Source organism: Strongylocentrotus purpuratus, unplaced genomic scaffold (assembly GCF_000002235.5).
Source record: "Strongylocentrotus purpuratus isolate Spur 01 unplaced genomic scaffold, Spur_5.0 spur5_scaffold_6, whole genome shotgun sequence".
NCBI lineage: Eukaryota > Metazoa > Echinodermata > Echinoidea > Camarodonta > Strongylocentrotidae > Strongylocentrotus > Strongylocentrotus purpuratus.
In genome coordinates, this window is record NW_022145612.1 from 22754392 (window position 1) to 22826480 (window position 72089).

The window sequence follows — 72089 nt, forward strand, 5'->3', positions numbered from 1 at the left end:
GTAACTCGGCAACATACAATTAAGTGCAATGTTCATTTTGCAATCATTTTTTGTATGATGTCAACCATGGCCCATCGAGTTATTTATTACACACCGTATCAGTTACTGAATCAGTCATACGCCAGACAACTTACGTTTCTTGTAGGCCTACAACAGGCTTTACATTTATAATTTGAAATTATAAATGAAAGTGGCCATAACTAATATTAGTCATTCAAGCATGATTGTCATCGAAAGCCTAAGCACTGCTTCACATTATGTATATACTGATTTCGAGGGGAGTTTTATCAAATAAAAAACTGCGTTTAAAAAAAAGGGGGGGGGGAGATGAAAAAATCCGCTTGAAATGAAATGTGACCTAAGAATGCACTTTCTCCTTGTTGATTTCTATTATTCTTCCATTTGATGGCTCAAGAGAGCAATTGTCATTCGAGCTCAGTTTATAGAGAGGATTTTTGCGGCAGTATTCATACGTTTACCTCCAAAGGATGAGAGTTTGGCGTCTTTTGTTTCCATGCAACCACGCCACCATACATCAGGCCAGTTCGACCGTGCATTCTGGGAAACGGGACCAATCAGAGGGAAGAAAAATGGTAAACCTCAACTCCCTCGATCTCCTCTTTCGCTTTAACTCTAAATGCTGAATTATTTCTATGCATTGAACAAAAAGAAGGATGAAATATTTTATTAATCAAGTCATCGTATAAATTACAAATGGGTCTCAAGTCTAACATACATGAGCGCTACAAAAGAACCCACTGTCAGGATCATCATTACTATCATGATTATTATTGTTGTTGTTATAATTGTTATTATCATTATTATTATTATTATTATTATTATTGTTATTATTACGATCATTAAGGTATCGTCATTCAACGAACACAGTCAATATATCTTGTTTGTGGGAATACATTAGTATAGCTGAATCTTATTCTTATAACTATTATTACAACATCTCATGTTTCTGAAGGAGGAAACAGTGCCCAAATAGAATTAAATATAACAAGTCCGCGAATCCAGTAGCTTTGTATTTGAAGTAAGTTTCTATACTCCTGCTGTTGTTTTTCCATTGCATAAGATAGTCATGTCCTCTCAAGACGATCTTGGTTGCAATTTTACTTTTCACTTCACTTCGCCATTTAGGCCTACATCTATATTATCTGCTCATTCCTCCATCAAAAATCAAACAGACAAAAGAAAAATTAAGACGAGAGAATTAATTCTTGTCTGTATCCTAAGTCATTGCACTCTCCGACCAAAAATCACGCTGTTTATTAAACACACCTTGGTGGACATGAAAGCTAGTCACAATGGACCCCATACTGTGCCCGAATGATATTTGGTCTAGGTCTGGTTCGCCGCATCACTTCAGCCTAACTAAAGAAATTCATTAATTATTCCCCCTCCTTGATTTGTCTGTCTAACGAGAGAGAGAATAATATGATTCGTGGAAGAGAGAGAGAGAGAGAGAGAGAGAGAGGGGGAGAGGGAGAGAGAGAGAGAGAGAGAGAGAGAGAGAGAGAGAGAGAGAGAGCGAGAGAGAGAGGGAGGGAGAAGGGGGTAGCTGGAGATGAATAGCGATACAGAAAGACATTCAGAGACAGGTAATAGAGAGAGGAGAGAGAGGGAGAGGGTGAGGAGGGCGCACGTGCGTGTGTGTCAGTGAGACAGACAAACAGAATTATGAAAGAGAGAGAGAGGGGGAGAGAAAGGGCGGAGAGATGGAGAGAGAAGTTGACTGAGGGCGAAAAATTATAATACAGAACTAGTAATTACTAAAAATCTATCTAATAATCTACGAAAATGTCATTTACGCTTCTTTGGATGATTCCATATATAGTGTTGACCATTGAGGCTGAACAGGAAGTGGGTGTAATGTACCCATAATTCCACTGAAGCAGACTTGATAAGGAAATCTTATTCTTTCTTTAAAGAGTTTTGTGTCTGATAAAGGCTTTAGACGTAGTTCTTTGTTTCGTCGAACACAATCAAAAGTGCAGATTAATTTGACCTTAGTTCAGTGGAGCTTCATTTATTTTTCAAAAGCAGATTTCATCAGATACTTGAGTTGAACTCTGAAATCAGCAGCTCATGATCTGCAGCCTGAGTTCAGACCATAAATCATTCTCTAGAACATGGAAATTATGTTATTGTAAAATTAGATATACTATTCCTCGATTTCCTCTCTGATTCGAAAAGTTCAATTAAATGAACTGATTTTAAAGCATTAAAGAGTTCAGTGTCATTCATAGATTAAATCTGTTATTCTTTATACAGTATCATTATCAGGTAAGTATGAAAGAGCAGGAAACACCTAGGGCAGCCTACTAAATGGTCCTATTGAAATAGGGCTCATGAATTATGACACATGTACAGATACCAATCTAGAGATATTACCCCTGGGAATATTTCTTAAACGTGTCATTTATCAATGTTCAAATGATAAAGGAGAACTTAAATGGTGCTTAAACCATCCACGTTACATTGCACGGAATCCATTATACCTCTGTGCGAGCACCTTTAGTTCTTTACTCCAACCCTCAAACCGACCTTCAGGCGGCTTTCTTCATGTTCTTGAGGGGTCGCTTACTTCAATCCCATAATTGCTCTAAATTTAGAATTAAACTAGACCTGACCATGACCACGCTACCAATTTGGTCTAAATTATTTTTCTCTTGTATCGGTTGGTGGTGGGGATAGACCTACCGATATGGTTATACACTTTTATATTGATATTAAAGTATGTGCACTCGCAGAAATTGAACAATTTTGGGGCACTTTTATATCCGCGCAACTTCAAACAAGTATACGCCAGATGGTATATCTTCTTCGAATTATATTTTTTATCAAACGTTTGAGAAACCATTACTGATATAATAGAATGCCGAGTTTATGTGTGCCACGAAACAAGGTATTTATTGTACCCAAGCTACAGCGTATCCATGAATATCAAAAAGTTTGAGTGTTTAATCATGATATTGGAAGGAAGATCAGTTTGTGTATAGTATACAATCGTATAGTACTTTAATATCAACCTGCCAGTAGCAGCATCCTTATAATCATGTCACTGAGGAAAGGCAAAATATATGTTATACATAAAGGTAATCATGATAAAGGGAGGGATCATAACAACCTTTTTTTTAACCACCCCTTCCCTCCCTCTAGCGTCGCCCGTGTTGGTTCATGTATGGTAACACTAAAAACAAAAGCAACATAGGCCTACTGTGAACATTCTGACAAAACTTTTATTCATGCATCCAAATATCTATATCTTGTTTGACTGGATTGTGGATAAGGTACATGCAGTGTTAGAGACATTAGTAGGGGCAGATCCAGTATAGTTGGAATGGCGGGGGGGAGGGGGGGGGGGGGCGTCACCCCTGTTTTATTTTTCCTGATCATGAATTTAGAACATATTTTGACACCCTTTGTAACAGTGATATAATTATTAGTAAGATGTTGACAAAATCAAAGCCCCCTGGAGTTGGAAACGAGAATTTAGCGGGCCATTGCAATATAATATCACCAGGGCTCACCTCCCTGGCCTGATATCACCAAGTTTGTAGACTTGCGTGATCGTCCAGTCACGATCGGTATGAAGTTCAAAACAAGGGGCTTTCAAATCCAGGGCTCTGACTAATCCACCAAGCTAAGCAGGAACATATGTCTTCAAGATGTGAAACATTGCTGGAGATTCTTTATCCAGTAACCCCATCACATGAAATACGTCACTCCCACAAGTACGAACGGAAAATGATGAGAATTGGACCACCCTCTGGGTGAATAATTAATCCACAAAAGAAAGACTAGGTAAGACGTCTAGACTTTTCATTCAACATGTTCAACAACCACTATATATTTAGCCAGTTTACCATGCAGTCTGATTTCCAAGCAAATCATTGCAGTGGAATATGATTATGCGTATAACACCGTGGTCATGGTTTATTCTGATTTATGATATTTTTCAATTTCTGTATGACCAAACTCTAAAAATATGTTCAAAATGGCTGATCGATGGCCAAATGGCCATGATGGTAGGCCCTACTCCCTGGCAAAGACGTGGGGCTATAATACATGTAATTATACCATTAAGCCCAAATGTGTAAGGACAAAGCGTCAAACATCGTCTACTGAGATGAGATCTCTACATGGTCTAAATTGACGTTAGCCCGACAAGCCCCCCCCCCCCCCCCCACATACAGAAAGAAAGGAAAATCAAAAGGCTTGAGTCTCCTGCATCCAATTACAGTACAAGAAGACTGGACGAATGGGCATTTGCACCCCGGATTAGCCCCTCACCTGCTCTTTAAAAAATCTGATAGCCCCTTAAATGTTAAACTTGAATAACATTGTATGACATTATGAATGGATTAGGCCGATGCAGTGGCAGTTCTAAGGGGTGGGAATCAAAGAAATATCGCGAGGCACATGTAGAAAGTGAATACAAAAACACCGAGCCCCCCCCCCCCCACAAAAAATATAACTAATAAATATAACATTATAGAACCGTTCCTGTCGACGAGCTTCTCCATCACTATCTTTGAATGTTCATAAATACTCAGTAAAATTAGGTATTGTTATAGCACAACCTTGTTATAATTATGTTTCATAAAACGTTGCGGCATTGTTTTTCACAGTAATAATCATTCTCAAGTCAAGATATCCATTCAAAATCTGTCAGCATCGGGTCCGTAACGAGAGGGTGTCAACCCCCGTGTCAACCAGATGTTGGGAGGCCAGAGATTGCCCGTCACATTTCGGCCTCGACCGCCACACAGGGGAAATCTGATCAGCGACTCGCCCGATCTCATCAGATAAGATTTCTCGGTATGTCGATCTTATTTTGGCGGCATCTTTCTTCTTGTTATATCAGTGACAGCACATGCAACCAGTGTGACCGTTACTTCAACTATTTGTTGTTGACCCCTTCACTCCTTTGTCAGTTATCCGCAAGATTACAGGATGAAGTACCTGGGTTGCAGCGTCACACTTTCGTAACACCTCCTGAACACTGGCAATACCAACAATTTCCTCCATAATAATATGTACAAAGTGTAATTTTGCCCCCCCCCCCCCCCCCCAAAAAAAAGAGAGAAAAGAATGGACGTTACAAACAAGCAGATATCTACGCCATTCCTTTATCATCCTTTCACCCCACATCTCTCTCTCTCTCTCTCTCTCTCTCCTTTTCTCTCCGATGTCTGCTGGGATATCCCCAGATGAAATCGAAAAGTTAAATTGCGAGTCATAAGAGTATGAACGAGGACCGTTTCAGATTCCATCACAGACTCAATCCATTTTCTTAATATAGCAATCACAACTGAATTACTCTTTATACATGGTCATCACTCACTTTGCTATGTATAACAACTATGTATTACAACTAGCAAACAGTGTACTTTTCAGATATAGACTTCTTTCCTCCTTTTCATGAAGAAAAAAAAAAGGAGACAAATTTTGACTGACATTCTACTTCAGACATCAACATATTCTCGACCACCCCCCCCCCCCACTCCCCACTCTCCTTCCAAACACGCAAGTTGCGTGCCACGCCATTTTGACGACTGCTGCCGACAATTGAGAATACAATCATGTAATTATACCAGTTAATTCAACCACAATTACTCACTTGTGCTATTTTTATGTCAGGAATGTGTTTGTTATTTGTGCCTAAATTTGATTTGATTTGCTGCCGCGTGCGAGCGGGTTCTTTCAAAGGTTGCGCTGCTCGCTTTGAACTTGTTCGTATAATTAGGCAATTGGTTACACTCATTTAGAAATAGCTCGTGAAGAGATTATCATTGAGGCAAAAACAAGACGAGTGATTTTCTTTGTTTAATGGTTTATCTGGTTGTCATTAGATTAAGACTTTGTCTTAATATTCTCGACACTATGGAAGCTCATCGAGAAATCGTCTCTATCGATTTTCATCTCTCGTTCCAAGAATTTTGTTGTCAAATATATTAATTTTATTTATCAAAAAAGTAAGTTAAACATTAATGCACAAAGTCAATTTTGCTGTATCTTCTGTATTTCCATTTTCTTTAAATTCTTGAACAAAATATTAAGTTGATTATATTTTCTGTTGATGGAAAACATAATTTACTGATAACTCTTGGTATAGATCATCCAAAGAGTCATATTTAAAAGTCAATTTAAAAATAACACTTGTACTGCAGTTATTATCAACTAGGCCCGAAACCAGATAATTCTGCTAATAATATGTTATGACTATGTTCTTACTGTGATGGTCTGATCGTGTTTAAAATATCTAATATCAACAAATGACAAATCATTATCAAAGGATAATAAATTGTTTTGTTGGGAAGTAGAAGTTATGAATATAAGTATGATAAAGAAGTTTATAATTATATAGAAATTTGTATTTTAATACAAACATACAAATTGGACGGTCATTTCCTATAAATGCCAAAACATCAAGTTGATTTTGATTAGGATCTTTGTAAGCAATGTTTATCTCGATCCGAGTCATCATATATAAAGTTTGATATTCGGATTCTTTAGAAATTCCACCGCAGGATAGCAAACTTACAAGCTATAGATCGTCGGCAGAATCAAAGAAGGCTCATTAACGCCACGTCGTTTATTAGCTTAGCTATCCATGAGGTCAATTCACATCGCCACGTCCACTACTGACCACTAGAAACCGTGTTCACACTGCATTGGATACATCTTTGGTAAGTGGTGGCTATAGATATTTAATGTTACAGAAACCAGCATCAGTTCAAAAGGGAAGTCATGAAAACCACTGTTGATATACGTCCAACAACAGAGTGATGAAAAATAAATTAGAATGAATTAGATTGGTCTTTACGAAAATTGTCATGTAAAAATTGTGTTTAAATTAATACAACTTAATGATAAGTGAAAACGGTGGATTGCAGGAATATACACAAAAATGCAGAATGTGTCAGTATTGTATGTTGTTATGAAAGTATAATGAAAGAAGAACGCTTACTGAGACGAATCGAAATTGTTTAAGAAAATAAGTCTTCCCATGAGACCATTACATTTAAATTTGTTATCTCTAGATATTTAATGTCTCTGTTTAATCACCGGAGTGGTTTGTTAAGTACCCATCATACATAAATGATTAATTTAATCATATTTGTCCATGAATAATGGAATCCATGTCTTTCACAGTATCAAGCAATATTTGAAAATGCTCAATCGGCAAACATAACAGTTATGATTCGTGTCTGCAACGCCATTGCCAGGTGAAATATCGGGAGTGAGAACGCACCAATATGAGGGGTTACCCGTAAGTGGCCTATATTTGCACAGAGCAATGAATAATGTGTGCTTTTCGTGCTAATTTCATCAATTCGTACCATTTGTTCTCTCGCTAGCGGCAAAGGAAGAAAGACAAGATAGATTATGGAGTAACACCAAGTAACTAAACAAGGAAACATTTATACAGGTGTAACAAGAAATGAAGCAGAAGTAGAATTAGTGTGAGACACGATCGAACGTAGTTTTGTAAACAGTAATGGTGTGAAAATTATTTTATCCAAATTTTCGTCTTTTAGTCTGTCATGAAAATATCTCTTCAATCCTGACTAAGCGAATTATTTACTGCTGTTAGGTTGTTACAATGTTTTATGAGAACAAAGATCTAAACAATAAAGATATTGGAACTCAATTTGAACTATTTGACCGAAGCGGAAATTAAATTACATAAATTATGTTTCAAATATTCCAAATGTTTGGCTGATACACGCCTTTCAGGTATAAAACATAATCTTACGAAAATACAAAGCACGTCATAACGTTCATAATTATCTCTGAGGACAATGCCCAATTTTTGTTTTTTTCATGCTGATTTGAAGGATGAAGTATTTATCATAAATATGATCTCGTGTCTCCCATAAAAACAAGATAGGCAAAGAGAAGAAATATTACACGAAGCTTGTCTTCTCAATATTTCAGTGCTCTGAATTGATAAATTTCCATAATCACCATCGAGATTTGCGGATTGTGATCCCTTCCGAATAACGTTAGAAATGTAATGGCGATTATACCATTAGTTTCCAAAGCCATGTATTTTTCGATTTTCGATGAAGGTTAATCCTTATTTACGAGAATAGGACTAAACAGGATAAAGGAAAGGAGGAATCTCGCTAAGTATTTGAATAAATCTTTCCCACCGCTTTTAGCATACTTTCCTGTAATGATCATTTTCTGGCGCCAGATAAGAGGAAAAGGTTTTTGATGATTTTCCTGCAATTAGTATGTATGATATACTTGAGACTAAACAGAAGGAGTCAGGAACCCTCAATATATGAAGCTTCCCAGCGGGATGAGGGATTGTGACATACTGCTTCGAGACTACTTGAAGAGATAATCGGCAGGTTTAAAAAGCAAAGAGAGACCGATTATCGACTTAACCTTCCTCCCGTATAGAATGCTTTGTTCCGTCGTATATACGTCAATTTCAAGACGCCTTTGACCATTTATAACCAGGATGATCGCAAACATTTGCATTTATTCAAACAGTTACTTGAACTACCTCATTCATCTCTATGAAACGCTTGAAATAAGAGCGAAATAGTAAATATAGAAATCATTTTAATCCACAGTTTCAAACATGTATGGCGCCTCATGATGATGCGATTGAGAGTACTGTATGATCACATGTCATGTTGTTTAAAGATGGCGAAATAAACCATTATCTTTATAATATACGTGTTCGGTCGTGTGTATGTTTTTTTTTTCCTTCTACCTTATCAGGTCTTTTAACAGGTAATTCTGTATTCTACCAGTAAAATAATATGTAAGCTAAAAGTTATATAGCAATTATTCAGGGCCTATCTTGACGGAAATATCAAATTTCCAAAAATGTGCGGCCCTCTTTATTCATTGGGTAAGGATAAATTTTTGATGTAAAATACAATAATTTTAGATTGTAGGATATGAGAGTGACAAAGACTAGGTGAAAATGTAGAGAAAACAATGAGTAATGGAGATTTTTGAGGGAAAGGAATCTACAAGCGGCCACGAAAGTTATGATAGTGATATAGTTACGGTCAGTATACAGGGAATGCGATATGAAGGTCATTGACCGTCTGGACATTGATCTCCAGGGGCGCATAGTGGACAGTTGTCGGACCGTTAATGACCATTATGCATGGGATGATGGGACATTAACAGCTTCAAACATGTAAAGTGTGGACGGCCAGCCGGATATAATTATTTCTCCAATTCAACCATTATGCTAATAAGTTCGGCATTCAAATCAATATCAGTATTTTTTTTATTTAATCGTAGACCTACTACCATGATCTAAATCGGCTGTTCAGGGGTTGCACGAATCATGTGAAAGAAATATCAACGAGTTGATTTGATTTGAGTCCTTAGTTAGTCATTAAAGGGAAAGTCCACCCCAAAAATAAGTTTGTTTCGATAGAGGCAGAATAATAAGAAAATCAGGTGAGTGAAAGTTTGAGCAAATTCTGAATGAAAATAAGAAAGTTATGAATTATTGAAGTTGTGATCAATCAAATACAAATTGGCAACTCTGTGACTTATCATACGAGCTCTCCTTCATTTGCTTTGTGCATAATATTCCATAAAATCATGTTTTCTTCGTTATTGATGACGGAATATAATTTGTTCCTTGCAGGGGGAGTATAGAAACATATTTGCAATTATTATATTTAGGGTGCATGTATGGTTGAAATTTTTCTTGAGGGAAAATGAAAATTTTAGATTTTTTTAGTACTGAGCAAATGGAAGTTGAGCTCGCATGATACGTCATAGAGTTGCCAATTTGTGTTTGATTGATCACAACTTCAATAATTCATAACTTTCTTATTTTCATTCAGAATTTGCTCAAACTTTCACTCACCTGATTTTCTTATTATTCTGCCTCTATCGAAACAAACTTATTTTTGGGGTGGACTTTCCCTTTAATTACTCTTTGATATTGTTCCATAATTATTGACATTATGAAAGAAAATGAAAACGAACAGACACTTACAAGCCCTTGTCACCACATTAAACATGAGAATTCGTTTCCCCCTTTTACATTCATTAATTATATACATGTCAAAATGGCTATGATCTTAATAAGACCTATATTTGTTCAAGTGGACTGTAACATGTAAGGAACGTGGACCTCAATATCCTTGACAGGCCACGCGGTTAGGTAAATGCCCCTCGAGGATGTTGTTTAACTATTATTGAAAATTTTTCATTTTAGAATACAGAATTAAGGAGGCTCCAAGTTCAACCTGGGGCAAGTTCTTAGTACATAGCCACAACGCTAATTTGTGTTGGTTGTTCATAGCAGGGAGTCTGCTTCTCTTATAGGAAGTGAAATAAGTGATTTTTTAAATAAATTTAATCGTTCGAATTAGCGTGTACCACTAAAGTAAACACTGTGGTATGAGTATATGACCATTTACAATGCTTTGCGCATTACTGTACGCATGTTGAGGATGAATTATAAAACAAGAAGGGGGATAATGGGGTTGTCATGATTTATGTGCAATTAGCTTTCCCGCGTTTTCCTTGACCGTGTACATTTATCAAAAGAGTGGCTTGTATAATAGGGACTTGTCGGTCGGTTGTTCTGTGTCGTCTGGCTCCTATGTCTGGTCAGGGTTAGTAGATTATTCATGAAGTTTCGGTACAGTATTACAAAGATGACTGATCACGAGTACTGGTAAACAATGGCGGATCTAGGGAGGGGGTTACTCCAATATTTATCGTCATGTTAAAGTATACATGTATAATCACTATAACGTTGTTTGTTTTTGTGTGTTTTTGTTTCCCCCTCATATTTTTCCGGCCAACTCTCATAAGCGTGCACCACTCATGATTAGCTCCCACCCCCCCCCCACCGGCATGAAAATTGTGCATAATTCTCAGTCAAGGGAGGGAGGGAGGGAACATACCTCCCACGTGTGCGTATGTGTGTGTGTGTGTGGGGGGGGGGGTGACACCCCCGGACCCGGGAGGGACGCAGGTTTGCGACCGTGGTCACACTGGCTACAATTTCTTTGTGAAAAGACTAAAAATGGAGACAAATATAAAGACCCCATGATAATTGCCGTCATAAATCACCATCATGACTGTCTAGGCCGCAGACTGGAGCTCATAGCAGTGTGACAGACGCGACATACGGGCTTGCTGCGGGCGCGTCAAGACAATCATGGTGCTAACGATACCAACAATCACTGATTTTTTTCTTCTTCTTCTCATAACAAGAAGAGAGGACAAAATCAAAGAGATACTTCCATGTAAAATTTAAAAAAAATTATCGATGTAAATCATAATAATGATTAGAGGAAAAGATCGTGGGCGGGACAAGAGAGAGAGAAAGATGGAAGGAGGATGGGAGACAGAGTGACAGCAGAGATAGTGATAGAGAAAAGAGAGAGAGAGAGAAAGAGGCGGGGAAAAGAAATATAGGAGTAAGAGAAAGGACGAGAGAGAGAGAGTGAACGAAAGGATTGGAAGGAGATCGAAAGAAGGAAAGCGGGGGGGGGGGGGGGGAGGGATAAAATAAAACAAAGGAAGTGCCACAGGCCTATACATAACTTTGTATAATTATTGAGGAGTTACGATCTACGGTAGATCACTTTCTTCGGACAATTACGACATTTCCATGTATTCAATGGCTTTGTTTGTATTACCTTTATTAATTTTGCTTCTCGGTTTTGTCTGACTTTTTCTCTCTTTAAGTCTGATTATAATTTCTCTCTCCCTTAACATTCTGTAACCACTTAAAATATCGCTCTAACTATCGAGTTTATCTTCGTTTATGTATCTCATCCTCTCATCTCTCTCTCTCTCTTTCCTTTTCCTTCTCTTTTTCTTCCTATCTCTCTCTTTCTCTTTCTCTTTCTCTCTCTCTCTCTCTCTCTCTCTCTCTCTCTCTTTACCTCTCTTAGCCCATGGTAGGTCCATGCTTTAATAGCCATGACAGGATTTAAAGTTGAAACGCAAATTTCTTCGCGGATTACAGTCTACGTAATAATGGATGTCTGATTGCTCAGTACTCAGGTTCAAACTTTTAAACTAGAACTTGAACTATCAGACTTTAAATAGAGTTTTCCATCAGTCAGTTCTACGAAAAGAAATATTCGCATAAGACAGTTAACATTTCATCAACATGTTGGATTCGAGTAACTGAGCAAAGGAAAGCTTCTACAAACAATGCGTCATTATTATTCCACCTGCCTCTTGGCTGGTATAGGCTGCCATGTCCAAGCAGGCCAATAAAAATGACGGTCATTTTGCGGTGATTTCCTCAAATTGGTGCCAATTTTTTCAAACCCAAGTCGCTTAATTCGTTCAATATTACACTGTTGCAAATTACTTCTTCAACCTCTGTATCAGAATCGTTTGATAGACACGCTTTGGTATCGATCTCCTACCAAATCTGGCTGCGTTTTTGCCGCAAATTTTCATCGCTGCATCACCGTAACCCCACGCCCACCCGTTCGGGGTCGTGCTTTGTTCGCGAATGTGAGGGTAAGCAGCTGAAACAGCTTCTTTCTTCAGGGCTACAGGAAAATGATGAAGATCCGCCTTGGATTGGAGAAAATGGTTTGTAGAGACACTGTAACAACTGTGCCTGCCAGCTAAATCCTATATCTTCAGTATCCACATGCAATGTTATCATAATGAGTAGTCTAAAAGGCGACTTCTGCGTCCTCTGTGCTGGTTGTATATGTAATAACGATATTAATTTGATTGTTCTAGTAGCACTAATTTCATGTTCATCGTCTCAAATTCTAGAGGGTATTTTGAATAAACCTCAATTTATGCCAGCTGAAATGATATTGTAATTGTTTATTCTTCCCGAAATGCGATTAGAGTAGCAAATTGACTTGACCATTTTTAGAATGCCCTCGACGAGTTATAGAACAAAAGCTCGTTGAATAATATTGAAATGATGAAGAAGAAAGAGAAGGGGAAGAATAAGAAAATTTCTACCAAGATTATGCTAAACGTCCTGTTGCATTGTCGTTTTAGATATCTAGGCCTATTTATAAACGTTTAGATTTTTCCCCTAAAATGATGAGCCTACATTGGGAAATAAAAGCATAATTCCGACAATATATACCAGTTTATGTCTGACTTCTGAATTAATATGCTTAAATCGTATGTATCATAAATTTGATTTGATATGATTTGATATTCCAGACGTACCCTTTATCAGTTTAAAACTTGTCCCGTTTCTCTCTAACCTTTACAAACTGCATGGTCAAACATAAATGTTATTAACTGGTCGTTATTTGATTACGGGAGAGTTAAACAATATTACAGTCTAGCCTTCAACTCATTAACTCCTAAATTAAATTTTATCTTTGGAGCCACACACAGAATTTAAAGGACAAACATGAAACATGTGACCTATAGCTCTGCTTGTATTATTTTTTTTTTATTAAGGATGTTGTTGGAATGATGTCCGGTTCAATGCGTGTGCATGGCTTAAAATGGCGCTTAGATAATAATGACCTCTAAAATTTGTGAACGCACGCGTCTTTAATAATATCTTCATGCAGTCAAGCCTGTTATATCAAGACACTCCTCCACCCTCAGAATGCAATCGATATTTCACCTTAGCATTTGGTTGGATTTTCTTTTTAATCTGATCCATCCGGTTTTCATGATTTTCTGTAGAAGGCATACAGCCACGCGATGGCAATCCCTTCCTGATCCTCTCGACGCCTGATGAAATACCTTCAGAACACACTGGATTAAATTAGGAAAGGGTATAGCCAGTCAAAAAGTGGGGTGGGATGGGGGTAATGGGCGCGTTACTTCATCAATAAGTAAATATTATCATAAGTCTAATGTATTGTTAATTTGCACTAGCGACTGAATCGAGTTAGGTGTGCAATTGGAATTTTTTTTTATTTCTGTGACCCAAGATTTCACTTCTATGTGATAGAAAAATGTTGTCTCATTGAGTTCTGTCTCTGTAATGTCTACCCTTTTCCGTCTTATTTATGTTCTCTGTAGGTTCCCGGAATACAGAAGCGTTCAAGAGAGTATGCAATGAGCACATACTGACGATGAGCACTTCGATGACTGTCGCATAGGTTGTATGATTATAACAAAAATGAAAATGAAGACCTGTAATTAAAGGGATCGTTTAACAATGTTAAATTTGTTAAATGTGTTATCAGTGTCTGTGATATGGTGTTATATTGAAGCCCTGAAAAAATTGCGCTTCAAAATGATCAAGAAGTGCCTCAAAAATAAAAACCTTTGAGTGACCGGTTTTTACCATACTCGTTTTCCCCAAAAGACTGTGGTGTTATGAAAACCGTTTGGCAAACGCAAACTTGATTTCGATTTTCAATCATATATATCTTGATAATCAGATAGGCGATCGGCTTGTAAAAGTCATGGAATTCCTGGCTGACCTAAAGGTTTATAATAATCATCGAGGCGTGAGCTAAATCAAGGATTTTTAAAAAAAGATCTAGGACAAAGTTACCGGATCCCTTTAAGCTCGTTTTTTCTTTCTTCAAGAAAGGGTCCTTATTCTGAGGTATCGTTGGTCACGGTGAAGTTCAACTTATTAGTGTGCATGTTTTATATTGATGCAGAAATATATAATGTTTCTCTTAAAAACCACGATGCTTGAGGTTTGTATATACAAGTAAAATCTTAAACCCAATTAACTTGGTTAACAATGATTTTTATTTCTTCACGACGTAAAATAACTCTTACAAAGTTGAACATGGTCTTCTTAATGTGATTTCACATTAAATATGAATTATATATACTGAAAAAACACAATAAAAATATTAAACATTACTGAAAGACTTTACTTAAAGCCCCATTGTCCTACTTGTAGCTACTTGCTCCCTCTATATAGAAAACTTCCCCAATCGGTGCCTGTTGGTCCCCCGTGATCCTCATTTTCTTATGTTATAGTTGAGAGCTGAGTTAATGAGATAGCCACCTGTCAGTGACCTCGCTGTGTGGTCTAATCCCTTCTGGCCCAGTAGTATTGACGGTCTTTAAACAGTTACATTGATTTGGCCTACTCTTCCACCCTCTTCTCCCTCCCTCCCTCCGTCCCTCCCTCTATGTATTTGAGAAAATAATAGAGAGGGAATGAATGAGCCCCACCCATAAGATTCCCTGCTGGCATGCACTTGAATGTCTCGCCCCCATCCTGTCGACACCACGTCTTGGTGTCAAGCTGCTAGGCGTAGGTTGGGAGGATGTGGTCGAGGTAGAAAAGAAAAGAAAGATGAAAGAAAGCTTAATTCCTCAAGAAACAAACTAATCCTGACCAATGGGTTAGGTCTTTCTTTATACCCAGAACCCGGAATTCCACAGTCTCGCAGCAGCGTATAGCCATAAGTAAGGGGATGGGGTTTACTATTGTGGAGGGACGCAGGAGGCAAATTTACAATTATTTCTGTTTCTTCATGTAGTGTTGTTTATGACCACAAATGACGAAGAGTCTTTAATGTCAAAATGTAATTTTTTTTTTCCTTGGAGAAGTACTTGCAAAGAGTTTTTAATGACATACAAAACCCCTGTTGGTTTATTCAGCTTCACTCTATCCTCATTGGGTCTTGAACCAATAGTAATATATTGTCTGCCATCGTTATAGAGTGGTCAGGAATTCTAGTGATCCCCGAGGCACCATGAAGCTACTAATAGATCTAACGACTATTCAAGGCAACATGGGGTATTTTATTTAATTAACTTTCTCACCCATCATGATGTTGATTCAGAGACCACGAGGATTTGTGTAAAACATACCGTAAAATACATCGCCATGCGTGTTAATTTGCTTCAGTCTTATGATGCGAAATACCCCCCCTCCCCCCCCCCCCCCCCCCCAAAAAAAAAAGAGAAGATAATTATTATACTAATACTGGGATTGGGGCTACTCAGAGCACTGAGCACTTTGGGCAGAGAAATTAGTGCATGAGTTAAAGTAACGAGCTAGTTAACATAATTCCCCATTTTGCGTCTAACCCCTGGATTACCAGGTCCCAATCAACAAATTGTGCTTCCGCTAGAATCCGATGATCAATAATCTATAGACAAGTTTGTGGTATGATCAATATCGACTCAATATATCAAGAGGTGTCTGAGCAAATCAGAATTGAACCTTCTAACTCGGATGAGTGGTCACTTTAATTGGGTCACCAACCCTCATCAACCCTCTCATTAAGTCCTGTCATTCACACAACAGGGGGCTGGTGAGGTAGAATAGTCAAGGACAACACAGACACCCTTGACGGACGTCGCAGTATGCCCAGCACGGTTAATGTCAAATCCCAATATATTAAAATCCCCAGGTAAAGGGATGAGAGAGGTGTCTTGGTATAGGTACTTGAGTTTCAATCATAAGGTTGAGGGTTCGAATCCCAGCATGACACCAACGTCCTATTATCCACATTTGCCACTCTCCACCTCGGTGTTAAATGTGTACTCATTAGGATGCGAAAGTCATTGTAGTTTGCTCAACATTGTGAGCGTCTGTAAATGGCGCCTGGCTGGAATGCTCCCCAGGGAGTGGAGTATTTGCGAACATTGAGTGAGTGCGGGAGGAGCCTAAATCCGATGACCGTGGTATTAAAGGCATAGAGACACGTCGTCGATTAACCCAAGATGTTATATTTTGAAAGATTATATCCAATGATCCTTGATTTTTCCATTTAGGGAAGTGCAACTTTAGGTCTATGGCTATACTAATATAACCAGGCAGAGGGTGTGATACTGTAGGGGGGAGAAGGGAATTCTCGTTTGATGACAGGTCGAAAGCCAAACCCTACAATTAAATTGTGACTCTTTGATAGCGTATTATGTCACACAATCCATCCATAATATTTTGAGAAAGGGGTGTGTGCATGCTCAAACCGAAAGAAAACAACTCTCACTTGGAAATGCCCCTCGCTTTCAAAATTATGGACACTTCGGCGCGCAATGTGCTTATCTCCGAAAACAAACGCGAATCTAACTCGGAACTTCCAGGGCTATGAATATAGTGAAAACATAAGCGATTTTTTTTTTTTTTTGGGGGGGGGGGAAGATGCAATATATCAAACTGGGTGGGTGTGTTGTGGTTTTCCTCTGGGTGACGGTATAAAAACAAAACATATCGCGAGGCAATCAAACGATTAGCTAATTCACTATAGCAAATGGAATGGAAAAGACCCCTCAGGAAGGGGGCAATCCAGGCCTAATTATGACCGCTTTTCTGGTATAAGAGGTCATTGACTGGTGGAGTAGGGGGACCTTTATTGACCCCTTCGGGATTCATTTACGCTGTTTTGCTCAAATTTGTTCTCTTTGAATGCCACCAACTTGAACTAGGCTTTGTATTTGCGTGGGTCTTGTTTGTTTTCCTTCACGAGCAATAATTATTTCTAAAAAGCGACTGGTCTCACTTTCCATCCAAGATGATCAAGTTTCGGGTAATTATAGTTTTAAACAAATTTGACTTCCTGTTTGTACTTATTCTCAGTAAAATCACAGGGTGCATAAAGGAAGGAAGAAAGGGCAAATCGTTGATACAAATGAGAGTACAAAAACTTGGTACAGTGTAGTGAATACAAGTTAAAATAAAAACATTATCTTATCGATCAAAACATGATAAATGTTTAGATTGGAAAATGAGTATTGATTAAATTTTCAATACTGCTTCGTGATAAGTTTTCGAGTGAATTGTAAAAATTGTGATTGCAAAGGTAAATTTATAGTAATATCACTTTTAAGAATGGAAAGCTAGCTATGCCGTCTTCATCAATGTCCCAAAGATCCCATACTAACAGCCCCCTAACAAAACAAAAACAAACAAAAAACTGGGAAATGGTTTTAAATTTCTTTCCTTTTTCTCAGCCATCCCTAAAAAGATGAGAAATACATCTTTACATTAACATTGTGAACTATGGAATTTAAAGGAAGATTATGATAACAATGTCAAATCTCGCCATTAAAACAGGCATAAAAGTGAAACCCCTTTGTGTTGTCCAGGGCAAAAGAAAGGTCATTTTCGTGATTTCAAAGCCATCAAACCAACGGAGTGTAACTAATCAAACATTCATTTTATCATTATGAACCTCCCCTGAATACCCACAAAAATCACTTTCAGTATACTAGATTTCAATTTCCAGACACACATCACCATTGTGGTGTTAGTGTTGTAACAAGAACGTGAAAAATTGGAACCGAAATCGAGCAGCAACCAGTAAAAAAAATTACTCATTATTTTGAATGGCCTAAATATGCTTCACAGCTTTCATGTGATATTAATTTGTTCTAGTCAACTATCAAAATGTATTGAAAATAAGAAAAACTCGAAAATATGATGCCTGTATTTATAGACTATCGGGTGCACTCAAGCGTGGAGAATGAAATGGACATGACAAGATATGAGCACGCGTCGATGCATGGTTGGATGGATGCTGGTCATTGTCCAGTTTTTGTTTCGGGGTTTTTCTACCACGAGAGAAGCAGAAGTTCATCTTCAAATTACTTTATGCCTTTCTAGTTCTCAACTGACGATATCGTTCTGGTAGATTTTGGATACACTGACCCGCTGGGATTTTATACCAACTTGTCCCTATGATGAGTTCAAGAAAGAGCATGATGTTAATCCACATTAACTCACTTTTGCCACTCTCCACACAGGTGTTAATAGGTACCTGATATGCCAAAGCGCTACATAATTGGCTGCCAGCTATGACCGGGGTATACAGTTGAAGCGCCAGAGGCGTCACGATGTGACGGGCATGTGCGCTAGATAGGAAGCCACTATTATTATAAGTATTATTATGTCAATTTATTTGTAGATACATTATTGTATTGTTGTGAACATCTTCTTCTCATCCCTGAAATGTAAGTATTAGAATAGTTCCTCATGCATGTAGACGGTGCAGCTTTTGAAATATATTTTGTTAAAGATAACGACCAGTTATGGTCATGCTATTGCATTGTGAAAGAAACGTTGTGGAATCGATCAGAACAGGTTGATCTAGCATATAAGTATTGGTGTGTATACTGCAAGGTTCTGGAATCATCAAAATGATAAGAAATTTGGCCCAGTTTTGGTAAAGTTACAAGCACTGTACACAGAAAGATGTATATGGTACTATGCGATAAATTAGTATTATTATCTAAGGACTGGATAGATATAATAATTTACTAAATATATCAATTAATAGTAGGCGGTTTCCCGGGAAAATTTGTATGATCACGTGTTAGTCAAATGATTTCACATGATTGGTAATAAGGGCTTCCATTTCATTTTTTGAGAGGGGGGCATTTCCATAACTGGTCTATACCTTTAAGATTATCAATTTTAATTTGTATGTGGAAATATGTCATTATTATGTTTAACAGCATATAGAATTGTTAGTCTCTGCATTCATTAATTTTGAAGGTGAAGATGGTTTATAATAGTTTGCTCTAAATAAAAAAAAATTAAAAAAGGAATAATTGTATTCCCTTGTTGACATCGTGATCATGGTCATGTGAGTGTTTTCATAAGGGAAATTCAACCTTGAAAGCAAATAAAACTAGTCTAGAGGAAAGCAGACAAATCAGTGAAGTAGACTGGTGGAAGTTTGAATGAAATCGGACAAAAAAATGGAAAACCCTGAACTTTGAAAGTTGTAGTCACTATTATGTATGTGCTCTTCAAATTAGCTGATAATGGTAATGTCTTTATGATGTAGTGGCGGACAACTTTCCCATTTGTTCTAACACACAAAATGACACAAATTTCAACTTTTCAAAAATGTATGGCACAGGAGGGTCTTTTTTCTTTAGATGATCTATAATAACAACTATTATGCAATCCATTACATATTTTGCGTGGTGTCTTAGGAGGAAAACAGAAATTAATGATATTTTTGTACACGCCAAACGGGAGTTAATCGCGAATACTTCACAATCCACTATCAAACTTCCGATTTGAGATTCACATATAGACTTATAACATGTTTAAAACATTAGTAACTAATATTAGTCTGCTTTATTTCAATATTTTGCCATTCTGTTTATATTATTTACTTCCTTTATATAAATTAACTTATTACTTGTTATTTGTAAATCGTTTAATTGATAGAGAGAGAGAAAGAGAGAGAGAGAAAGGGGGGGGGGGGGGAGAGGGATTTTTAAAATTTTGTTTTCATTTTTCAATTTTTTTATAGATATAGGCCTTTAAAATAAATATAGCCTACAATCATCTGTCAGAGATAGCTTTTTATCTAGTTTATATAAGTTATCAAAAAGGATTTTCTATGCATTTTCTGAAAAGAAAAGATCTCTTTTCATGGAGACTGGAAACAAAATCATGTTTTCCTGAAGTTCTTATCAACATTCCATTACTAAACGTGGTCTTTTCGCAGACGACCTTTCCCTGACATCCGAGGTTGATCACCTGAATTCGATTTGAACCGTCAGATATTATCACCGATATATCACTTGACCGCCTCCTTTTATGACTACAAGACAGACACAAAGGATGCACAAGTTTTTACACATTTGTGTGTAATTCTCCAGTAATTGTTTACAAGAGGCAAATTTTACACCTCTTCGCTCTTTTGTCGGCGAAGAGCAAGGGGTGAATGTTTTGGTGTCCCGTTCTTTGCATGTAATTAGAGATCGGAGCGAGCCCAGGTCAAAACGGGCTCCACATCAAAGAAGCCGCTAAAGTTTGGCAGCACGACTTCCCTTCAACCAATCACCATCGAGGATCGTCCATTGTTCGCCGAGTTGGGTCATCCAATAGAATGGCGAGCCAGACGCCCATTCATTCACCATTGGCAGCATTATGTTTGCTTCGATAACCGAGCTAGCTAGGCTGGAAGCATAACACATACGGTGTCGTGCATGAGTGGTATCGCTAGCGCTGCGGCTCCGGTACCTTTGCTTGTTTTCTTCGCTGTGTCCTCGCTATATCTTGGATTGATTATACGGAAATTACGAGTAGTATATTATTTCAACGAGGCCCTGTGCAAGGAGACAGAGCTCTGTTGTGAAGCCAAAGATTGGCTGTAATTGTTTTTGAGGCGAAACTGATCATGGGGTTTGATATAGATCGGTTTTCTGGCCCGGTGGACGAGGATTTTAAATGCAGCATCTGTCTTGGTGTACTCGAGAATCCCCTTGCTACACCGTGCGGCCACGTCTTCTGCTCAAATTGCGTACTGCCGTGGGTCGTTCAAAACGGTAGCTGCCCGCTCAAGTGCGAAAAGTTCTCCACCAAGGAACTCAATAGTGTCCTCCCATTACGGAATCTCATCCTCAAGCTTGAAATCCGCTGCGATAACTTCCGCCGAGGCTGCCCTGAAGAAGTCAAGATTCAGATGCTAGCTCAACACATGGAGGATTGTGATTTCGCTCCCGTCAAGTGCTCCAATAAAGGATGCCAGGATGTGATTAACATCAAGGATCAGGCCCAACATGAAACTCAGACCTGTGAGTGGAGACCAGTTGGTCGTTGTGAGCAGGGATGCAGTTTGGTGCTTCAGTTCAACACCCGATCTGAGCATGACTGCCTCAAGGCACTGCAAAACCACTCGGGTGCCCTGCAGACCAAGATGAAGAACCAGGAACATAATTTGAAGAAGAATTCTCTTAGATATGGGAAGAGAGAGAAAGCTCTTTTGGCTCAGATTGCCTGCCTTCAGAATGAAATTCAGATGCAGGCATTGCGATACCAAAAGAAGCTTAATGAAAGCAAAGCCGAGATGGAATATATGTCAGCTGTTGCCTCATTTGAAAAGGTGAGGAATTATCTTTTAATTTTGTTTTGATCTTTAAATAATACTTTGGCATGAGTACTGATGTGAACAGGAAAAGTGAAGGATTCCATTTCGACAACTAACACATTTGAACGCACTTTATGAACTGACATTTCTTTTGTTTTATTTTTAATTTTTTTTAAAAATTAAAGTGTTGAAAAAGAAATGTTGTAACTATTAAACCCATTAAATGATAGGCCTACATTCAATATTATGAGCCAACCATTCTGGAAGCATACCATAGTCAGTTTTTTGAAATTTGATGCAATGGTGATGAGTTTGATACCCCAACCTAAACTTGAGATGGATGAATGTCCTGGTCTTAAATTTTCATACCTTTTTTGTAAATTGGACCCCATCCCTAAGCCCCCTGGAAAGGCCTTATACCAATTTCACTTGTTACCCGCTGTTCACATTACCTCAAAATTTCCGTCACGATTGGCTCTGCTGGATGTCGCACTTGCCTTTCCACTTTCTCTTGCCTATTCCTTTCAAAGTTGAAATGAAGGAGAATTGCTCAGCTATGAGTCGGATCACACAATTATGACACGCACCTGAAATGCTGAATTACCTTTATCACCAGAAGTGATGTTTTGAACGCTAAATGGAGTTGAAAGCTTCGTGCCAGATGAAATGCCTAATGTAGCTGTAGGCAGAGAATGTCTCGTATTCAGCTCTGTCTAGATTCATTTCCTATTCCATTTAGGAACTGATCATTTTGTTTCTTGAAAAAGGGTGAAAGAAAATGGAAGGAGCTGCATCTTAATACTAAATAGATGTCTTAATTGGAAAGCACTTATTTGAACTACATGATTATTTGTTATCTTTAAAAGCCCTTCCCATGTTCCCAGATAGTTTTGAGACTTATTATTCTTTGAGAGAATAAAAAAGTTAACAACCTTATCAAAATAAACTTAAACCATTTTGTCTTTTTGGATCCTAAGGCTAAAGGACGTAAACCCATATGATTTAACACCATTTTGATGTCAAAAAGATCACTTTGTCTTCTTTATATTTCTATTTTTCCTTTGCTCGTACATGTACATGTAACACTATTTAAAAAAAAGACAATCATTATTATTTAAGATGTTTTGATATGTCCTATTATATACCTCACTTAAGAAATCCAGCCATCTGATTGGTCGAATTGCATTCATAAACTTCAACTGTTCCTGTAAAATTCCCGGTAACCATGCATAAAACATTTACTATTTTTAATAACCATGGTTATTAAAAAAATAGGTCAGCCTCCATGGTTACCCCATAGGTTTACATGTTAAAAAATGGTTTGAGCGATCGAGGATACCGTATGTGTGCGAAGGATTGGTCGGTAATTTCAATACAATTGAATCTCGATCGATCTTACCGACAATTTTATCTTGCATTGTTGACATGAAGACGAAAATAAACTTCCAAAAACAAAAAAACAACATCTGCCGATAGATCTTGATCTAAGTTCGTGCCAATATGCATTGCAAAAGTAAAAGAAGGGTGCTTTTGCGAAGCATTCATCACGCCGAAGCCGGTTTCAATCCACTTTAATGTATATATTGTACAAAACTGCCAAGCTCGTGAACAGCGCGCGATGGCCGAGTGGTGTAAGGCGTTGGTGTAAGATTCATCACTCATTGTACGCGAGAGTTCGACTCTCACCTTCGACAAAAAAAAAATTATTTTTTATTTTTTATTTTTTAGTCTATTTTTTTTCGGCATATAAAAGTATTAATGACTGCTTTAATATTCGAGAAATAGTTGTTTTCATACGCTCTCGGGAAGGTTACAATTGGGCTATTCCCCTCGGCAAGCCTCGGGGAATAGCACAATTCTAACCTTCCCTTGAGCGTAATAAAACAACTATTTCTCTCAAAGCAGTCATTAATACTATACTACTACATGTAATACCAGTTGTTTAAATTAAAGAAAGTAAAGAAGACCTTGTAAAATGATTTTAGAATTTTAAAGAAGTACACTATTGAATCAATGCCGTCATTTATCTGACCTGATTACCTAGTAAGTGTCTTAACAAAAAGCGGTCCATCCCTGCAATCATTGATTACTAACTTGCAAATTGATCTTACTGTTCTCGACCAGCAAAGGGTATCGGAGCGAGGGATGTTTACTCTTCGCTTCATTGGAGCGTTTTCTTTAATCACCATGATTGAAAGAAACTAGCGTTTTACTCTGGTGGTGTTGAGGAGGAGTTGCTCATCCCTTGTTAGTACTAGCTATGAAGGGGTAACTTTCGTTCATCAGAATTAGTACTAAAAGCAAGGTCAAAACAGTGCAGTAGATACTTAACAAAAAAAATGGAGCTCGTGTTGGCCTAGGGATTATAATTTACAATAGGTAATAAAGTGACTTCTGTCTTCATTTATTTTCTTCTGGGTGTATCCAATCAATGACACTTGTATGTTTGTAAAGGAGTTTGACATAGTACAAAAGTCATTCACCTCTGTGAAAAATCATCATCCAATGTATGTAACTACATGGAAGTAGGTTTATGAATCACTTTAAGTACTGGTAATATGTTAAAGGTGCAATGATATAAATATTTGCATATATGTAAAATTACATGTACATGTCCCTGCTGATGGTCTGACTTGTTTATATCCTACATTTTATAGTATTTATCAATGTTTCAATATAATGAATGAGGTTACTATTTTTCTTGGTCCCAAGAAGTTTGTTGTTGTGGTAGCCTACATTGTACATGTTTATACATGCAATGCATGCACATACTTTATAAAGAAATGAAAATCATGGGATAAATAAAGTGTATTTTGTTACCTTCTTATATCCAGTACTGTACACTGTAATTTTGAATCTATTTATTGCTCTTCACAGCCATGGGAAAATACTACCATACTCTCCCTTCGTCTGGGTCGCCAAGATGGCAGCCTGGGATTCAACATCATTGGTGGCAGCGGGATAAGTCAGGTTGGTAGAAGCAAACATTCACTTCTCTTTGTTTTCTTATTGTATTTATGTTTTTGCTCATAAGAATCAATTGATCTGTTGAGAGCTGGGAGGATGTTAAGGGACTTGGTAACATTGTTCAGGTGCTAAGGTAGTGACTTCAAATATAATTATGCTAGATGTACAATAATGAAAGATAATCTGCAAGTTTGAGTGAAAACAGACTATTATTAATGAAAATAATTGGTGAAAACTCATATGATCGATTCCTTTATTCTCCCAACTATATTATTACAAATTAATTACATTTTAGGTGAATGTAAATTGGCATAAAGCAATGAATTGGCTCTATACCATTCCAGACATTTAACTTTGGAAAGATTTTTAAAAGCCTGTCTGATGTCTTATTTTCATGGATAAACGGTTGGGAAAAATCTGGAAATTTCAAAAATAGTTGGGAGAATTTACTGTTAGAGGGTGTCGCACAGTGTCACCTTCAAATAAATCCACAAATATCTTTGTGGTTTGAGAATTTTTTTCAGGATTTTTTGCATGCTTGAGGGTTAGAACAGTAGAAGGAATATAATAAATAACATTTCATACAAAAATTACGGTACACAGTTTTTTCATCAACCTTCAACAATGTTAGTGAGTCACTTTAAGTCTTTAAAGGACATGTTTTAATCCCCTTCTGGCTCTCTCTCAAGTCTTAACAGACAAATTGATTTTTAAAGGAGCATACACAAAAAACCAATAAGAATGAGTCTAGACTTATAAGTGGAAGCCATAGACAACACCCACAACAAGCCTCCCCTATTTAAAGGGAAAAAAAATGTACAAATGGGGCTCTTAAAAGCTTAATAAGCTTAATAGCACAAAACAACTAGTAATTTTTAGAGAGGCAGTGAAAATGATGGTATACAATGGTCGTTTATTTTAGTTTTAACTTAAAATTTGACCATCAAAGGAAAATTCAGGGGCTATTAAAAGTTTTACAAGGGCAGTTTTAGTACTTTGTTGGGGCAAAACCACCCTGAGCAGAAGCAAGGAAAGTTTACATGTTAAATGTACATTGGATTATGATAGATTACTACTTAAATGTCTGATGTGGGTCACCATGTCAAGATATAAAGACATCCAGCTTTTGCCCATTGATTGATTGATGTAATGAAGCACAATTATTGGTGCTCTCTTTATATGTGGGAAGGGTTTGAAGCAAATTGGAACAAGGCATGTATTGATCAGTTTCAGGTATTAAGAGACTTAAACTCTCTCCACAAATCAGCATATAGCTGACCACAGACAGATCATGGCCCTTTTGGAGCTGACTCAGAAAAGATCCAAGAGAATTTAGTGCTCGAGATTCCAAAGGACCCAAACAAAGATGGAAGACAATGCGTAGTCATTGACGAGGGTTTTTGAGGGACGACGGAAGAATAGAGAGGGAGAAAAGACCGCAGTAATTCATGATATTGTTACCTGCATTCCAGTGTAAAGTTTTCTTTGGAGTATTGAAGAGAGGGGTGAATTATCGAAAATTGTTCCTGGTGCCAGATGAAGTGCCGGGAGAGACAAGAACAAAGGCTCTGCAGACATTCCCAGATGAAAGGATAGAATAGAGGTGGAAAATGGAAAGGACATGAAGAGGCTAACCGTCTGTTTCTTTCAGAGTTACACAAACCACTGAGTTCTGTTTTGAGAAGAGTGCCATGTTTGTGTCATCTATTGCCCAAATTTGTTTGCTTTTAGGTCTGGTATGATGAATTAGCAATCAAATAAAATTGCTTTAAATTGGTACATCAAATAGACCAAGAGTAGTTAAGAGTCTTAAATGTATTGGCTGTAATAGACAGTCCTGGTGCCTCAAGATTAAAATATCTTATAAAAATTACATAATTGGTACAGCTGTTCCATAATGTTGCATTTATTAGGTAGATTACTATTCAAACTTTTTGTCATCTGTGTTACACATTTGAATGCTATCTACATGTACCTACCCAAATGTTTTCTGCCAAGTGGCCAATGGATATTAAAAAGCTAGACTTAAAAGTCACAAGGACAGCCAGATACGGGAACAAAAAGCATCCAGCGAAAAGCCCAACAATAACGCTCTAGCAGCATCAATGATGATTTGATAAATGGATGCCATATCCAGGCCAGAAGCCAATTGAAGAAATGGAGACCGTGAAAGGTTTCACCCATTACTGTTACAAAAGGCCTGTTTGATCTGGAAGCACACCATCTATCTCATCGTTTATCAAGCGAAATGTAGCAATGTTTTAGGATTCACGCTGCTCTACTAAACTTATTTTTATAGAGATCAAGGGAGAGAGTGATCTAAAATGCCATGCAGTAATGGGATGTGGTACAGCTACATGTACATGTATCAAGAGATATATCATCCTCTTCATCTTTATAAAAAAAATATTATTGAAAACCTCATAGGTTTAGATATTGTTTTATTGAAAATTCTGGAAGAAATCCCTTTAATCAGTTGCACAATACAACATTTATTGACAATAATTTTTCACACTTACATGTGTATCTACACATGTACTTTGTAGGATTCACATGTATCCTAGAATTATGGGTACTGTGTCATCAGTCATTTCCAACAAAATTACAAGTTTAGCCTGACACTTTATTTTGGTATTAAATCTGATTGCTGTACTTTGCCTCTCAGGAATAATTGAAAACCTAAAGCAGTATGTTCTGTATAACTGGCTATGACCAAAGTCACATAAATAGAAAATTGAATATCTTGTGACAATCATAGTATCCATAAATGTATTAGATGTTGCTACATCGTCCTGTATTGTATCCAATTACTGATGAATTTCACACCGGAGCTGATACGCAAATCCAGCGCATCAATACTTTTTTCCCTCTCCTGCGCCTGCCCAGATAGGTATCAGAAATATTGCCCCAAGCTCCTGTCGAAATTGTCATCGTAAAAGGACGCGGGTATCTCTATCACTGAGGAATCGAAAGGAAAGATGGCTCGAGATGAAAGAGATCTTTGAAAGAGGAAACTGGCCCGCTTGTTATAATGGTTTGCATTCTCGTTAGTAATTCATTCATAAGAAAAATCTTAGATAGGGTGTGTGTAAACAATACAAGTTTGACTATGGACAAATATGCAAATCAAGAGGCCGGTGGTGACAGCTGCTTCTCTGTTTCTTTAGGGCATCTACTTTTTCCCCCCCTCCCTCACTCTTTTTGTCATATTTTCTGTCATGAGGATGATCTAGATAAATTTAACTGAAACTTTCATTTCTTTAATGTGCAAAAGTTTGATTAGAAATATTAACCTTTGATTATATTCATTTTTTTCTTCAATATGTACATGTACGTAAGCAAACCATTTTAGCCTTCTAGTTTTAATGTTTAATAGTGAAAAATACATGTTTAGAAAAACGATAACTTGTTGTTTACATGTAGATTGTGTTCTAATTAGCGTAAAAGTAGCAAAAATGTATCAAAGACATTAAATGTATGAGCTGAAAAAGTTACATCTTGAACCCCTACAACTTCACCCTAGAGATGACAAAGTTTAAAGGTAAAGACCAGTTATGGTCATGCGATTGCATTGTGAAAGAAACGTTGTGGAATCGATCAGAAAAGGTTGATCATCTAGCATCTAGCATCTGCAAGGTTCTGGAATCATCAAAATGATAAGAAATTTGGCCCATTCTTCGTAAAGTTACAAGCACTATACACAGAAAGATGTATATGGGACTACCCTATATCTCTCACAGACCATGAGAGAAACAAATTTACCAAATATATGGATTAGTAGGCGGTTTCCCGGCAATTTTTTTATCATCATGTATTAGTCAAAACATATTCTTTCACATGATTGGTAATGAGAGCTTCCATTTCATTTTTTGAAATTGGGGCATTTCCAATACTGGTCTTTACCTTTAAAGGTACTATGTCCCTTTTGCAGCCAACCTCAAATGCTGTATAACTTTGCAGGAATTATGAATATGTCATGTATGTCCTATCTGTGAAATTTAAACGTTAGCAGTGTCCTCATATTCAAATTATGCTGGAAAGTGGAAACCCGTTTACTTGCTAGACTTCACTGTCAGACACTATTGAGTGACTGACTGGCTTTTTTTCTTCTTTGGTAATAACATACATGAAAAGAGTTGTAAAGGGTACATGAGCATCTGTCTACATCAATAACCCACTTCTTGTGATGGCCAAGATTAAACTGATTTAATCTTTGCGCAGCATAAAACGTATGACCATTCGGTACAATTGACTGAAAATCAAGACTGTTACTTTTGGGCTCTATAGCCCTAAAGTCGATTTGACAACTAATAGTCATATTTTCCCACTTGAAGACATTTTCAAGCCCCACCTTTTTTAGGGAAGTTCTAAATTAGTATTATCTTTCAAATGCAGTTGGAATTTAACTTTTTCATTTTTTTGGCTTGCAAATGGGACATAGTAACTTTAATAGCCTGACAGGTTTGTAATCAATGTAGGCTGCAGCCATGTTAGAACAGGTATACACATACCACTGCTGCTCTGGGATACCTACATCTGTATAGGTAAGTCAACCAAGGTTAGATCTGCTGCTCTTATACATGTACATGTACATGTACATTGTACATGGCAGCAGTGCTAGGCAGAGAAATGGTCACACCACCACCAACCTCCCTATTTATGTACACTGGTATCCAAATATGGCCATGTAGATATGGGGCTAAGCCCAAACACACATACTTAGTTTGAATGGGGGAAAATGTTACAAGAGATTAAACATGTTTCGTCAGGACTATAGCCAGGGTGTATGTTCAGGTGGACCAAGTCTTACTCATAAAAGGAGGGGTGCCAGTACAGATTATGGGGTTTGTGCTTTATATTTTGCATTACAAAGGGACCTAAGATTATTTAATGTTTGTTTGGTTGTGATAACAAGTTAAGACCAGATTTGAAATTTTTGTTGGAAGTTTGCTGTACCATGTTCTGCTTGTGAAGACGAATACATCAGATTGATTGGGAAACTTAATTTGGCTCCAAAAAAAGAATTGTATGTTATGTCTTAACTCCCCCAACAATATGTCATAAATTGAAAATTACGAAAATAGAAGTATAATTGTGTGGACAAGGTAGAGTTGGATCTCTTTGTACAGTAGACATGGATGGTACAAAAGGTCATGTGAAATGTAGGCTACATCTTTGAGTCTGCTTTTAAGGGAGAGATAAGGAGAGTTTGTTGAACAGATTACTGAGCTGTCTTATGAATCTGACTTCTTTCATAAGTTACTTTAAAAGTTAAACACCTTTTTAGTGACGTTTTCATGATGGGAAGGGGTAATTGCAAAGAAAAGGTGCAAAACCAAATTTTTTCGTTCAATGGCGCAAAGTTTGCATCCAAAATATCTGACAAACAAGAAGAAAAGTGGTCAAGGTCTCAAAATCTTGAAGATGGGACTTTGCTAGAAATGCATGCTAATTTGAACTTCATGTTCATTAGTGAATGTAGCTCTATCTGATGGGTCTACATAAGTCTGTTGCAGCTAATTGATAAATTTAGGCCTACCTCATACCCATATACTTAGTGATTGTCTTTACCATATAGGCCTACATGTACATGACAAGACTGCATTGTGTGTGCACATGGTGAAGCGTACAAATTGTTTGCACACCCTATTCCTGTGTAAGCTTACATTGATTGTTATCAATCAGTGTAAAACATACACCTAGGCTTGTCCTAGTGTTCATTGAAGGCCATAAACAAACATGTACAAACACAGACATGTACATGTACATGTAGACTGATTTTTTCATATTCCACATAAAAAAAACATAGGCATATTCTTGCATTTTATTCTTGCAGTGCATAGCCAAAACTATTATACCAGAATGGAGGACATATTTTTGTTTCATTCTTTTCCATATCGGTTATTTTTTTCCAGAGGAAATATAAGTTTCTTCGAATTCTGCGGCATGTACATATAGTATTTTGAGGGTAGTACATACCCAAGAGAATAAAAAGCAATCAAGTTCGTTCTAAATCCATCTTGTTCAATTTAGCATCAAAAAGTTCTTTTTTAAATTTATCATGCAAGTTCTAAGAAAAAGTGACTTTAACTAGAGGGAGTATTGAAATACAAAAATTGTTTGTGTATATTTCCATAATTCAACTTTGAATTTTAACCAACACACATTCTTATCAAACAAAATCCTATAGATGCTAAGAATATCTTTCCAACATAATGCATGTTGTCAAATAAAAAGCCAAATACAGTGTAATACAGCCAACATGTATGATGTACTATGGAGGTTAATAGGGTACATCTGGGAGCTAAGATCTACATCTCAAAAAGCCTCAAGACTGTTCAAAACAAAATATTCTCTTTATTTCTGGGGGCAAATACGTCTGGGGCCGAGAAACCTTGTGTTGGGAGCCTAAATTAGAACTGTAATCTCCGCGGGTCAAAGTTCGAGAACAAAAGTTGCTTCAAATCCCCAGGAAAGGATCAAATGTATAAATTGGATTTTTAGAGGAAGAGTGTTACACATTCTTCGTTGGAGAGGAAGAATTCTTGGCATGACAAACATACTTGGCAGGAGTTCAGAAAAACAAAGGAGTCCAGACAATATCATGGGGATATATTTTTTATTATTCATAGGAATTGAATATTCTTTTTTTCAACCAGGGAGATGCAAGTTTTACCAATCAAATAATTGTTTTCAGCTGCAAGTCACTGATTGTATTACTGTTACTATAATGTACATTGTAAATTGAAGTGTATAACCTGATTGAAAATACCATTTACTAGATCAATTTGATAATTAACACTCAGATAATCCAGGATTATTAATAATGAGCTGATATAATAAATATACAAAATATGTTAAAGCCTATCGCTGTAAAAAATTCCCGTAATTGTTCTCTTAGTTTTTCTATTAAATGTACTGTTTTAAAAGTTAAGATCCACTGTATTCATACAGTAGATCTTAACTTTTAAAACTGTACATTTAATATTGACTGATTTCACAATATTTGTACAAAATACTTTTCTCTCTGATACATTAATAAAATGTATGTGCTCTTGATTCCATGTTGGGTATCCCCTTATCATTTGTATGCCTTGCCCTTTGGAACTCTGGGTTACCCCCGACAACAGGAAGAGTCAGTAAAGAATGAGGGTCAATAGAAAGTAATGCTGTAAATACAGCAAGCTTTACCCAGTGAATCCTCTGTCTTAAGGATGAGCCCAAAGCATGTCTCTATGACTGGGTCTTGTCTAAACATCGCATTCTATCTCGCTCAGGAATGTCCAAAGTTGATAGATATGCAGATGGGAGCTGGGATGGCATCCCTGGAAGAGACGATGCAGGCCTTGCTTCCTCCTTCTTTCCTTGTTCTCGTCTCTTCTAGTGATGCAGTCCAACCTCTTCTACCAAGAAGAACCTGTCACATCTTTCAGATAGCCTTTGGGAAATGTCATCTTTGCTCTTGACAAGTATAAACGAGGGATGACTATTTTTGAGACAAGAGGAACAGGAGTTTGAAATCTTAGTGCAGATGATGGGAGAGGGAATTCCAATGTTTCCTTGCCTCCCTCCCCACCCCCTTGTTATTCTAGATTTATATTCATATTTGTCCTCCTATTGCTTTCTGTAGATGTATTCATTGTATTGTCAAATAATATTGAATTTAGCCTAGATGTGTTATTGTAGTTAGGACAATATGTAACCAGTATTTTAAGGTGTGAATAGTTGCCTTGAAAATGTTTTCATTTTATAACCCTTCCCTTTTCTGTCTGGAAGAAAATATTTTCTTTTAGATGCCTCGATGTGGTATGAGTAATTTGCCCAAAGGAAAGATAAAGGAATGTAGGCCACGTGTATGTAGGCAGGCAGGCCTGCAGAATTTGTGGTCCTCCCCCTCCCCCTAGCTGCAGAACTCATCACTTGGATGTTTTCACAATCAATAACACATTTATCAATGTTTACATTTATTTGTTTGTATTCCTCACCTCTTCACCTGTCATCCCTAATTTGTTTTTCCCCTTTTCATTTTTATCACACTCCCAAAATATATTTTGAGCATGCTCATCAAGCCACATGGTGCCTGTCTTTTTTAAGAGCAATAATAATGATTTTACCAGGCATAAGTTTAAATGTACCCGGAATCAGAACTCTTTCCCTGTTCATACATGTACATATAATAGATTACAGCCATCCAACACAGTTGTAATGTATCATACTCTGGATTCCAATGAAATTGTTATATCAGTACTTTGCAGAAATTACATAACATCGTCTAAAGACTCCTAAACAAACTAACACTAAGTTATTTTATCAATTGAATTTGTATCATCTTTCTATTTTCTTCAGAAGTGTAAAGTTGAGCACTGAGAACGAGAAAATGTATATTGTGACATTGTTATATATCCCTTTTCCCTTGGTTTTCCGTACAGGGTGATGGTGGTATCTCGGAAGGAATAATTGTATCAAGAGTGAATGAGAAAGGTCCTGCAGACAGATCACAGCTTCAGGTACATGACAGGATGATTGAGGTGAGTCCAATTAAAGGGAGTATCAGGGATTTTTTACTGATATTCTGAAGTTTTAAACTTTAAAATGCTACATCTTCCATGAGCATCTTAATTTCAAAGCTTTTGATTCATTCATGAATAGAACAAAGGATGTCCCTTTAACTGAAATTGTTAAATAATAAATACCAAATTTTGTTCTACTCAAGATGTTTGCTTTTTGAAATTTGCAGGAAAGCAGACTTGTAAAGATCATAGTTTTTTGTACAAAACTACCAACTGTATAAGAATGCTTTATTTTGAATATTTATGATGAAATAACATATATTCTGAGAGGAATTAAAATAATCAAAATTCTATGGGTAAGTAGAAAGTAGTGTTTTGGTTGTTGGGTTGAATTGTTAACACCCATGTCAGTGTGGTGAATGTTTTGTGATCGATACAATCTGATGTCAGGTTGAATGTGTACATCAGGACATGCGTGTTCATGTTCATGTATGTTGTCTAAGTCTGATGATGCATCAAGCGAGGACAGTACTTCATGTACATGTAGTATGGAATCAAATTCAGCCCGTCTATCAGTGGCCATACCCCATGGGAAATCCGTCTGGATTCTCAAATTTACTACCAAATTTTCACTGAAACGTGTAAATTGAATTTGTCCCTTACATTGTATGTATGTCAAGTACAAAGAGTTCGCAGTGAATATGAGGATGCGAGCCGGTCCCAAATAAAATGTGACAGACAACTCGTCAATTATGGTTTCTGTGGGTGACGTGTTTGTTGGCGGAGTATTCCCCATCCATAGTCGCGGGATTAGTTCTACAGATGCACGTTACTCGCTCGGGGAACCTCCCCTGCACTTACGCTTTACATCTGTTTCGATTGTGCGCAGTGACACACTTAGTTATGCAGAGGTGGTGATAGCCTGCTGGGTAAATTGAGTCCACAAGTCTTGGGTTTAATAGCGATACCATCTTTAAAAGCATGTTTTCACTGCCGAGTTATTCCGAGTCGTCTCGGACTCAACCATCACACGCACACATGTACCCCCAGTGATGATGGTGTCATGCACACATTTGACATGAATGCTGACAATGAGAGCATGTGTTTTGTGAGAATGTTGCTGGATATGATGAAAGTGAGACCAGTCCGATGTGCTAGGGAGTTGGTAGATATTAGAATACAAACCGGCGATAGATAGTATAGGGCCATTGAGATTGATTGAGTACACATGCCCCGTGATATGTTTACGCGGCGGGATGCACAGATCTGGCACAGCACCGTGGAAGCAATTTGTAAATTATGCTTTGCTCCTTATGCTTGGGTTCTAGGATGAGGATTACATTTAGATGGAGAGCATGTAGACGAACAGATTGTGTGATTGATCACAATTGTTCTCCATGCCTCATTCATTATCAAACCCAATCAGACTCCCCCTGTAGTCCCATCCATAAGGATGTGTGTTTGAATAGTTCTTGACTTCCAAATGATCAGAAAAAGGCAGCAAAATATTATTGAATATTATATTTGGTATTATAAATAACTGATGTTACACGGATTAAAATCACCTTGTTTGAAAACATTTTGGTATTCTAAAACTTCAATTACAATTATTAGATATAGGCAAACATTTTCAGGCGTTGCTCTGAAATCGGACAAAATATGAAAATGATTTTCAGTATTCTCTAACTCTCAGCTGTTGACATGTGAAGTGATTTTTGCGAAGGTAACAGCATGCAAACACTAAGCTGGCATTTAAAGCCAAATTGTGCATTGATCCTAGATCTTTGAAAAGAGTGATTGATTTGTTTTCAGCTGCCAACAATACCTCGCGATATATTCAGAATGTTTGGATTCCTCTTTCATTTGAGGTGCTGCATGCAGGGTATCGAACTATCAATGCCATTCACAATTCAATACACTCCACATTTCACCCAGTCTTTCAAAAATAAAATTTCAAGAACAAATTGTCGCATTGCTTTTTATTAGCTTTTATTGTTTGATAGTGAAATTTTGATATATATGCAATATTGTTCTACATCAAAGAACGATCTTGTGGTTGAAAGTTATATGTTCAAGAATAGTGTGATCCCTGAAGTTAGTTGTTTGGTTTACCCATGAGGAAATCAGAAGTGAAAAAGTTTTTACATTCTGTAAACCTTGACACCTTTAGTTACTTAGAATGTAGCCCATGTGCAGCCCTGGTTATTCTGATTAACTGTATGTTTTAGGTGTTTCAATAGCATCTGCAGTGGAAAATGTGTTACCCTCATTCCATAATAGACCAATGTACAGGTACATGTAGACTACTGGACAATTTGAGAATGTTCACTTTGGGTGCGTTTTGAGGACCACTAATCTTTGAAGTGTGAACCAAGATGTTGTTCTCTGGGAAATTACTTGGCTCTAAGCCTTTTGCATATATTATCATTTATATTTCCATTTCCATGTACAATGTAACCCTTTCATATATATCCTCGCATATCTTCCCCTTGGGACCGAAACGCATATTGAGGAAAATGGCAGAAAACTAAATTGTGATGGTGCTCTGTAATGAGTGAGTCACATGGCCACACAGATTCCCCAATTTACCATCAATTTCATAAGTACATTGCTTGTTTTCCAAAATGGCCCTCGCATGTCTTCCCGACATCTTTGGGACAGACTTCGCCGTAATGGCAGCGTGCTCTCCGCTCTCATCCAAGATGTCGTAAATCATTGATTTTGATGAAACGAGATGAACCAGGGATGATTGTACGCAGCCAGCTTACTGGAAGAGTGCGTACTACTTACTTTGGTCTAACCTAGCATTAACCTAATGTCCACGACTATGTCACTAATGCTGCGATGGTAAACTGAATAAAGGGAGCACGGGAGTGGGTGATTGGTAGAGAAATGAGTTTAGGAATCGCCTCAGGGCATCAATTTCATGTGAATACGGTCCTGGTATTAGATGCTTTACATGAAGAGCGTACCTGTAGGTAAATGAACTTAGGCTGTTCATTGTTAGAAGGAAAAAGAAATCTTAGATGCAGATTTTACTTTGAGGTAGGAAATGAGAGGTATGATACAATTTGATGTAAAGATTTGATTCCAAGTCACCGCATTATATGAACTAACCATAAAAAAAGACTTTCTTTATATGTTTGTAGACGACTTCATTCACTTTTATGTGACATCTGTCTTTTCAAGCAAATGAAATCACATTTAATTTAAGTACTCATTGACTGTCTAACATGGCATGGACTTCAGAATGTATGATACAAGTACAATCCAGTGTACTGTACATGTGATACATGTATACGTCTCCTGTTTTGAATATTATAAACTTATGCCACTTGAGCGGGATAACTGTAAAGCGGTATCTACATGTATTTAGTGCCAATTGTGGTTTTCTGCCTTCCAAAGAGGAAGCACAATGCAAGTCAAAAACTCAATTAGGAGGAATCTTTTCAAGTTAAAACTGGTCATCAAAAAGTTGAATAAGTGGTTTATCGAGGATACCACACTAATCAATGCTTTAGCAAGTGGTTGTATCCTATGAACTAGTTTTTTTCCTATGTGAAATAATAAGTACCATTATAAAATAGTTACATATTTATGCAAGCCATGTTTTGAATCATTAGGTTTTATTGAGTTTGCATAATTTTGAATAAAGATATAGAACGAAGATAGAATTGTTACCAACTGTGCTTTGTAAAATTTGGGAAAACAACTGAAATGGTTTTGGTTAGAAAAATGTGGCATTTCATATCCAATTTACTTCATGTTGACAAATATACACATACACACACAGAAAATACATGTAAAGAAACCTCATTGATCCCCAAGAAATATGTAAGCTTGAGCCAAATATAAAAGAAACCCTGAAATTTCTGCCTAATGACGAGGAAATTAATGAGGCAGAAGATTGATGATACTTGTAAGAAGGATGTTGATACAAAGCGCAAGGAAAGAAGAATCGGTAAGAAAAACATCAACAGGAAACTGCTGTATATACTCCAGTGCTCTTCTATGGCTTTGTCTTGGGTTATTCTCAACTCAAGAAGGAGAAAGATATAGTTGCTGTATTTTGCAATGTCAGTGACCCTTTAAATTGGTCTAGAATCGGTAGGGATTCACTCCCCACGCCTGATTTAATCCGGTAATGAGAGTTATCTGCATATTTTGTCTGCCTTGGTATGGTGTTGGGTTGGTGTGTGGTTTAATTTGACAGAAGCACAAGATCGACTTTGTATGGGTATTAATTGGGGATTCTCTGAATGGAATGGGTCCTGTGTAATGCCACTTGATTGTTAGTTATTTTTCTTCTTACTGTTAATTATGGTTAGGGATGTAGATCATGTTGACTTCATAAGAAATAGAAAAGTACAATGAACTGTTAATACCCAACCCATTTCTTCGTTCTGAATAGAAAACAAAATCATGCCGCATTTCTTATAGACTAATTTCTTAGTACAGGTTCATCTTAAATTCTGTATGTATGTTCTTATTTGGGATATTTGTTTAAATAAAAGAAAACAAATTCTTTTATTATCTAGATATATCCATAGAAAGCCAAAATAAATTGTACATAGATGTATAGGCAGTTTACCACATGTCTTTTATTTTTTATTTTTTTCTTCGATATCTGCAATAAATAAAAAGAGCATAAAAAGAGCTTACTGTTGGATCTCAAAGATTGGCATTTACAGTTTTGAGGTCACTTGGTAAGCCAGACCAATTGACCTTTGGTCCAGGTCAAGGCATATTTGACCCTGACACATGCCCTCAACCATGCCTCAAGGAAGCAACTGTCCAATCAAGACTATGGATAGTCTGATGTTCAAACTCTCTCAGTTCATGTATGATTCAAAATTAGGCCGATAGTATACATGTAGAGTAGACCTGGTTGTATTGTAAAACTAGAATGAGATGAAGCTTTCCTGGATAATAAGGTCCTTTTTTTAAAGTTTTGGCAATTCAAATTTTCATTTTTATTGTATTTCAATATTTTGTGGCTTTTAATTTCTGTAAATCTTGACCAGTAGAAAAATTATAGACAGTTTGTTTTGTGTATTACTAGGAGTTAAGTATATTCATGTTTGATATTATTACAAAAGCCTGGCATCTGTTAACTTCATCTGCATAAAACTGGTATCCCCCGCAATAAAAGAGCATTTCTAATGCATGCACGTACAGTACTACAAAGCCTGTCCTTTTGTGTTCAGGCTTCTTTAACTAGCTGACTGCTGTTCAAGAAATGTTCATGTCAAAATGTGTTTGAAAGAATAAAACATGAAACGGAATAGGCAGAAGATGTGTTAAGTAAGTTTTGTAACAGTGTAAGCTTCACACCTTCCTGAAAGAAACCTTGATAAACATGTCTGAGGCATTCAAAAGTTACAGACTGGTAGGTGATAGGTAGGCGGATTAAAATTCAAAAGCAAGGGGATTAACTTAGCGAAGGTCATCCTGCAACATGACGACCCGCACCATCATGTTTTTCATCCCCGTACTGAGGGCCTACGGGACATTTTTGCGATGGTATCGAATGTTGCAAGGATAGCAGTCAGACCTGTCATATGAGCCTGTTCAGATACCCGTCATGTTTTCTCTGTCCCACCGGTTATTTTGGAGAGCCGCAGAAGAAAATTTCCATGGGGAAGTAAGATTTTCATCACATTCAGGTTTCGATTGTGGCTTGTTTATCTTCCGCGATATATCCTACTTATTAGTATCGTTTCTGATATCATATTACATCAATCATTAACTATCTATCCTTCCGCTTGATACAGAAGTACATGACTGTATGCTCTGGTGCTATTCTATCTGTTTAGATCCAGAAGGGTGCCAACTCTTTTAAGAATAAAGAGTACTATATGCATCAATGCTTTTCTGGCTCCCAGCAGACAATATTAATTGTGTGTAGCCTCTTTTCTAAAGTTCCTGCTTTAATCAAGCAGCAGCTTTATGATGTTCTTGTTAAGGTCGACTAGTAGGTCTATTCGCTTTACGACTAGAAGGTCTATTCGCTTTAATACTCCCAACCGTTGCTATTCCAAAATGCATTTGAATGCTTTCTAATTCTTCGTAATGCTTTCCCAACTACCGAAACGTAGTATTCTACCGTGAGTTTATCTCTCACATGTACTTGCCAAATCCATTCCGTTGATTCCACACCCCTTCAGTTTAAGGCCGGGATGAGCTCAGCCAAAGAGATTTGGATGAAGCTCTGATTAAAATCTCCTTAAACACTATGCAGAAGACAGTGCGGTCACCCTGGCTATTGTCCGCACTAGCAAACTTGTTTTTAACCTGCACCAACTGAGCATCAACAACGACAGGGCCCGCAGTTGTAAATGGACAATAAACAAAATCATCTGCAGTGAAAGGGAAGAAGTGGGAGTGTATTAAAGACTGTTCTTTCCATTCTTTTCTTCACCACTGAATGGTTCTTTGCTCAGTTGGTCAGTGAATGACTGGCTGAATCTGAGGTGATGTCTGGATATGGAGAGACATGGAAAGATAAAGGGAGTGAGAGAGGGGTCCAAGAAAGAGGGAGAGAGGGAGAGAGAGAGAGAGAGAGAGAGAGAGAAAGAAAAAGAGAAAGAAAAAGAGAACATTGTAGCACGTTGCTACAGCCTACAGGGTCTTTGTGATTCAGAATGAATCCTTTCAAGAACTCTTGACACTCGTAGCACACATGATTGTATCCCTTCCAAACCCCAAGAGATTTCTTGTCAGCTTACAATGTACACTGCTTGTGAAGCATATCTGCAGTACATGTATTTGCAAGGTAAATAGTACATCTTTTATCCTTCCCTCCAGGCAAGGCATTTCATGGTTAATAATTTTATTACACCTTGGTGTCATTAAACGTGCAGAATGTTCAGGTACATAATAATGATTTCTAACTTTTGTCCGACAAATTGAGAAAAGAATCCTGGCATAGATCCAGAAGTGGAATGTATTTCATATCAATATCAATGCCGTTTTGCAAGTTTTGTGTGTTCCCAGAAATTTGAAAGCCATTAACATTCACAGCAGAAATCATTATGGACCCATAGATGTCACTTACAACTACCTGCCATGTCCCAAGAAAACTAGGACATAGCGTGTATGTTTCAAGTCGACATGAATAATAGTGACCATGATTAGGGAATATTAATGGAGAATGGATTTTGTCCATAATCATTTGGATGTCTTAGCAACTAAACAGCTTGTGTACATGTACACAAAGTTCTATGTAGAAGTCTTCATTACTATAAGGATCCAAGGAGAATCTAACTTTCCTAAATTGTGATAAACAAAGAAGACGTTAGTCAATTTTTAGTCATCTGCAGACTAGAATATTGCAGACCTCTAGTTCAAACATCTGCCTTTCAGGCTTTTGCTGGTATCTTTCACAGTAGTAGTAGAGCATAACTTGTGTACCATATCTCCGGTTATTTTCTGCTCCCATACCCATAGTTCTCCTTTCCCCCACACCAATTCTTTTCTGACCTTCAGACATTGTCATTCTCACAAAGCAGGGAAATGGGATATTTTACATGTGACTGCATACTCCAGCATTATACCCCTGATCCTTTAACTACTCTCTTTCATTCCAAAGATGAGGAACGAGCCAGACGAGTCTGAAATGCTCTCATTTTACATAGTAAATTGTTGCTTGATTGGTTGGTGGGTCAAAAGTAAGCCCTCATTTATTCCCTGAATGTCTTGTAATAACCAATTGTCAACGTTGGAATTAGTGGTCTGCGGCTTACTGAATGGTACTTTAATGTACCCTGTTTGCCTTTTGGAGACGAGCAAGGTTAGTTGGGTAGATATTCAATAAGAAGATTCCCAATCAGATCACAAACAAGTGGTAAACATGTTTCCTTTTTGTAGAAAGATTAACTGGTTTCTCCAGAGAGACAGTATGAGAAGTAAATGAGTTTTTAGGGTTGATCATTGATACCCTTTGGGAAATTGATCTGTGTGATCGATATCAGAACTTTCCCATTTGAAATTTCAGATGTTGATATTTTTACAATAAACAAGTCAATCATTCTGCAAAATATGATCTTGCTATTCTGTTTAGATTTGAAATTATAGTCTCAATGGGGGCAAAAGATGAAAGAAAAAAGTGCAGGTAACGTTACAATAGTACATGAACTTGTGGTGTTATGATATTCAGGACAAGTATGCCTTCAGTTACATAAAGGTTTGACAAATGTCACCTGCCGACCAATTGGTCATAAACCACGCTATACAAAAACTAAATGGAACCCGCTAAATGTTTTACGGGGAGAGAGAGGTTTCGGCATCTCCATAAAAACTGCCTTTGACTTTGTGGGGTTCCAGTCTTGCGGCAACCGTCTTTGTGGGTAAACAACCGGTAAGCAAACAAAATAATAACATTTTGGGTAATTGTTTGGAGGGAACAATCCTTTCGGCCCTTGGGCTAGGCCTGTCACAATCAGCTGGGCTGGTGTTGGAATCTCAATAATACTCGCTCAGCGTTACCCTTGTGGTAAAGAAAATAGAATGGTGAATAACTTTGGCCTTGTTTGCATCGCGCACCAAAGCGTTTGGATCTCCTGCACAAAATGTCAGGATTTAGGGAATAAAATGGAGAGGATTATGTTGCTCAAACGTTTAATTTGTTATCGGTTTCTGGTATCGTGGGATGTAAGGAGCCCATTTCTGAATAAAAATTTAATTTGTATTTTTGTCCATTCAATGTCGATTACATGTATTTATGGAATTCTTGTGGTTATCTACAGTATGATTGAACTAGTTGATGCAATGAAAATTTGTATTTACCAGCATTGACAAACATTGATGTTTTACATGTACATGTACATTATTTATTCATAATTGGGTAATGAAGAATAGATTATCTCCCTTTTGATAATACGTGTCTGTGACTCTATGCCATTGGTATTTACATTTATTCTGAAACAACATTAACTTCATGTCAGCACTGTGCATGAATTATTTGCGCATGGCTGCATACCTGCTTTCAGACTGATCTCTTTAACATTTCTCAGTTATTTTGTCTTCAAAACATTGATCTGATCTATGACTCGTGTTTACATGGACTAGAAAGCAATCCTGCTTTGACATTATCAGGAGCAGTGAACTTGAGTTCTTGTTTAGGAGGAGGAGTTGGTTGCACTTTTGATAGGTGTCAGACTAGACGGTAAATATACCTTAACTCCCGACCCCCCCCCCCATCCAAACGTAAGTGGATGTGAGGAATGACATTGTGAAGAATTGGGCCATTATTTATCTATAGTACATGTATATATAGGCAGCAATCATTTACCTTCCATGATATACTGTTTCCACTAATAGGCTTATTTAAATTCATTTAAAATTAAATATTTTTTCAAGTGATAAAATTGTTCATAAAATGACTGAATAAACAACGAAAAATAGAGTTTTGTAATATTTTGAATCAAGGTTATGTAAATAGAAAAGGTTAATGCCTTTTCAAGTAAAAACATTAGCCATTACTCTGAGTCCTTGATCAATAATACTCTCCAATTTATTTTAATTAGTAATTTAACAAAAAATGCAATTACTTTATTTGTTATGGCCTAGACCTTTTTGATTTGCAGAAATGATCATTAGGAGATTACCAAGTCCAAGTTTACCCTTTTAATATCTTTATGGAGCATATAACCCTGCAGATCTGCGCTGCTCTCAAAGCGGAGACTTCTGTTTGAGGCATGGTGGAGGAATTCTCCTTCCTCTTCATCTTGGTTAGAGTAACAGCATGCCTCTACCTAACCCTCGGCAACAGTCTTGTTCTGATAGAGCATGTTAGATGCAGAGTTTGAAATGTCAAGAATTTTATGACGCTGTTACATGTCACACATGGAATACACTTGCACTAATTTTTGACAAATTACTTTCTGTTCTTGATCTTTCATTTCGAGTATTGAGTTTCCGGAGCATTTTCCATGTCTTTGGAAAACTTTGAAGTCTTGGATATACATTTACTGTACACATGTAGGAGATCCCCCATTGTAAAGGTATTTTGATCAAGGTGACCTTAATTTTGGAAGTAAATACCAATGGGGAGGGGAGGGGCTAAGGAGGCTATGGTTTAAGGTTGGTCTTCAGAGTTACCTCCTTGTCTTTCACCATGGAAACCCATCCAATCAGCCTTTGTGCAGTGAAGGGTGTATCCCTCCTCAAGATGTCCCAACATGAATCATGATCTGGCTTCATCAGGCATGTCCAACCCCCTCTGACAGATTGATGTGTGATGCCATCGCTATGTCCTCAGGTCTACCGTGATTGCTTGCAACTAACTGCAATGTCAGTGCAGCATCTCTCAATTTGGACTTGATGAAGGGGGAGGGTTTCTCAGCAGGGTGCCCTTGTCGCAGCGATTGATGCGGTGATAGCGTCCACCACATTCTATCATCTGCATCACTCTCACCCCTGATCGGATGAATGCATCATGTCAGGAGGAGTCGGGAGAATGATGACACAATTTCCAAGTAAAAACTGTAGATAAGACATACCAATGTGATGAACTCTAAGATGCATTGAAATGTATGGTCATGTAATGTTTTATATTTGTTCATGGCATTCTAATAATATCTAGTCTAACCTGGATGTGATTTTGATGAATTAAGAATAACTCCAATTGTAAGTAAAACAATATAACTTGCCTAGTGATGCCCTCCTCCCAATGTTCAACAGATCCTAAATTTTATTCAGCTGAGTTTAAACTGTTTATTCATTTCTTTTCTAAGAATATCTGTTCCAAGAATGGAAATTCTTCATATTTCAAATAGTCACGAAGTGAACACTGCATGTAATATCTGAAAAGCAATGCCCTCAACTTCAGAGATTCTCTTCAAAGCGTCCAACCATTTTCTACAATCAGTGCCCCTGCCTTGCTGTAAAAGTCTTTCACTTGTGACAGGGTTCCTTCACCCTTTGATCATTGACCCCTCTTCTACCCCTGCTTGAAACCTGCCAATTTTGACCCTACTTCAGCTTCAGAGGTGAACAAGCAAAGACAACAATAGCTCTTGTCTTTCTCTATTCACAAATTTCTTTCAGTGTAAAGATTCTTCAAATCTCTTGTGTGTAGAAGTTCATTTGAACTGTTTGTATTTCAGAGAGAGAAGCAAAAGAGAATTGGACCAAGCCGGTCCCCTAGGGTTACACGCCAGACAAATCTTGCCTAAATATATTTTGACTGTTTTCAATTCAAACAATATTTTGGAAAATATGAAGAAAAAAGGGGGAGGGGAATGGCGGATCCTATCGTATTCTAAAATGATGATTATTTTATGGTCCAATTTTCTTGGGTTATTGTGCTTGTGACAATAATTATAAAAAAGTGTTTTTCTCTGAAAAAAATAGTTTACTCTGTTCATGAAATGTGATGAAAAACAAAATTCTTGAAATTTCAAATTGATAAGAGGAGTACTTGCTTCAACTACAGTATACAGTGATGGACCCCCTCGTACATGTATGTATTTCCTTCTTGAACAGTACATATCCCATTATGTTTTTAATGTCTCTATGCGGGTTGAGTGTGGCAAATGTAGATTTATGTCTTGCCAAAAGACATTCATACCATGGCAGGATTCGAACCCTGTACCTTGTGGTTCGCAGTTAGGAGACTTTTATCCACTGGACCACAACACCTCAATTCTGTAAGCTATAAATGCTGCATGTTGTTCATGATTGTTCTAATTTATGTGTGATGTCTCTGACAGCTAAAAGCAATTTTTAAATGGTCAGATAGAAATCTGGGGTAAAATTTTGGGGGTATTTTGGAGGTATTTTGTAGGGCTTGGAGTTGGAGGTGTAGAGCGGAGAGTGTCTTCAGGGTAAGAGACTCCAGGGACTCTCCCCAGCCAAGGGTTGCAACCTCTAAACATGCTCCTGCTCTTTGTTCCTCTCCTTTCAATTTCAGCCTGCAGGGGTTGACAGGCACATCAACATTTCTCTCTTCTTTTTTCCATTTCATCCATCTCTTGCTCACTCACTCTCTGTCTCTCTGTCTGTCTGTCTGTCTATCTCTTTCTTTCTCTCTTGACTTACATGTACCGTAACTTATCTGTGTTCACACATTGCCAGATTTGGTAGAACTTACTAGAGAGTTGTCTATGTATAAGAAGAAGAATTATAAGAAAATTTGGTGCAATCAAAATTTCTCAGAAAATAATATGAGTACATAGAGTTTCTGCCAAATTGTAATTTTGCACGACAAACTGTCTATATTGTTGGGTTTCAAAAAGAAGAAGAATAGGGTTAAAATTCTTCTAAATTTTGGGGGAACAAATCTTCTTACACTTAATGTGCATGTGGGGAAAAGGTATATATGTTGGATATTTAGTGGGAATGTTGCCTGTGAGCGATTTATCCCCCTATTTTCTCTCCCACTCTCTCTCTCGTATTCTCTTCACTTCTCTGCCTCTTTTTTCCGTTGTTCCCTCTCTCATCTTCGGCATTTGGCAATGGGTCTGACCTGGTTTTGGGATGCCAATTAAAGAATGGATGGCAGTGTTGTAGAGCAGTCATTGGAAACTTCTGCCTGGAAGCTATTGGTAGAATTGGAGTGCCTTTGCCTGGACCTCTAGTAACCTTTCTCTCTCTTTCTGGCCTAGAAATTTATGATATTTGCCTCAAAATTTACGATCTTTGCCTCATTTTTTACAATTAAAGCACCCTCAATGAAGTTGTTTTTTCACTATTGAATGAATTCAATGATTGATACATTGTAGAAAAATAATGTCTTGTAAGTATTAGTAACTGCTCTGATCCCTGAACTCTGACATAAAACTGATAAAAAAAACTAAAAAATTGGTATATAAAAAAAATGTGAAATGGACTTGCATGCAGTTATGTTTTTTCAGAATATTCTGTCTCATTGAAATGGAAATTCAACGCAGTTTGTTTTAGAGTTAGCATGATCGTTCCTGAAGTGTCCAAATTTGATTAGCCTAGCATTAAGATGATGTCCGTATGGATTATCATGCCACTTAATATCTAGTAGAATGAGGACCATTGAAATAAATCTGCATGACAAATAAATTAAATCTGCTTTGAAAAAGGAGATCTTAATTGAAAGTGCATTTGATCCATGACAAGCCTTTGTCTAAATATTTATCTATGCTGGATGTAACTATCATCATGCATGGGTGGCTTTGGTGTAAAGTGTGTGCCCACATATTGGTTTCTCTGTTGTCTGTCATTAATCATGTCAACATGAGGGAGTAGGCCAAGGAGATAAAATTGTCTTGGAACAAAGGACCCCAGATTTCTCAACCAATTGAGCAAAATCTGCACTCCTGAGTATGATGATAATTGGAGAAGGCAGGCAATGAAATTTGATTAACCATATATTAATCCTCCAGAAACTGAATTAGCAGCAATGAAAATAAGAAATGAGGCTTTTTAGACCCTTATGAGTATTTTCATTCAGTCCTTTGGGAGATGCAGTTGGAATCTACTTTATTGCATGTGATTAACAGATAATTAGCAAGGTACTTTTTACAAGGTTTTACTTTGAAAGCCTTTTACCAACATTGTGGCCCAAATTCACAAAGGAGGTTTATGTGCGTCATATGACGCGTTTCAATGCATTTCAGATTAATGTTCAGACAAACCTTAGTCTGAAACTCGTCAAAACGCATAAACCTAGGTTTGTCGACAAACCTCCTTTGTGAATTTGGGCCTAAATGTTGTGAGAAACATTTATCTAACTTACCCTGTTTTGTTCAGTTCTTCTTCAATATAATACCAAGTACTGCTTATTAAAGGTACCATGTCCCATTTGCAGGCCAAAAAAAATGAAAAAGTTAAATTCCAACTGCATTTGAAAGATAATACTAACTAAGAACTTCCCTAAAATAGGTGGGGCTTGAAAATGTCTTCAAGTGGGAAAATAACGACTCTTAGTTGTCAAATCGACTTTAGGGCTATAGAGCCCAAAAGTAATATTTTCAGACAATTGTACCGAATGGTCATACGTTTAATGCTGCGCAAAGATTCAATCAGTTTAATCTTGGCCATCACAAGAAGTGGGTTATTGATGTAGACAAATGCTCATGTACCCTTTACAACTCTTTTCATGTATGTTTTTACCAAAGAAGAAAAAAAGCCAGTCAGTCACTCAATAGCAATAGTGTCTGAAGTTTAGCAAGTAAACGGGATTCCTTGCGTAATTTGAATATGAGGACACTGCTAACGTTTAAATTTCACAGATAGGACATACATGACATACCGTATTTGCCGGCGTATAGGCCGCAGTATTTTTGGAAGAAAAAATATCAAAAAGTCGGGGTGCGGCCTATGCGGAGAAAGAGTAAAAAAAAGTTTTTTTTTTTTTTTAGTTTTTTTTATAGTTTTGATTTATGGCGCTATGCCTGGCAATGTCTCCCAGCTCAGTAATCAGTGTTGACTCACCACTCGGAAACTACAACAACACTAAAATTTGTCTGTCATCTTGGTTTGAAAGTAATCTTTCTAATAGATCTCAATATGTAGTTTATAATAATAATTCCTCAATTTTTTTTATATAACAAATGGTGTTCCACAAGGTACTATCCTAGGACCTAGTACTCTTTTGTTTTTAATTCACATTAATGATCTTACACATTCTTCTAAAAACGACATTGTTACTATTATTTTGTGACAAGTTTACAAGCACAAATCAGCGCCTTTAACTGCACCTCGATGTTAAATGAAGGTCCTTCCCCGCGTGGGTTTTCGACAACAAAACAACAACAACAACCAAAAAAAAAAAAAAAAAACAATTTTTTTTTTTTTTTTTTTTAAAATGTCAAAATCGGGGGTGCGGCCTATACGGCGGTGCGGCCTTTACGCCGGCAAATACGGTATTCATAATTCCTGCAAAGTTCTACATAATTTGAAATTGGCTGCAAAAGGGACATAGTACCTTTAAATGTTAAATTAGGTTGCAAAGGTAATTACAGTAAATGTTAATTGGTACATTCCTAAGAAAAAACATGAAAAGTGGTTTGATTCACATGAAACTGGCTTGTGGCAAGTGGTAATGAAGAGGAAAGAGACAATTGAAGTATTGAATATATACAAATTTGAAAGGAGTTTTGTGGCTTGTAATATATTTGGGTGATTTAGTTTCTTGATGTCCATCTTTCTGCTTGAGAATTGTACATGTCAGCTGAAGAGGTGAATCGTATTGATCATATTGGAGTCATTGGACATTAGTATTCATTAGAATTCCATGACAACCTGCATAATGCATAGTTCTGTCAAATCTTATGAATGAAAATTCTCTCTCTCTCTCTTTCTTCTTCCTCTCTCGTTTTTTCTCTCTCACTTTCCCTCTGTCTTTTGACTCTTTTCCTCCGTCTCTGTTCTCTCTTTGGAATTTGTTTTTGTATTTCTTCCCCCTGTCCTCTAAATGATTTGCACCATCTGGAAGAATTAGGTCTATTCCTTCCTACTCGTCTTTCCATCCTTAATAGCCATCTTTTCCGTCCTCTCAACTTCTCAAGATTTTTTTTTTATAAAAGTGGAATCCATGGTCCATCTCTTGCCACAAAGTCTCTACTTTTCCTCTCAAAATGTGATTGTACCCTGAGGTGCTGCTGCTCAATCTCATTTGTCCAAATTGTGCAAGCAAGTGTGGACGGACGGCGGTTTCTACCAAGGCGTTGGCTGGATTCAGACCATGCCTCTCGGGTGACTGGACACCCCCCTCGTAGCGATATGAAAATCACACATTTAGACTAGCCATCCAACCCTTTTACCGATAGATGCGCATACTTTTTGGAAGAAATAGCACAATGTCCGAAGGGCAGGCTGTCAATGGTTCTTTCTCTGTGTTAGTTACTCTTCCGAGCCCAACTCTTCTTTCATATGATAATACGAGTGGTATCGAGTTGCCCGAAGTGTGGTTTCTGGATTAATCCATAAAGACGTTCTTTTTTATTTCTTTGAAGACCGTTTGTCTTGGTCATAAACACTGAGGATGAGATGCCTTTGAAACGCAGTGGTCACTCTTATCGATTGGTTATAATTGCCGGTCGGCCAGACTCCATCCCCAGCGAGTGGCAATTGAATTACAATGATTAAGAGAATTAGATCCAGACATCTGATACAGAGTCTTAACACCTCTGTGTATATTATTTCAAACAGAGATATGATGAAGGGAATCGTTGATTAGGCAGGGTCACTCTGTGTCATAGAGATTAATATGGGTCATCACCTCAATTTGAATAAATGAAAGAAGATGTCTCTTTCCCATTATCTAAATATTTCAGTAATTTCTATTAGGTCTAGTCTGAACTGAACTACATTTGTGATGCTCAACCCTGTCTGGTATTGTCTTGGGCCTTGCTTTAAGAAAATGTGAAGAACGGGAGGTTGTAGTAAGTGGAATTGATCACACATGTTATCAAAGGGGATGGGTAGAGTGATTGAATAATCTTTGATTGTGAGAGTTGTCCATCTTCAAGTAGTTCCATCCAACTCATGTAAACAAGTCGCATTTAAATGCCCTAATTTGATTTCTCCATATCTCAGAATGCAAATAATGCAATAGAGGGTTAGGTGACTCATGGTGAAAAACAAAAGGAATTCAATTTCTAATTGGTCGTCAATGCCAATTCTACTTAATAGAATAAAAGTTTGTCTCTTTAATGAATGAATCACAAGACAGGAAACGAATGTAAAAATGTGTCATATTTGGCTGTCTTTCAACTTCAAGATGAGTGAAGAGATGCAATCCAAAGGAGGAGAGAGGATTGAAATGACAATAGGCTTGTCTTCACTATCTCGAGAGTGCCAAATGTCCAGCTATTTGAACTATCCCAATTGCAAACTATCCAGCTAATTTTCGTCTTCATCAGACCGAAGTAGCAATTAGAAGGATATTTGGTCAGGATTGTCATCCCAAGATATCTTGGGATAGTTTGCAAAATATCCCACTATTTGGCAAAATATCCAGCTATTTGTCCCGTGCGTCTTCACTAGACCGAAGATTAGCAATACGCGCTAACGCTGAGCAAAATATCTCGAGCTAATTTCTCAAGGACGAGTTTCAAGCTTCGAGGTCGAATCTCCAGATAGACGCGATTTGTTACTTCAGGATTATTTCCCAAATCAGAAATAGCGGGCTATTTGGCAATCTCGAGATGATGAAGACGCACCTTTTGAGTCTGAGCTAGGTCTCTGATTCCTTATACTTTGATTCACGATGCAGTCTAAGAGAAGACTTGATCTCATATAGATGTCATCATGAACATCCATTATTATGACATAAATTTCGCAACCCTCTTCCCTGATGACTTGAGTGTATACTCTGCATGTCAATGTGAAGGGATTTTATAAACAGCATCAAGGCTTCAAGTTTGAAATGCAGTCGTTGAGTTGTGTATCATATCTAAAGGTTAAGAAAACCATCCTCAAATGGCAGATAAACAGAAGACACTTCAAGGAAGACTCTTGGTATTAATATTGACCATAACTCTTTGTAAAAAGTTGTGGTCATGCTCTATCCGTGTCCTGAACTACTTTTGAAGAATGAAATACATATTTTCGGTTCATAATGCTCTTTTAAAATTTGTGTTAATTCCACGTCTTAAAAATCTGCTTAAAGGGTGTAGGGCTATTGCATGGAGATGTTTTTTCCTCCTTTTTTCATCTATACTCTGCCTCTTTCAATACCAATATTGAATATGTACAGCACCACAAGCACCTCATATTTACGGTATCAAAACCTGAGATTTTGGTGATAAGCCTCATAGCATCTTGCCTTGTCTTGAGAAAATATCAAGAATTCTGCAAAGACATGTAACATCAGGATGAGAAATCACACTGGGGCCGGCACTATCTGTTAGGGCCATTAGCACAGGAAGAAGAAACTACATGTAGCCACAACAAAGTGATAAGGGAGACGCTCATTAATGAAGAGCACTTAATTAGACTCCACTCCTCTACCCTTGCCGTGCAATGCCCTGCTTTTCTTATTCCCAGATGCCAAAGCGATGATGCTACTGCTGCTCTCGAAAGTTGCAACATCCAGATGTTTCCTCTCTGCCTGCTAATGAATTTGGATAACTGGATTTCATTACTGTTAAAATCCAAAGTCCCAAGTGCTAGCTGGTGAAGGATACCGGACCTGGTGAGGGCATCATCTTTTATCGCCTTCAGTTCATCCGTAGTCCTCCATCTTTGCTGATAATGCAATGACATGATGGTCTTGTGTTGTCTTAGGCTGCGTTCATGCTTAAATTTTGAAGGCAGAATGAGCGATCTGAAACGCTCATCGTAAACGCTCATCGTGATCGCAGTTCCACGATGTAGTGTTCATGCTTACTTCTCTGGCTCCCCCAGGCAATTCTCAGTGTGTGGCCTTAATTGGTCTTCCAGCTGGATTCGCAAACCTTCACTGTGCATGCTACGTAGACCCACTAGAGGTCAGTGCGTTGACCCCATTTAAACGCGTTTACAAATTGTAAACGCATCTTTTTGTGAGTTTACGATCGGCGATCGTGATCGCCGTTTTTCGGTGATTCTACAAAAGTGAGCTAAGACGCAACCGTGTTTTAAACTAAACGCGTAACAGATGCCTGATTCTGGCCGTCAAAATCAAGCATGAACGTGCCCTTAGCTTGCACCATCCCCCTAATCTGTGTGTTTCTTTTTTAAAGGTTTATTGTTTGGCTGAATAATTTCAGAGAAGTCAAATGTAAACCTTGACATCCTGTAGGCAATGGATCGTAATGAACATGCTGTGGGTAAAAAGATGGAATAATAAATAAATATGCAAAATACATGTTACTTGACTTGCATTTGGAAGTGCATGTTTTATTTATATTGTAATTTAATACTTTTTAATTCATTTAATTGTCTTCATTTTGAAATATCTTCATGTAAATGGGGATAGTGACCTTTCTTTGTAAAGCTTTTCTCAGTGTTGTTCAAACAAATGAGAAAGAGAAGGATGCACATGTAATAAAATTAGGTCTCCTTCATTTCAGTTTCATATCTGCTGCATTCTAGATGCAAGCTTGTTTTGATATTGCTCACTCCAAGTTGCATCCAGTAGAGACCAGGTGCTCGCATGAAACCTAATTTGCCCCATGTCGATGCTCCATACAGACGAATGAACCCCCAATTTCTGCTCCTGCATTTCTCCCGGCGTCGTCGGCAGCGCAAGCGCAAGCGCCTGTCTTTTTTGTGGTCATCAACAAAGTGACATTAATGACAGAGCCTTCCAAGGCCGCTATGTTTATGTGTCTCTTTAGCTCCACCAAGATGCTCCAGGCAATTACCATTTTTGTCTTTCTTTCTTTCTTTCTTTCTTTACGCAAGCCAATAGACCGGTGTTTCTGTAGAAGAGAATCGCGAGTCACAACGCGAGTGTTGTCTCGACAGATTGCTCGGGCGTGAGCAGGCAGAGAGGTCTGAAAAGGAGAGAAAACAACCAGGTTTTTGAATAAAATCCAGACCACTTGACAAACACTTGGGGTGAACAAGGGTCTTTTCCTTTGTGGGGTCTTGGTAAACCCGCTTCCTCTCTGACTGGGCTGGCTAATTATAACCCCAATCAACATTCTTGGCCATTTCGGATAGAAGATGAGAATCTAGCCATGTCACTAAACCTTGATTTCATTCTATCGTTCAGGAAAATAAATGTATCTTTGTTGGTTAAGTACTGTTGATTTGAATGTATGAAAGACATTTATTATCTAAACTAAGATGTATATTTTGACATTATGTAAATCATATACATGTACATGTACACAAATCATTGCAGAAAATAGGGCTGAGGACAATGAGCCCTATTTAACTTGACAAAACAGGTCCCATTAGGGAAAAACCAAACCACCATTAGATAAAATTTAAGTCATTATGTATCTATGGAAATAACAGTTTGACTTATCACTAGTCCTTGTAAATGGATAATAAGTTTTACTGCGGGACAATAATGCCAGAACAAATTTTAAATCCTTTATATAATTTTCAATACAAAATTTCTGTCAGTGTGCACTAAACAAATCTTTTTATGCAATGCTGTTGTCATTTTATCCCAGCACAGTCCCAAAATTGTTAGAAATTGAGTTGCTGCATTAATGAGGTCAGCCTTGTATTTTGAACCGTAGAATACAATTTCTATTTCTGTAGAATACAATTTCCATATCTATGACTGAATGAGATACAAGCTTGAACCTTAAATGTCCATAAAACTTCTCAAAAATGTGTTATAGTTCAAGAGGAAAATTTTGGCAAGCATTTTATTTCTTCTGAAGGATGAAGCTTGATCACCCATGTAAGTGTGTTTGACATTTATTGACAACAACAAACAATGGCCTGCATATCCTTTGTGGGCCGCCAAGTCTCGATAATAGTCCTGCATTGCACTTCCCCTTAAAATGCCATGAATGTTTGTGGAGATTGGGTGCAAGATCAGGACAGCTATTGCTCATAAACGGGTCAGATTTTGAGGACCCTGTGGTGGTGGTAATACTATTCCATTTCTGTGGACAATTAGTTTTAATGGGGCGTAGAAGCGGAAGATCTTATCTTCAAAGTGGATCCATGGCTGTGTAAGCATTTGGGATCCTCAAATTCACATTTTCATATTACTAAAATTCACATTTCCATCTTGAAATTAGATGCAAGAGTTCATAAATAGTGAATTGTCCTTCTGACATAGAAAATACCATCTTTGACATTAAGCTTTTCCTCAACTCCTTTAGAGATATCCTGATTAATGTTTTACTTGTACCCCATATCTTTACAGACTGATTGAGATGACGAGGAGTTGATAGTAGAGTTTCTTTGGAGTTGCTAATGCATAGACATGATTAAACTGTTTTTAAAAAATGGATCAAGAAATATTCTAACCATGTAATATGGGCATCAATGTATGTATAAAACTTAACGATTACTGATAAAAGTAACTAAAGTATATTAAAATGACAAATATCCGGAGTTGATAAGGACCCAAACAAAAATAATGACTTGTCTGTTCACGTAGGGCTAGACTGGTACTTCTACATCTTGGTCAGATAATTAGTGTTAACAGGCAACAACAAAAATGCTTTTCATACAAAATTTGCTCTTAACTTGAAAGACCTTTATCATACTTTGCTATCTGAAGATAGTGTAACATGTACTTGAAGGCCATGTAAATCTTTATTCATGTTTAGGGAATATTATGCAGGGCATATTCCCAGTGCATTTAGCTGTAAGCTGCTTTCATTAAGCTGATAATGGGATGAGGAATGAGACATATGCAGGATGGGGGAGGAGTAGACTTCTCAGTCATGAGATATACAGTACCATGTACATTTCACCGTAATCTACAAATGATTTACTTTGTACAAAGTCTATGGAGACACCCTGTTATCCATTATTTTGATGAATGAATATAGTACCGATAAATAAGAGAAATATTAAATCGTAGAAATGCACCAAGAAAATAAAATCATTTACCATTTGTCAAATGAAATATACATGAAGATTAGCTTGTAACATGGACAAAATAATATTTGCTAGAGCCCCACTTTATGATGTTAAAATGACATATAAAGATTATTACTTCTATGAAGATTGATGATGCATACATGTTGAAAGCATGAGGATGTGTAGGGGGTGATAATGCAGCGTTGGGGACGGAAAATAGGATTAATAGAGAGTACTGTATATGGAGAAACATTTCTCTCCCCTCCCACCTTCCGGTAGCGATAAAGTCCCATGTAATTAAATCAGTGTGGTGTGATGTGCGTGGAAATGCTTCAGTCCCTAGTTCAGATTGGTAGCGGTGTTGAAAGTTGACTATGATCATTGGACTAGCTGATGCGGTAGCTCTGGAGAAGGGGTAGATGAGGGGGTATTGGAGGGGGGGGGGGTGGGGTGGGGTGTTCCCAAAGCCCATACATTGAACTGGTACAAGCAGCATTCATTGAAATTCCAGTGTTGCTGTCTCAACTTTAGATTGAAGAATAAAAGTCAAGTTTATATAATATTAGGAAATGACAGTTTCAAAATATTTTTGTTTAGGCCCACATTATAAAAATGTAAATTTTACCCCAGTTTCTTGTGTCAAGTTGACTTAAATGTAGTCAAAGTGATATTGTGCTACACATACGTTATCTGCACTGTCCAGCTCTCTTGTCAAATACAAACAATACCCATTTAGTTTCTTGATATATTTATCTATGAACTGACATTCTTGAACTGATGTGATGATAATCTTTTGATTGCAGAAGGACACACCTTGTAGAAGGATGATTGATCTGTTCTTAATCAGGGGCCGTGATCTACTATTTGAGTTATTAATTAATGACATCACTAAACATGGGGGTTGTTGATAATGATTACATGTACAATGTATTTTCAAGCACCACACTATTTTATCGTCATCTGCTAGAAGAGAAGATAAATGAGGATAGACACAAATGCAAGACTTGTTTCAAGGCACAAGTTACAAATTGTGAATCTGTTTAAAGGTACTATGTCCCATTTGCAGGCCAAAAAAATGAAAAAGTTAAATTCCAACTGCATTTGAAAGATAATACTAACTTAGAACTTCCCTAAAAAACGTAGGGCTTGAAAATGTCTTCAAGTGGGAAAATAACGACTATTAGTTTTCAAATCGACTTTAGGGCTATAGAGCCCAAAAGTATTAGTCTTGATTTTCAGACGATTGTACCGAATGGTCATACGTTTTATACTGCGCAAAGATTCAATCAGTTTAATCTTGGCCATCACAAGAAGTGGGTTATTGATGTAGACAAATGCTCATGTACCCTTTACAACTCTTTTCATGTTTGTTATTACCAAAGAAGAAAAAAGCCAGCCAGTCACTCAATAGTGTCTGACAGTGAAGTCTAGCAAGTAAACGGGTTACCTTGCATAATTTGAATATGAGGACAGTGCTAACGTTTACATTTCACAGATAGGACATACATGACATATTCATAATTCCTGCAAAGTTCTACAGCATTTGAGGTTGGCTGCAAAAGGGACATAGTACCTTTAAAACACAATTCTAATGAACATTCATTACAGCTGGTGTTGTCTGTCTTTCATCTGTTACAGTGCTATCACTGTTGGAAACCAAAACATATACATTGTGCAATACACTTTGAATGTTGTTGTTTGAAAAAAGATGTATGTTACATACATACATGTAGGCCTAAGCTGACACGTAAGTGTATAATTGCAAAGGCATCGATCATCAGCTCTTTGATTGAAGTCAGCCAACATGGTCACCAATGAATTATACCATGGCTTTAGATGATGAAAAATGAAACCTCTCTCCAAAGATTGCATTTCGATTTAAATTGCATATTATTGTACAATCTTAAGCCTTTAGTCCTTGGTTCGTCCCCATCCTTGTGCTATTGTGAAACCTAAAGTGACTCAGATACTACCACCTTGGATCAAGAAGCAAACATTTATTCTTTGTATTGATCACAAATGCCCTGCTAGTTCTCTTAAAGGTTGTTTTCTTTTAAGGATTGAACAGGTAAAGGTGAATTTTTCTTTAACTCATTGCTCAGGACAAATCAATAAGATTAATCTCCGTTAAAGATTTTCTATTAGTAGCTAATGGGGGTTCTTATACACCCTTAGGAGTCTGGTTAAAAGTTATTGATTTCTTCAAACTGTATATACAACTCTGTAAAAGCCTCTCGAGTTTGCAAGCAACCTGGTTTAGAGATACAATGTGACTGTTGTGAGTCCCTTTACTATTAGCCCTTTTGCCAAAAAATGTGCTTTGTTAATATTAAAAGAGGTATTAATCCATATGCATTCAGTCTTACATGGAGAGAAAATGTATACTTTTGTAAATAAAAAGGAGTATTCTCTAACCTTGGATCGAGTACTTAAGTTTGTTTGCATTTACTGTTAGATAAAAGAATGAAAGGTAATTTTTGGTGACCTAGAATATATTTTGTGTCACTTGAGAGAGTCTATTACCTATCAAATCACCACTGGGAATCCATTCCTGGAAAATAATGGCCATGAGATGGCCATTCACTTTGATAGTAAAATCTACCAGAGAAAGACAGTGTCTGACCATGGACCTTCTACAAACTGTTTTTCTTTGACTTTTAAATACAAGAAGGGACCTGTCAGGTGTCATATTTGTTTGTTGTAATGGCAATTGACATGCTATTGGTTTGTTTTGATTTTGAGAGTGAATATGAGTTCATGAGATTTCATGTTGCCCTTTTATTACATATCATACACATATATCTTTTGTATGAATGCATGAGTTATGGGTTCAAAATCTACAATTTTCTGCATTTGGGGCAAATTTCAAATTTTCTTGACAACTGAGGCCAAGTTGGTTGAGCAGGTCACTAGGTTGGTGGTTACCCTTTCCCCCCATGTTTGGGCCAATTATAAATCAATGAAGATCCAATGTGTTAATTGACCAATTAGCAATCTTTATATTGATTGCAAACAAGATTATGCCATCTATATTATTAATACGCAAAATCGCCGCGGGGGGTCCAAACGGGTACAAAACGGTTCCTCAAAAACGTCTTTCCCCGACCCCGCCCGCCTCCGCCGTGGCGCGGGGAGGGCGGCACAATTCCACGAGGCCTGTCTCCCGTAACCCGCGTGCCACCTCGACCCCGCGATCGACGTCCACGCCGTTAAACGCGGTTTCGGGGTGCCGGGGAGGATGGGCGGACGAGAGCACGGCGGGCGTCGTGGATTGCAAGGAGGCGACGAACCCGCGAGAGCGAGTCCGCAAGGCGTGCACCCGCCCTCTGTCTAATTATCAAAGAGAGACGAAGAGACACACGATGGACGAGAATCCACTCGCGTCAACGGGTGTAGCAAGTCTCATTGTAAAAGGCTGCGGCGTATCCCGAGTAAGACCTCTTGCTATAGGATTCGCTTTGTAGCGTGTAAGAGAAATACACATCAACAGACGACTCACCCGGGTGATGGGATGTAGCCAATATGTACGCTCAACGGGTTGAGCGTACCCGTGTTATGCGTCTTTCTATAGGATATGCTTTGTAGGCCAGGCGCCCACAGTGTACGTGTATTACACGCTCTCAGGTCACACACATGCACACACCACAGTCGATTCGAGTTGAGGCGATTGCGACAACTGGCGCAAACCATGGACCTATTTTCACGTAAAATCTTTACTCTGAAAATAATTATACAAATTCTGTGATCTATGCCAACATAATCATAGCCCAAGCTTCTGTTTTATTGGTCTTTTCATGAAAACTACATCGAAATCACAACAAGAATAGCGCAAATAGATCTGTGATAGTACGCCTTCACGTGACAGTTCAGTTGCAAACTGCCTTGAGTCCACAGTGTATTGCCACGGCAGCTGAGCGCTGCTGTCGGGGGTGCTGTCGGAGCTGAGTGTGTGAGCGTGGAGTAGCGGTGACCGGAGTAGCCAGGTCTGTCCGTGGTGTGAGGAGAGTCTACACAACACTTTGAAATTGCTATTATTGCCCCGATTTCAATATAGTTTCGTGAATAGATGTATGAAACCTGGGCTTGGATTGTGATTATTCTGGCCATGTATAGTTGTATATTGAATTTCGATAATCATTTTTCAAAGTAAAGTTTTCACAAGAAAATCAGACGGTCGTCATGGTCGTTTAAAAACATGATAATACTTTTAGTATGATACAGTTCTTGCGTCAAATCAATTTTTAAAATATGGGGGGGGGGGGGGTCAGGTAACTCAAAGCGATTTGAGTGCAGGCGTGGTGTCCACGGGTACATAGGACTGAACCCCCGAAAGCTCAGGGGTTTTAGGCATTTAATTACGGTCAGATGAGCATATTTTTAATGCCTTATTTGTGACACTGGCAGGTCGATCACTAATTGGCGTGAAGTCCATAGTAGAGTTGCGTATCAACTACGCTGAGCTGAGAGTACGCTGGCCTACGTTACTATACCGAGGGACGCAAAAAGTACGCAAGATGGACGCAAACAATTTAATATGTTTAACAAAATTCGCGTACTTTCGGCGTAGAAACTTGACGCAGAAAGTACGCCTTTTTTACGTAACACTACGCTACTAAACTAAACAAACTGCATCTTTAAATGAATTAATGAAAAATTAGCCCAAGAAAAATGAGCCCCCGAAAGATAAAAAAAAGTAGCCCCCAAAAATTTTCCCAAAATTTGATATAGATCGAGTCCCCGAAAAAAAAATCTTTCACTGGATTCTACGCTCACAGTCCCACACACAGTCGAGTCAATTTGTGCACAAACCGTCCAATTTTTCGCGTAAAATCTTTACTTTGAAAATAATTATACACATTTTGTGAACAATGCCAACATAATCATAATCCAAGCCTCTGCATATGTAGTCTTTTTATGAAACTACATTGAAATCACAACAATAATAATGCAAATAAATAGTAATTATCGAGATCCTATCTGACATAGTTTGTTTTACGATGCGCCATTCATGGTCAAACTGCATATATTATAAAAATTCTCTATATAAAGATAATCTAAAAAAAATTTTGGATAGCACATAGGCCTCTATCTATCTATCTATTTGGCCCCCTCCCCTAGAATCCCGTGGATTTTCCACGGGTCCTGCTAGTATAAATTAATGACAGAAGGGCCGCTTTGTGGTTCTCAAGTATTCTGGCTCTATTCCTGATTATGTTTCCTGAAAGCTAGAAAGGCATTATCTCTGTATACAAGTTTACACCATTCTGGCCCTAAGTAGATGGTATGTTCTAATACCATTACAATTATTTGGAGTATTTACAATTTGTTTTAATCAGTAATCTTTCAAATCTGAAGTGGTTCCGCAAACATGCCACCTAATTATCCTGCAATAATGTAACAATAAAAGCTAAGATACCCAGGGTCTTTCAGTACCATAATTCTAATCTTTAATCACTTTACAATGATAGAAATCTTTTCAGTGAAATAAAATAAGCATTAAGTGACAAAAAGTAAGAAGCTGTTTTGTTTGTGTGTTTGATGTATATATTTGTACGACCATGCATTTTACTACTTAACTCATCTCGTTCCATTAGAAGAGATGCGCTTATCTCTTTTCATTGATAACAAATGTCTCAGACTTCTGTAATCCAGTAACCCCTCTTTAGGTAAGAACATCCCATGTCATTTTATTTGGAAAGAATAGGAGGGAATCCTATTGCAATGGAATTAGCAGAATTAACTTGTATACTGAAACCTGGGTGAAAACACTGATGGATTTGAAGGTCTCTCCCTGTATCTCACTTCCAAGCATTGTTAAATGTACATAAAATTATGACATCCTTCGGTATTGAGCAATGAAAATTGTTATCTATCCCTTTTTTATGATCATTTTATTATCATTTTCTAGTTCAGCAAAATTCCTCCTAATAGTTGATTTAGAAACTGTTTCTCTTTTGGATCAACGAGCTACTTTTGATATCTGTTAAATGTCTTTCTCCCCTCCTCCAAAGTTTCATTTTTTTAAAGAATTGTTGATCCCTCATCCATGATTACATCTATATAACCACTGATAATGTGCTTTGGGCACTTTTATGAAAGTAATTATAAGTTTATAGATGATGGATGTATTTTATGCTACAGTTATTTGCTCAAATGTCTTGAGGTTATATTTGCCTCAGAATCAATAGGAGGTAACAAAGTGCATTAAAAAAATGTCACAACATAAGGAAATGTTATTTACAAGCTCTGTGAGGGTTCATTTAAAATTCAAAGACTTGGAAAGAATGGAATATGTTTTTTAGAAATAAACAAATCCAGCACACCTGCATACTGATCAGACGATATGAAGGGAAAAAGTAACTTATCGTTAGGTGTCTGTCTGTGAGTTTTCTGCTCAACTGAGCACATCATTCTATTGGTGGGACTAAAGCGCATTATAGGTCCATTCAGGGAAGTTTTAGCGGTAAGTTGTGCACTTTATTTTGATGTCTGTTTATCCCCTCCCTCTGTTGGCCTTCTTTCTACGTCTTATTTCGCTTCAGTTGTACAGGTAAGAATCGGCATTGTTCAACATTCGGCATTCCCTTTTGGAGTGAAATGAAACATGAAAATCGTTGCAACCTCATCTCACACCTTTGTGCGTGTGAAGTCTGGTGTTTTCAATACAGGAGTCATCATCCTATATCTAAAGACCAGGGTTACAGACCTACTTTGTTTGGGATTAGGGATTTGCCATTTTAAGGAATTTCCCATGTGAGTCTACTAATTTTCATGAGTAATAAACAGATTACCAAAAAGATTAAGAAGTGAGAATTAAGGAAGATCTTGGGCATTATAATGAAAGATAGTTGTTCAGACACAATTTTTTTTTCTTTAATGAAAAGTTAGAAAAACATGGAAATGTTTAGATATTATTCATTTTAATTCTTCAAAGAGCATTTAAAGTAAATGTAAGAACAAGTTTCATAACTTTAAAGTTTTTTGTGAAAACCATAGTCGATTGAGCTTGACTAACAATTGACAATGCCTTTTATTCAATGATTCCACTTTTGTATGATTATTGATTGCTTAAAATTGAGGTGTAGACGGATCAAACAGAGCCCTGTAAATATCGCGATCTTATTTCTTTTATTTTCTTGCAGAATTGACAAATGTAGTATGTTTGCATTTGTTAAAGCTGTTGTTTGATGTGACATTGTGTGGATGTTTCCATCTGAGGCTTGTTATTTGGGTGTTACTGAAGGTAAACATAGTCTTACAGGTGTTCATCTGGGAAAGGAGCTTGGCGGAACTTCTCACTCATTCAGACCCAACAATGCTGCACAAATTCTTCACACCTTTCTTTAGAAATCACACCTGAGCCATAGCTCGGCTTTACCGGCTGAAACACTGCGATTAATCTATTGCTTTCTCCTTGTTCGGTTTGCACTTTGCAACAAGTCAGGTGATAAGGTGTAAGAGGGTTCGTTGAGAGTACTCAATAGATGGCGAATGCCAATCTCTGCGTGTGGTCTGCTTCCCTCGTGAGGGCGACTCCTTGTCTGTTCTCCCCGCCACACACCTGCATTTCCAGCTTGCCTCGGACTCTTTGCCCGCTTTGCTTTGACGATTTTACACACCAGCAACATCAAAGCGCAGCCCATTTTCAGTCCTTTATCACACCAACATTGGAGTTAATGATGGGTGCTGGTGTTTAGAAAGAGTACCAACAGGGGGCCCCACTCTGCTCGCAAAAAGCGGAAGAACGTGGTGTGATTTTTCATAAACTGATGTAGAGTTCAAAAAACCAACGTGTCAATCACACCTCTATTTATTGGCATGTGCCAAATTTGGCCGCGTTTTCAGCCAGAAGATGCAGTATTGGATGTTTTACTTACAGATGAAGGAACATCTTTAGTATATATTGTTGCTCAATCGACTCACTGTACTTTTGACCTTTCATCTAATTGTGTCAAAAACCTTTAGCCTAAAGAGATTTGATTTGGCAAGAATCAACGAACCCTAGATCAATACCTCAACCATGCATATAAGTACCTTGAAGAAATCTTGCCATTTTTATTTTGAAGGATACAAACTTTTGCCAAATAATCATTCAGTTTTTTCTGATGCAACTAAGTTGAACAAGAATGTAGGTGATTTTCTATCACTAAAAAAAGGGACTTATTTCTGTTTGGCAAGCCGTTTGGAAATATTACCTACTAGCTTGTAAGAGAAATTGTTCTTAATGAATGATAGCCCTGTACTATTGTCAAATCTATGAAAGAAGTAGATCCAGATATCGGTAGTTAAATTTCAGTTATTCCCTCTCCATAGGCAAATATCAAACATATGAGGTTCTTCAAGTCCGTACTTCAACCTACAATCTATAACCAAGTTCAGCAAACTCATAATTTTCTAAAATACGTCAATTCTCTCAAACAGAGATATATTTAGCAATAAAGGGGTGCTTCTCATATATTGTCATCGTCTTTGACCAAGACCGGTGATAAGAAGGCTGATTTTTGTTTATGCAAAATTGGTCTGTGAGATAGCGGCACGTCCTTTGATGTAACAGAACCAGGAACGTTCTTGTTTGATGTTCCCTCATTTAGTGTTTGTCAGAGCCCAACTTCTAGACTGCCAAATTAAAGCAGGTATTATTTTGATTGTTTAGACCTACCAGTAGACTGGCTAAATCAAACCTCTAGCTGCTCTTGTTTACTAGGGAGCCAGGCATATCTATGGTACGTGTTCATTATCACAAGTCTTTTGTTTTAACAAGTTCGCCTTGATTAGGAAACAACCTAAGTGAATAAATTCTTGTCCACTTACTTGAATATTGACCCCACTATTGGAACAGAGGATAGAAAAAAGTATGTTTGTATTGGTTAGATTGAATCTCCAATAAAAATGATTCAGCAATTTACCTTGTGCAATTTTCTACAAGAAGTAGTTCAATACTTCTTTGTATAATTGCAGTTTATTGTACGTTATGTGCGTTCTACACTCAAATTGTATGGATTATTAGCATGTAGGGTTACATCTACTTGTAATTGTAGTTCTAAATCCCTATCATATTTTATTTCTATTTGTAGATTTAGTTTGTTCAGTCTCATGTCAGGACCTTGTACAAACCATAAAATATGCTGGTAATAGAATTAGTACTGTAGAGTGTAATGGGTGATGATTTTCTGTGGTATAACAGTGAAATAAACAAATCAGATGCGGAAAACCCTCTAATTTTACTCATCAATGAATGGATGCAATATTTACATTGGTAGAATAGGAATCCAGTATGCACCCAGCCCAGTCTTCTCAGAAACCTGATATATTGACCAAGCGGATGTGCTTGGAATATGGTGCCTCTCATATTTCCTTACAGCAAGTCGGTTTGGGAAATGGCTAGCGAGATGAGTGCGTTTTCTTCTCATCTGCCTAAGCGCGGCTCGGACCCTGTGTAACGCCACCGATGATGCCCATTGTTGGAGCGGGTCAAGAACCTTAGGTAGTGACTTCACACCCGTGTTGGATTGGACAGGGGCAGTGTGATGGTAGTTGGTGTAGGGATGGGCGCGTTGGCGGTGGCTAGCTGTAAACAAAGCCGCCGTCTTCATTACATTGAACATTTACGATTTGGGGATCTTCTTTGCCTAATGCATATTCACGGTATCCCCTCTGTTTATGAGATGTGTGAATGAATTTGAGATTTATTCCAATGTTGGAAGTTTTTTCCTTCCTTAGTCTGGAGCTTGGAGCCATAATTTAGTAATTAACATTGATAAATTTAATTTGTAAGAAAGTGTCGGCAATGGAATTGGATGATTTTAATCTTGGCTGTAAATCATGCAAAAACAAAGCATATTAGTATCAAGATTTAGGGTAAATGAAATAACTTTTAAATTTTCAAACGTAATGCAAGTTACAGATATTAAATTGAAAAATGGTCAACAATTTTTTTCTTTTCTGATCAAGGTTTATAAGCTCTATCCACTGTGCTGTATTGTGATAAATTATAGTCTGACATAATGATTTGCCTTGTGAAAAATAAGCAAACAAAATAATCTTTCATAAAACATCATTGACTAGAGTCTTTACATTCACATGATAGTCCACAGGCCATCTATTTCGTAGTTTTTAGGTTGTATTTTAAACATAATGGATGATTTGTATCATTGCTATCCTAAACTGACACCAATTGAAAATTCATGAATAGAGTCTCTATGACAAAATATGTAGAATGTGAGAATGTTTGCTGACATGCTATATCAGCTTCCATGCTATCTATGGCAGTGATCTCGTTGTATTCGTTTTTTCCTCTCCACTACTGTCTTCCCCCCCTCTCGTCGAGACCCGACCGATGTTCTTCTTTTTTGGTGTAGCCGTTCCCCTATTCAACCACTTCTGACTCTAGCTTGCCGACCCCTAGGGGTAGCCCAGAATGTAACTAATGAGAAAAATGAGAAGTGATCAATTAGGAGGGGATTTCTTCCCCGCCCGTAACAAAGCACCCAAAATGGTGCCCTTTTTCTCGGCTGGCCCTCAATCGCCATGGTAGTTTGATACTTCTTGGTGAGTCAGAGCCTCGTAATTGGGCGCTTTAGTCTTTCTATGCTCTCATTCCTCGCTATCCACATCCCCTCTCTCTCCTCCTCCATCTCCCACCCCCTCTCCCTTTTATCCACATTGTCTCTCTTCCTCATTGTCTCTCTTTATCCATGACCTTATTATCTTGGGTGTCTCTGTATCTCTCAAGGCATTCAATCTGCTCTCCCGTATCGGGGTGATAATTGCCTGAGACAAAGGATGTTTGCCACTTCAACGCCTCTCTACCAGTAGAACACCCCCCAAAACCCATCCTGGTTTCTTGAAGAGCATAGGGTGGTTACTCCAATTTGCTTGTTGCAGAGCGATACTTGGAAGTGTGAATCATGCCTCTTACACACCCTTTCCCCCTCCAATCCCCCCAGTACAAATCCCCCCGTTTTTCTTTTTACTGTAATGTTTCAAAGCTTTCACAGAGCAACTGCCTGCCAATCAGCGGCTCTCCGGTGAAAGGAATGAAACCACAGAGTGCAGACTAAAGAACCTGGACAAACATTTTCCAGCCTACCACTGAACAAGAGGTTGTGACCTCATGTTGGCAAGCCGTTTAAATTTTGTTATTCCATCTTGTCTGCAGATCGAAACTGTCCCTCCCTCGCCCCCTTCCCTCGCCCCCTTCCCTTTCAATCGTTCCCTTGCCTGGATGAGATAAGAAGGACCATTTATGTGTAGATGGGTATCGTCACCAGCTACCGTTTTGAGTATTCATGAATGAAATTGCCTTGAGAGGGCTCTTCAGTCGGCCTGTGTGCTTGAACATGAATTAATGCATACATTTATCCTTCTCACCTCATGTTAGTTCAACAATTCCTGGATAGTGCACAAGTACCCCGGGTTCTGATAAATAGAGTACTTAGACAATCACCATCTGAAATCTGTGAACGACACGCATTCATACATGTTTTTATCCACTTTGCAATATTGATAATTGTTTCCTGGAGAGGGATAGAGAAAAAAATGTCCCGTCTTTGATTTTTTCCACCAGTACCCTGTGTAATAAGAGACCATTGATAATTGACAGTGCGAGATTTCGGGAGCTATTGGAATGAAGTTGTTTTGTTTTTATATTAGTCAAATCAGAGTTGAATGGAGTGTCTCTGGTAGCTTTAAAGTACATGTAGAAAAAGGAGTGGGGATTTGGTCTGGTAGATTTTGAATACAACTACAAATACAAGGTCAAGAAGAAAAAAAAGTTCTATTGAGGACAAGCTTTCGATCAGCTCCATGATGAAAACGTTTGACTCCCTCTTGCATTTGATGTGTTGCTAGGTTGGCATGCCACAATTAATAGCTTCTGGTCATCGTAGTCGTAAAGACCTCCTGTTTGCATCTTCTTGACTTTTAATTCCAAGACTGACAGAGAGTGCGTCCTCGATCTGGCTCATTTGATGAAGTCTCTTTGAAAAGGAACCAAACTTATTATCTCCTTCTTGAAAGCATAAAAGTATGTTTGATGTGTTGTATGTTCAATGATATTCTAATGACACCATCCTGTCCTTATCTTATTAATTCTGCATGATTGTATATATCTAACCCTCTCTTGCTTTTTGAAATGTTCTTTAAGTCGCTATAAATGTCACTATCCTCAAGAATACATGTATGTGTTCTTTGATTGACATGAAAGACAATATTATCCCTTCTGGAAAATCAGTTTACAATGAGGATGCAGGCACACCATGTTGAATTACTGTATTCTATTTTAAGAGGATCATTAGATGAGTCAAAATATTGAAATATGTCAGAGATTTATTGAAAGGCCAGTCTGAAAGTCCAGAAATGACTACTTGATGATGAAAGACATTAATTCTCTTTCCTCTTACAAATAATAATATTAATGTTCAGACAATGAGGCTCCCATTATACAGCACATGCATTAGTAGGAGCGATAGGAAAAACAGAAAAGGGAGCATGAGTGAAATTAGAATGGCATATGGAGGAGATGATTTTTACATTACGTGTGTTCGGAGCCAGAAGGGCGTTAACCCATGTCTTATGTTACACAGATAATGCCCTTCTTGCGCTGAGCAGGCGATTAGCCTGATTCATTAGGAGGTGGAAAAGAGATGATGAAACAGATGGAAGAGCTTTCTTCTTTCATTTAGTACACCTCTGTGATTGATGGATTCTACAAGGGATTCAGAGAGGATGAGCGGAGGAAAGGAGGAGGCTTGTAACCAGGGAAATTAGAATTATGATGTGAAGTAGAAGGAAGAGAAAGAAATGAATGCTAGGTGGGACATGAGAGACTGAACTGTATTAAAAAGATGAGTAGGTATAGAGTCAATTGGCATAAGGGAGACTGGACCTCAAGGAGGTTATGAGGACAGGAGATGACATTAATGGAAAGATGAAAGGAAGAATAGGACGAGATGATGGGGCGATAGTCTAGAAATTAAAACCAAAATATTTAGGAAAGAAAGACATGTAGGTATATTGTTGCAAGAGTAAAAGGGCATTGATACAAACCCATTTTTGTGGCCATTTCTGCTGAAATATGAAGTTGCGCCCGAGGCGAGAGCTGTATTTGGAACAAAGATGATAAACATAGCCCCGTGCCATTCACCCTCGGGCTATATCACTTCTAGGAGGCTCCGAGTAATTCTCTCTCTTTCTATCGATGTCTCCAAACCCATTTAAATAATGCCATACGGACATGAAACAGATTTCTACTTGAATATGAATGAGTACTTCATGTTCTCAAATATTTTCTCAGTTTAGTCGTGGATTGTGGGGGGGACCGGACACAAAAGGATAGAGGGCATACATCGCCCGATCCCTCGTGTCAATTGAGCCGGCCACGGTGTGGTCCTGCCAGACTCGAGCAGAACACTCAAACGTCCTAATTTCCACCATCGGTGGAGATCGTCCAGGTTGGGTTACAGATCACGGAGTAATCAAATCGGTGTGTTGTTGTCCCTGTGAATGGGTTATGTGTTTGAGTGTGCAATCGTATCCTCGGACTGGGTTCATACCCCCCTCTCTCCCCCTCTCTCCCCCTCTCTCCCCCTCTCTCTCTCTCAGCATTGCTCATTGATGAATATTAAACACATTTCAATCATACCCCCTTCATAGATATATATACTTGGTAATCATATCAAGAACATCCATGAGCATATACCTTTCACGTGGACTCTGTGTTAACATACAAATCATGGATATGAATTATTAATTTCTGTCATATTTAGTAGGCTTGAACAAAAATGGTACATTCGTAACTTTATTGCAAGGTGAACTATTTCAAATTGATTTTAGAATCTTTTTTAAAATATTCTGTCTATTTGTCATTGATGAAAAGTATAAATATGAAGTCTGTGTATGATTTAATGGACGTTTCTCTCACAATTGCTGTTTTTAAGCCCCAAGTTTTACTTTTCAATATTTAATGATGTCTTTGATCTATAACGGAGGGGCAGGAGGGTTCTGTTGTAAGTGGATTGCTCTATTTCGCCGAGTCGCGTCGGATCAGGAGGCGGGGGACGGAGGTTTGTTTAGTGAAACCAACCGACACATACACTGTGGCAATAATGTATCTCAAGTTGAAAGGAATATGGATTTCTGTATCAGGACTGATGATGATTCTTCTGTAGCCTGAGGGCAATGAAACAGGGCTTGAAGAAAGCAAACTAATGTGAGTAACCCAAGAAAGCTGCCAGGCTAATGGCATCCCTACCGATTGTCACTCACCATTCGGTTGATCTTTTTCAGATACATTTCTTGTAGTTTTCTTCACCATGTTTTGGTCAGAATGTCAGATGGAAGGAATGAAGTAAAAATACAAATACTTGTCAGTTTGATAAGATACATTTGTTCTCGAGGAAGAAGATATTTTCTTCTGTGATGTGTTCCCTAGATATGAAAAAGAAAGGAATAAATATGTTTTTTTTTAAACTTTTCATGAGAAATTTTCTAAAAGGAAACAAAGCCCTTTAAAGGTACTATGTCCCATTCATTTACATTTAGCCCTTTTTTCTCTCCTCAACCATAATGCTTTTGAAAATTGAGAGACTCTTTAATACCAACTTTGAACATGATTTAGGGATCATACGTTCCAAGCATTCTTTTAGAAGTGGGATATTCGACTCCTAATAGAAGGAGAAAATTTGGTTGTGAAACTAGGTAACATGAAGAGGGAAATTCAAGACACAGGCACAGCATGAGGTACTTATTGTCGTGAAGGAAATAAGAAGCATTTGATCTTTATTCATTTCATGATCTCATTGTTACAGGTTAGTTTAAAATATCAATTTCTTTTTCAGCTTTGTTTTGGAGGTTTAATGATTACTGATATTGGAAAAAACTCATTTGAGAAGTTTGATTGCAAGTTAATATAAGCTATATAAAACATTTGTAAGTCCCCATCAGGTGCACTGAACTCTGATTTCAGCAAAGTGACTGAAATTCTGTCCAATTCCTAAAATCCTGTGCTGGTTTCTACTGTTTTCTTCTGGTACTGTATGCAACCCTATATCTTGTAGGATAGTCTTTCATATGCAAACCCCAAATCTAACAAGCCCTCCAAACATCGTTAATCATAAGAACTTGTGAGTAGTAGTGGTCAAAGAGGCTAGCCTTGGGGTACTACAAATGACTCAACAAATACTCTCTGTTTGATCAAATCTGCAGTTCACACTTGCATAGATTGCTTCCTTTTCTTCTGCTTTGGCTCTAAGATGCTTTCTAGAAGCCGAAATTCTTTAAGCACGTTTACCCCCACTGAACCTGCATATATTGTGCCCACAACGCCCAGCACAATGGTGGCAAGACACAATCTGGAATAAGGGCAAAGCTTATGATTAGGGTGGCAAGATCCCAAACTCAACAAAATAGCCAAGAATGCTATCAGTATAAAGCTCTTTCATTTGTTGGAAATTAAGAACTGATTCGGTTGAAAATAGGGATTACATTACCGATAGAGATATAAAGCTGTGAAGCAAATAGAGGCTTTGAGGATTGTAGACCCTGAAATAGAATTAAATGAGGCATGATTAGACACAAATGAATTGGGTTGGTGTAATGGAGAATTAGAGCTGGATCTCGTCTGTGTTGAAGTAAGCTGTATTCATAAAATCAGAATTGTAAAAAGGGGGGGGGGGGGTGGTAAAGAAAATCTCTTAAAAATCAGTTACTATAATACTCTTTTCACACTGGTTTTGCTTAACCCCGTACTTTGCTTAGCCCCGTACTATCCTTAACCCCGGACTATTTTTTTTGGCTTTTCACACTCGCTGTTTTTAGTCCCGTACTAGCGCCTATTCTGGAATAAGAAAACTCCAGCTGTTCTAACTGCATTTTGTTAACCCCGGATATCGTGAATGTTATTATTGGACATACTTCGCATCTGGCCAGCTGCGATACGCTCCATTGCGTAGTACCGGACTACTTTTTGTTTCTGTTCTCATTCATTTGCTTAGCACCGCAATTGCGGGGTTAGCAGGAGTTAGCACCACAATTGCGGAGTTAGCCCTGCTATTTTGCAGGGTTAGTTAACCCCGTACTATAGGTGGGGTTAGCCAACTTAAGCCCACTTTGGTAAAAACCAGTCTGAACAGAAAGTGGAATGAATATCAAATTATTGATGTTTGGAAATTTTACAGATACATTAACAAATGTATCTAACGTTCTATATATAATTATGACTATATCAGACCAACATGGTTATAGGTGTATGATGATGTATTGGCAAAATGGCTAAATAATTCACTAGACTAAGTATCACAGTCTTTTACACAAACTAATTTGTTGTATTATATATGTGAATATTGATGAATGGACTCAATATTAATTTTCCTGAATTGTTATCTATAGACTTATGTGCCATTATGCACACAAAGTATCATTTTGTCTTGCCATATCAATATGTTTCCACAATTATATAACAAAATGTAGTATATTAAGCAATGGTACATTGATCAAAATATTTTACGTTTCTATTAATTAACTTTTACATCATTTCTTCTTTTTATTTCATGTGCTGTCTTCTGCTTCATCTCAACTTACAGGTAAGCGAAACATTCATATCATAATAATCAAATTATTTGTTTTGTTATTGAGGATAAGCATGAATGTAGTCTCTTTGTTGTGGAGTGCCTTGTGTGAACCCATGTTGAAATGAAAACATGAATGCAATGTTTGCCATCTGTATGGCATATAGAGGTCTCTCCCCGATGGGATGTTCGTTTTTATTTATGGAATGATATAATTGATGGGAGGTGATAAATTCTGGTCGAATCTTAGGCTCCAGACTCCAGCAGCTGGCTATCCTCCGGGAGATGTCTTCTAGAAGGATGGTGATGATGCAGATGCAGAAGAAGAACAAGAAAAGGTGGATGGAGAGAGGCAGAGAGAGACTGAGAGAGAGAGAGAGAGAGAGAGAGAGAGAGAGAGAGAGAGAGAGAGAGAGAGAGAGAGAGAGAGAGAGAGATAGACAAAGAGACAGAGAGAGATAGAGTGAGAGAGAGAAAGAGAAAATGAGAGAGATAGTGATGTAGAGTGAAAACTACAGATTAGATCACTCTGCTTAATATATCTGTCTGTTGGGGTTGGACAGGAGCGCGCTAACAGAATGATATGAAAAAGGTCATAGGTAGGTGGAATGAGGGGTGGGGGGGGGGGGTGGAGTGTTTTACTATCTAATGGAGATCGGTGTTAGATGAAGAAGTGCAAAATGAGGATGAACCCATTCACACTACAAGAAGAAAAGTCTGATCTGGCCCCTCGACCCATGGCCCACCCCTGTAATGAGATGTGATTCCTAGTAGTTTGTGGTAAGTTTCAGTGAATTGGATCAATCAAAGTGGAAAAGAAAATATGAGAGCAAGGGCTGTATTTGATAGTTTGAGACAGAAAAATACACTTGAGGGAAAGATTTGCAAAAGAGATGTTGAAAGATATG

At 37.7% G+C, this 72089-nt stretch overlaps 1 protein-coding gene across 1 annotated transcript; it reads left to right on the forward strand.

The window, feature by feature from the left end:
* Positions 1-20797: 20797 nt before the first annotated feature.
* Positions 20798-34951, forward strand: LOC115919358 (E3 ubiquitin-protein ligase PDZRN3-B-like). Its single transcript, XM_030972929.1, has 3 exons — positions 20798-21749; positions 24612-24704; positions 33131-34951. The coding sequence occupies exons 1-3, from the start codon at positions 21045-21047 to the stop codon at positions 33275-33277; spliced, it is 945 nt and encodes a 314-aa protein (XP_030828789.1). The 5' UTR covers positions 20798-21044; the 3' UTR covers positions 33278-34951.
* Positions 34952-72089: the final 37138 nt, after the last annotated feature.

What these genes read in the sequence shown, in the direction of transcription:
- LOC115919358 (XM_030972929.1), top strand. Translation starts at nt 21,045, where the DNA reads ATGGGGTTTGATATAGATCGGTTTTCTGGCCCGGTGGACGAGGATTTT. An exon ending in CTGTTGCCTCATTTGAAAAG is followed by an intron (nt 21,750 to 24,611) that starts GTGAGGAATTAT and finishes TGCTCTTCACAG; the next exon opens with CCATGGGAAAATACTACCAT. An exon ending in GTGGCAGCGGGATAAGTCAG is followed by an intron (nt 24,705 to 33,130) that starts GTTGGTAGAAGC and finishes TTTTCCGTACAG; the next exon opens with GGTGATGGTGGTATCTCGGA.